The 65,536-nt window shown below is 44.5% G+C and overlaps 1 protein-coding gene across 1 annotated transcript; it reads right to left on the reverse strand.

The window, feature by feature from the left end:
* Window positions 1–5,052: 5,052 nt before the first annotated feature.
* On the reverse strand, window positions 5,053–42,761 carry Fgf9 (fibroblast growth factor 9). Its single transcript, XM_041634243.1, has 3 exons — window positions 41,671–42,761; window positions 32,663–32,766; window positions 5,053–8,249 (listed from the first exon to the last, which is right to left on the reverse strand). Exons 1-3 carry the CDS (start codon window positions 41,945–41,947, stop codon window positions 8,004–8,006), a joined length of 627 nt encoding a protein of 208 aa, XP_041490177.1. The 5' UTR covers window positions 41,948–42,761; the 3' UTR covers window positions 5,053–8,003.
* Between the last annotated feature and the right edge of the window lie 22,775 nt (window positions 42,762–65,536).

Below are 65,536 nucleotides of genomic sequence, written 5' to 3' on the forward strand. Positions count from 1 at the left end.
TTACAAATACCCGGAAGGTAAAGCACACCATGCTGACTTCATGGACGCTTCATTTGTCCCCAGTTGGTGCAACTGTTTGGGAAGGATTAGGAGGTGTGGCCTTGTTGGGGAAGAGATTGAAGGTTTCAAAAGGCTTCTGCCATTCTCCGTGTTTTCTCTCTGCCTCCTACTTGTAGATCACAATATGAGCTCTCAAGATGTTCTTCTGCCATAGCTTTGCCCTACCATCATGGGCTCTAACCTCCCAATCAAACACTTGCTTTTGTAAGACACCTTGGTTATGGTGTTTTATCACAGCAATGGAGAAGTAGCTAAGACACATGGGTTCCAGAGATCAAATTCAGATCACTAGGCTCATGGAGCAAGCATCATTACCCACTGGGCAATCTCACCACCCTGTATTTCATTTTATATTTTCTTATAAGCTGAGGGTCTTATGTTCAATTTTATGCATAATTTATTTATATGGTCTGTTGAAACTAGCTCCTTAGGCAGCAGAAAAAAAATGAAATCCATGTTGGCCATGCCAAGGCAGTGACCCACTTGAAACACACTTAGAACCACATGGGCTGCAGAGTAGGACTGAACACTGAAATATCTTTGTGGGAATCTAGATACAGAATAGATGGGATTAGACTATTTGTTCATGTCCTTCGACAGCGAGATTGCAGATACAGCTCTCCTATTCAGAAAATCAAGCACTTTACACCTGCAATAAGAGAAAGGCAATGACGCGGGAACAGGAGAATTCAGCCTGCTTGTGTGGGAACTATGTCAAGAGAAAGAAACAGGAAGTGTTTATTTAGACACATTACATAAAATATGACATTGTGGCTTCAAAGTGAATCACCAAGAGTGGTGTGGCTTCTAATTGTGGACCCACTTACCAAAGGTCACCATAGTCCTCATCCATCCTTGGATGGCACTTGAGATTATGGTGTGTATGGTCTCATGAGTATCACACACACACGCACACACACACACACACACACACACACACACCAGACTCCCCCAATCAGGCTGCATCATGAAAGACACAAAAGTTTCTTTTTTGCAAGTATGCCCTTCCCTGACCACTGTTCTAATTCAATTAGCTCTCATTTCTCAGCCAAATTCAAGATCCTAAAGCTCTCCTGAGGGAACTGCAGAACTCATCTGCCACACTGTACCCATTCTGCTACTTCTGTAATAGATGCCCAAACGTGTTTGCCCTTTCAAAGTGGGGTATGGAGAAGAGAGCTCTAAGAGTGTGGGAATTCATGGTACCCCTTGAACTATAAAAGAAAAATAAAGAGAAAGAGAAACTGATTAAACACAGATTTGTAATTCTGGTGGAACAGACAAAATGAATGGTTTTGTCCCTAAGGTTCAGATGTGCAATTTTATGTCTCCAGTATTAGAGTTATGTGCCTGCCCATTTGTGTTGTAGCGAGATAAGGCCTGTTCAAGCTTTGTCATTTCAGGTCAATAAGTTGTATGGCTCTAACATCCTCAGAGAGCACCACAAATCTACACTTAAGAAAGTTCTGGAAGTCCATTGCCTTTTCCCTTTGGGTCTTCCAAGGAAGATGGGGGGATCAGGATGGTCTCCATTCCTCTGGTTTCTAAAGGAACTATCCTCTAATAAAGAGCCCACCTCCCCAACAGTCTAGATCATTCCATTGGAGGACAGCCTCTCCAAATGCCCCAGTTAAAGGAGCAGAGCTTGAGTGGGGCTGCTCCTGGGTTGCCATGAGTCAATGCAAATTAAATGCACCATTGAAGGAGAATGAGTTTCGGAAAATTAGTGCTGTTGTGGTAATTGCCTCATCCTGTGGGCACCCAGTCTAACGTGTCTAGCCACAAAGCAGAGTCCAGCTGGACATTTCTGTGTCTGCTCAGAAGGCTGCTTGGCTCTTTTGTTGTTGGGGGATGTTTTAAGATTTTATTTTTATTTTATGTGTGTCTCTATTTCTCTCTCGTCTCTCTGTCTCTGTCCCCACTCGTGTGTGTATGTGTGTGTGCGCACACATATGCATGAGCATGCACGTGCATGCTCCCCACATATGTGCAATTGCCTGCAGAGGCCAAAAACAATGTCATATTTCCTGAAGCTAGAGTTACAGATAGCTGTGAACCACCCAAGAAGGGTACTGGGAACATAACCTGGGTCCTCTGGAAGAAAAACAACAGCTCTTAATCACTGAGCCAATTCTCCAGCTCTTGGGTGTTTTTTTTTTTAAATTACATTAGTTTGTGTGTGTGTACATGTATGTGTGTAGTCATGAACATGCCACAGTACACTTGTGGAGGTCAGATGACAACTGGTAGAAGCTAGTTCTCTCCTTCCATCATGTCAGTCCCAGGGACCAAACTCAGGGTTTCAGGCTGAGCTTCCTCTGGCAAGTGACTTTACCTGCTGAGCCATCTCACTGGCCCTTGAGGTTCGAGGCTTTTTGTTTGTTTATTGTCTTGGTTTTGTTAATAGATATTTCGTGGATTTGGTTTTTAGTTTGAGGGTTTTGAGACAGTCTCATAATATATTCGAGACTATCCTGGAACTCACTAGCCCAGGCTGGCCTCTAACTCTCAGAAACCCTCTTGCTTCAGCGTTGAGGGCACTGAAATGGCAGGTAAAGTCCAGGCACAACACCCAGCTTGCTCTTGTTCTCCATACTCTGTAACCACATTTTATCATGCAGCTATTACTCAATGCATATGTAAAGAATGATCTGAATATCTGAAAGATTTGCTATATTTTCACCTCTTTTAAGTCTTTTTTGTATTACAATTCTTCCTATGATAGTAAGTCACTGTGACAAGAAATTTTAAATGAGCAGTATTGATCAGTATAGTTGAAGGGACTACCTTTGTCTGGAGAGAAACCATGAGTAACAAATTAACACCAACAATGAGAGACATGGGTAAGACCTGGAGGTGGGGGTGGTCAGAGGCCAACATTGGGTCCCTCTTCATCTCCAGGAATCCACAGTCCTCCACAAGATTGATGAAACCCTCTGAGAGTCCCCAACTCAGTCACTGCCTGTCAGGAAGAGATGCGACCAGCCCGTTCCCAACAGACAAGGTACCTTTGCAACATTAAGACACAAGAGAACATTGCAGTGACCTCTTCTGTAACTCCTGCTCAACCCTCACATTTCCCCTTTGACCTTACCATCCCAGAGGCCTCTAGGTCTGGATCATGGGCACGTCACTGTCCACAGTACTGAACCTCCCAGGATTCAGAACAAATGCGGCACCATGATCTTCTCTTAGGCTCTGTGGGTGCCATCCGTGACTGCGTCTTATCCCCGGTGCCACTCCACAGAGTGAAGAGATAGGAGTGAGGGAGAAGAACGGAAGGGAATAAAATTAGAGGGAGAAAGAGTTTCTCAGCTGGAGAGCACAGGAACGTTTGGAGTATTGCTTGCCTCTGAAAGAGCAGGACACCAGCCTCACAGACAAGGGAAAGCCCCTAGTGGTAAGCAGAAGAAATCACACAAAGCTGTCGTATGTCTGGGCTTTTACAGAGGCAATGGCCAGGTGGAGCCTATGGAATGTTTTCGCAACATCCCAGAAAAATGGTTAGGAAAAAGCCTGCATAAATGCTCAAAAATATAAAAGGGTTCCTCCAATGTAAGCCATGAGCATTATCAATAAAGCTGTCCTCCCCTGTAGAAGGAGGGAAAAGCAGCCCTTGAGTTCTAGATATTCCCATTATACAATCTATTGTTTTAACTCCTCAGCTCCTGTTGGCTGATTTTCCTGCCGAAGTTCACATATACCAATGGGAACCAACCCTAACCACAAACATAATTTAAAGATTTCAGGGGAGTACACAGGACAGAGGCCAACTCCAACCACAATTTGCCACTGGCTTTGCAGATATTCAGTAAGTATTCCTAATTTAAATTGTAACACTTTTTTTTTTGCAATGCAAGCTGAGATATAGCTGGAAAACAATGGGAATTCTTAGAATGCCCTAACTATTAACCAAAATAGCCAAGAAGGCTCACCAGCACTTGTCTGACCGAAGGGCAGTACAGCTGTCTCCAGACCTGAGGGCCATGACCGTGGAGCTTGTCAGGGTGCTTATCACCACTCTCTTCGCAAAGGAAAATATAGCGGGATCTAGTTTGTTGTTGTTGTTTCTGTAGTTTCTTTCATGAAGATTAGGTTGCATTGTCAAACAGCTTTCTATAGATCTAACGGCAAGCACAGAAGGACACTAGAAGGTTTGTTGTTTTAAGTGGGGGGGTGTAAAAATCAGTTTTAAAAGTCTGCTCACACATATTCAACCCAGCTTTCTGCGATCGGGGTCCACTCCACAAGCCTGAATCCCTGGATTTTGGGTTGTCTCCTGAAGAAGGCAGAGGCTGTGTTGTTACAATTCTTCCCCGCTGTCCTTTCAGGCATAAATTACCAGTCCCTGTAGGTATGCAGACTACATAGGCACACACACCCCGGCAGGGCCTTTGGTGGCTCAAACATCCTTTGAACTCAGCTGGCATTTGGCCCCCCACTCCACCTCCACCACTTCATTGCTCTTCTGTGCACATGACCACAGGCAGCGCAAATCTAAATTTGGCACATTTCAAGGTCAAGTGATGCAGCAACAGAATCTAACCTCAAACAATCACCCAATCACCACTGTCCATTCATCTGTCCACAAAAAAAAAAAAAAAAAAAAAAAAAAATCATGCAGGCACGCTACCTGTGCTCACTCCAAGTTCATATTCTTCCCAGAAGATTCCTGGCTGTTTCATCAATTGCTCACAGGGTGGGGATGGGGATGGGAGGAATTGAATGTGTTTTTTTTTCCTCCCCGCTCCCCACACTCCCCCAACCCCCTCAATTCATTTTCACTGCATAAGCAAGCTGTAAAGGCAGAGAGACTGTTAAACTTTCTCTGGCTCACACAGGCAAAGAATCTGAGGCACCTCCCAAGCGGACATCAAGTAAAAACTACCAGTTTTCCAAAGTCTGAAATTATGTATTTACACAGAGTACACAATCCTGTATGTGTTTACATACAATTACAGATTATCGCGTAAATAACACAATATTGTCGTGTTAATGAGATGAAATGGTGAAGATGCTACCCACTGAAGACATATTTTATCCACAAAGCAGGACCTGGCAGGGCAGGTTCCCCAGTGCTGACCTGGCATGTCCTTCAGTGCTGCTTGGGGACATTTGCATGGCAGATGGGAAGGTGGGTCAGTCCACCCTGGCTAAGTCTTTGACCATGATGCCAGCATTGGCACCAACAAGAGAGTCGTTTGGCTATCTGAGCATCTGTTTGTGGGCTGGAATCACCCAGCCCACAGTGGCTTGGGGCTGCCATCCAGCAGGCTTTGCAGCTCTTATAGCAGGGACCTAACAGGATGCGAACCCAACACTGAGAATGATCTGTCTACTTCCCAGGGTGGTACTCACAAAGAAACCCTGAGCCATCTCCTCTCCCACAGTGCCTGTTTACATAAATCACATACATCAATATTTATTTATTTACAGACCATTACAGTTTATTATACTGGTTACCAAAAGCACACAATAGTTTGCTTTAAAAAAAAAAAAAAAAAAAAAAGAGGTACCAAAACAAAGTTCAAAAATAGACAATAGAGTAGCATTTGCTGGGAATGCATATAAATTTTTAGTTTTTGCACAGTTATTTTTCTTTCTTCTGAGTTGATTTTCTGCAACGCCTACTAGGGTGTGACTATTAATGGCTATCTTTTAAAATCTCTTCAGATATTACAGCTATGACTTTCTATGAACCTAGTTCTCTCCTGTGGTCAAAACACTGAATCCTTTTCAGCAAAAATAAAATAAATGCTTTTGGGAAATGGAAGTCTGAATATGTCTACATCTTAGCAGCAAAGAATTAAATAACAAAGAAGAACACTGCTCAAAACTCGATACAGCACCTGTTTAGAAACTGAAAGGGGGTCCAAAGAGTGTACATAAGGAGGACATTCTGCTCTTTATCCTATCAACTACTTTACAGAGCTTCAGGGTCCTCTCTCTGAGACATCTTTCAGTTCCAAAGACCTTCAGTTCTTCCCTAATGCTCGCCAGCAGAGTCCGTCACCACGTGCTCCAGCTTGGACCACAGAGGGCTACATGGATTTGCTCACGACAGGAAGTCAGGCACTTCGAGTTCACAACAGCTCCGGCTTGCCAGTGACATGCTTTCACGTCCCATCGAGAATGTGCATCCAAGCAAAACAAAGCCAGGATATCGCATCTTAAAATGAGCTGTGGAAATTTGAACACATTTTTGAACTGTCGCTTTCAATTTCCCAGCATCAACTGGCTGGAAAGTGAAAGTGCGTTATAGGTTTCTTTTCCTTAAATATCGCTTTAAGAATTTGGCTCATTTCACCTTAGTACAGAGTAAGAACAACAACAGCAAGTTCTAGAATTTTTGTTCTCAAATAAAGCTGTAGTCACAAGCTTTTCAGTATAGAATGTAAGAAACGATTTTGTAAACAGGGTTCTTTCTACACAGCAACCTCTTCTCTGAGCACTCTTGAAGACCGATTCAGAAAAGAAAGCACCGGCAATGAGTACAGTACCCCTCTAATGTCATTACTGATAAAGATTTATTGGTTTCATGTTGCAAGTTTTACTTGAAGGGTACTAGCCCTGTGTAATTATGACAGTTCGTACCAAATGCAATCTCCATAAAAGATGTTGTAATGGGCCCTAAGGTCCTTGTATAATTCCATATTTGATAGCCAAAACACAAATAAAAACTTTACAAGAATGATCCTGTTCATCTGACTTTTGCCTCAAAAGAGAAAGAGAGGAAGAGGAGGAGGAAGAGGAGGAAGAAGAAAAAATCTGTACTATGTAAATGTTTTTCCACTCCCTTGGTAATTTTAAATCAGTGCCATGTTTGATGTTAGTCTTGTTGTCATGGATGTGGTCTGAAATTCAAAAGGCATAGTTATTGCTTCGCTTTGGTACACTCTGCAATAGATTGAAACAAGTAAGACATACGCCAGCCTTCATACACTCCAAGCCCCAGTTACACTGAGTTACGAGAGAGGAAAATTACAGACACAGAATGAAGGGTTGAGACCCAGTTTATCTTTAATCCTCTGGGGTAAGCTATGAAACAAGCGATCTGAAGAGTGAATACTCAGTGTCGTGAGCGATGTGCAGAAGTTTACAATAATATGGGCACAAAATAGATTGTCGCCTTTAGTACATTAGGGCCATTAGAATTTCTTGGATACCTACTTGCATGAAGTTACCACAGGTTCATAGCAGACTTTGCCATTTAACACCTACAGAGCCTAAAGCTTCCAAAATGCCTATCTGGCCTGTACATATTTCATTAAAAATAAACTCTATATAATAAATAAATATATAAAATAAATAAAATGTTGCCTTTGGAATCTCTATAAATAAATTTAACCTTTTTTCTTTTTTTTTCTTTTTTTTCTCTTTTCTTCTTTCTTTTTTTTTTCTTTTAAACTAAGAGGTCTTTGCTTTGAGTTCACTGTATGATATCAGTGAGAACGAGCTGACAGTCTTTTCAGTGAGGCTGCGCCCTCCAGGCCTGTGGAGAGGCACGCTCCCTTGAGCAGGCCACCAGCCAAAAATCCTGATGAGTTGAAGTATGGCAGCTGTGCTGATATAGGATGAAGTTCAACTGATCAAAAATGTAAAAGCATGTCTATTTCCCAGCATGCATCAGGCCGTTGTCCTCTTGGCGTGCTGCTGTCCCCCTCGCCTCACCTGCTCAGGTACTCACACCCTCTCACGAAGCCTCTCCCCTGCTTTCACAATAAATCAAGCAAGTGGCCCCAGGCAACCCTCCAGGAGGACCAGCCCATAAGTGCAGAGCAAATCAGCAAGTCCCCATCCAAGCTTCCATCATACATATGCATGCGACAAAGTTTGCCAACAGTGGAGCTGAGGTGAAGGCCCTGCTAATCAATAAGAACCCACGGCAGGGAAGCATTGATAGTGGTTGTGTTCTAAGGGCTCAAGTGAAGACACTGTCTTTGTCAACTTTGGCTTAGAATATCCTTATATAGTTCAGGTACTCTGTCGGGGTCCACTGGTCTAGGTAAAAAGTGTGTAAATTTCTGGTGCCGTTTAGTCCTGGTCCCTTCTCTTGGAGTCCCATCCTTATTTAATGCAACATAGTATCTCCTTCCGGTGTCCACGTGTTTGTACAGGTTGGAAGAATAGGTGTTATACCAATTCTCTTCAAACTGTTCTCGGAATACACACTCTTGTGTTAGTTTTTCCTGTCAAGAAAAGAAGAAAGGAAATAAATACATTGTAAAATGTAGCTGGCTCATCAAAAAGCAATAGTCCCCATTGTTATATGCAAGTTCAGTCCCTTTTTTCCTAGAAACTTTAGACCAGAATACTTTTAAACTTCCTTTTGTCTGAATTTTTTAAATATTTGCATATGCATAATGAGATATGTAGGATAGGGGACCAATATCTAAACACAAATTTCACTTATGTTTCAAATATACCGTCTACGCACAGCCCAAAGGTAACCTTACATCATATGTTTTCATTAAAATTCTCACAATATGGAATTTTCCACTTGGGACATCATGTTAATGCTGAAAAGAAATGTTTACATGTGGGGACATTTCAGAGTTCAGACTTCCAAATCAAAGATGCTTGAGCCATGTAAGCCTAATTTAAAAAATCATTTTTTTTATTTTAAACTTTATTATTTAAAAAAATTGCAAGTAAAACAAAAATCACACGTGGAAACTAATGAAAAACGACATGATTCCGTGAACTTCTATACGGTTAGATTTACTGTCCGTATGGAAGCTACACGGTTTCACGCTGGATTTTATACTTCTACTATCAAATAAATTTTATATACTTAACCACCACCAAAAATTAAAAATTCATTTTAACTACTTCAATGCATTCTTCAAAAACTGTTTTAACTCTGTCAGGTTATTAATGACATTTGAATTTCTTATTCAAGATGGCTAAATCGCAAGAGACTAAACATGTTAGAGATTGGGAGAAAATCATAATACTGAATTTTTTTTAGACAATATTCACACTAATTTTTCACAATTCAATGTAGAAATGTCAAGGACAAAGTCAAGAAGAAGGCAGCACCTTGAGGAATATGAAAACATCCAATCTGCTGACGATGTCTGGCCGCAGTCTCGTGGGTCCCTTCCACGTCAGTCATATGTTCAAAGGACAATTGGCCCAGGGAGCCATTCTCATTTTCGTCACAGTATTTGGATAGTAGCCTCTCTGGTAGGGAACTTGCCCAAGTGGAGACTCTAAGAGCTACCTCACTGACAATACACTTTTATAAAGTACTCGCTATAGCCAGGGATGCCTGCAGTGTTAGCAGTGAGCGGCACGGTGGAGCACCCTGCTGCACGGATTACCCTACAGCCTCCCCACTCCAGCTTCCTCTGCCCTTTAACATCATGAGCTCAAAATTTACGGAACAGCCTTTTCTAAAATCCCTAGGAGAGCCAGGCGGTGGGGAGTGTGCCTTTAATCCTATTCTCTGTAGGCAGAGGCAAGTGGATCTCTGAGTTCAAGTTCAGCCTGGTCTACAGAGTAAGTTCCAAGACAGCCACGGCTACACAGAGAAACCCTGTCTTAAAAACAGACAGACAGACAGACAAATCCCTGGGAGAATTCTTCACCAAATCTGTGACTATTCAAGTCCCTTTACATAAAAACGATGTGCTTGCCTAGAACCTACCACACCCTCCCTCAGACTTTAAACTATCTCCAGATAACTAATGATACCCGATACTGAGTAAACGCAGTGTAAGCCATTTGATAGCATCATCGAAGACGCAGATTCTTGAACTACGGGGTGTGGTCCCACTGGGATTGTGCAACTGAACATGGGGGGTCACAAAAAGAATTGGCAACCAGAGAAGGTCTCCAAATGTGCAAAATCCAAGACTAATTGAAACTCAAATTCAAATTAAATCTGAGGCGCTTCTGGCAGCGCTCGCCCACGTTGTGTCGCAGGGCTTCACTGCAGCCTTGCGCCGAACACCACATCATGCATGCTCTGTACTGCTCACGCTGTTAGCCACACAGTCAGCCAACATGCCTGAAGCGCCTTGGCTCAGACTTGAGACTGTTAAGTACGATGAATTGTAACGTTTTCACCATACATAAAAACTTTTCTGCTCTTGTAAAAGCAAAACCATTTAATTATGAGAAACAAAGACTTTTCATATTTTCCACCTTAACGTGTAAGTTTTTCAAATTAGAACATCTTTGGATTATATTATATTAGAATGATTGATTTTACAAATTGTTTATTTGAGTTTCATAAAATCTGAGTTGCTGACCTGAGTTTTATTAAAAGATAAATTTTGGCTTGAGATTAGAATAGAATTTCCAACCATTTGTGAAATGACCTAAACACACTTCTGAGATTTTTGTACTATGTATTTATGCAAGCAGCATTCTGAGCACAGACCATTAAAAACCAAAATCTTGGTCAACTCTGAAAAGCACTGAAAGTTCAGTCTGCACAACAAATATTCATCAAGATTTAATTCTCTGTGCAAACATAAATAAGCCCATCAGCTTCACTGGCACACAAACTGGTTTCATCTTGACATATAGGCCAAAGAACTGTTTCAAAATATCTTGTGATTTATTATTAGCAAGTGCTGGATTGGTGCACCTGCTTTATCTACCTGTACACCCAGGAGCACAAGGCATCCGTGAGTGGGGCGAGTGGAAAGCCCTGCTTCAGGGAACAGAGACGAGAGGACTGTGTGTGGAGGGTTTTCAGTCCATGGTGGGGAGATCTTCCGAAGTGCCCTGGGGGTCAGGAGGGATCGCCATAAAGCTTTCTGTCTTGACAAGGGGAATACTTCCAAACACAGTAGAATGAAAACAAGTCCCCTAGCCTCCTAGTTCTTGAATTTAAGTAGGAGAAGCTCACCCTTATTTCCTAAGCCAGGCTCAGGTGCCAAGATGCCAAAACGAAAGCTAGTCTCAGTTTTACATTCCCACCCTAAGAAAAGCTCTCTGCCTTCTTCAGTATCTTCCCCTTCCTCTCTCCCTGAGCTCTGTGACCTCACAATGTGGAGATCATGCTGTCAGGTCAGCCATGACCAGAAATGATGCATCCCTCACATCCTAGAGGTATGACCACACTCTGGGATGAAGGGTGTGTACCAAGGCTGTTCCTGGTGAGAGGAGGAAAAGGGACTGTCCACCTCTGGCGGCTATCACATGACTGAAACCTTTCAAATCAACACCTTTCTAGCTAGTTATTTTAAAACTAAGAGTGTGCTCACATCTGTTCTGCTGGGCATCTGCTGGCTGCTGTCCAAGTGGGAAAGGAGCGTTGGTCCTGGCTGGACACTACTCCAGGTGCAGCACTGTCACGGTGAAGAATAGTGAGGATGGCATCTCAGACTCTCCCTACAGCCACACTCTGGAACTGACTGCAACCTCACCAAAGTGACAGGTGCATGGGCAAGAAGGAAATCACCAAAGGCCAAAGATGAAGGCTTTCGCGAAAGTGTATGACCACCATCGCCTCATACCTCCCCCAGAGAACCATGCAACTGTCTCCTTGGACAAAACTGTCACCATAAGGATGTCTTCAGAGACCAGCTCTGAAACACAAGACCAGACAGGAGGCCAAGGTCAACTCTGAGACACAAGACAGGCAGGAACAAATGGTTCTTCTAGAAGCGTAAGTTTTAGGTGTATTTCTGTTTCCATCATTAAAAATAGGGGAGGGGTGACTTTTAAAAAAATAATTGCTTTCCCCTTTCCACTTGGCACCTTAACTAAGTGAAAAGAAGAAAGAAGCCAGGCCCATGGGTCCTGCCGTCACAGGTCTCACTAGTGGCAGACTCAAGTTATTTCGAGTGTGTGTCAGTTGTATGAGGACCAAGCGTGGACTGGCTTTCTCATCAGTTTCTCAAACATGTTACAATCTGTGTTTCCAGAGCGCCATGCAAAGATGATGTACAGGAAGACAAGTGCAGTTTCTATACAGTACTAGGAACACATAAGAGACGAGCATGGGCAGATCTGGGTATGTCAAGGGTATGTCTGAATCCCTTACAGATACTGAGGGACAACTGGCATCAAAACCAGGTAAGAGCGTATTCTCTTATTCCTGTCCTTCAGAAGTGAGGGCACCCAGTATACTTTACATATCACCAAAACACTGCGGCCCTTCTGTATTCACATAGTAAGCATATGACTTAATACGTAAGTTTAGGAAAAGCCAACTGGGTAGATTCATCTTCTCCTACTGTGAGAAAGCCAAGATGGCTGAAGAGCAAAGGACAGAGTTTTATAACCCAATCAGCAGTCCAACGGCAAATCATGCTTTGCCTTGTCTTTTTGGTTTTTATTTACATGTCTTTGGGGGGCCAGTGTCATGGCCCATGTGTGGAGGTCAGAAAACAATTGCATTCTCACTATCCATCCTGGGGGTCCAGGAGACTAGACTCAGGTGGTCAGCCTTGGTAGCAAGAGCCTTTACCCACGGAGCCCATCTCTGCTCTCTTTCTTAAACCAAAGGCCTGAAACATCAGGGAATAGCTCTTACCAGCTTCCTCCTAAGTGCTCTTCCAAGTGGCCAAAAAAGCACCAGCAATGTTTTTGATATTGTTTAGGCTTGGTTATTTGGGTTTCGTGATGTTGGAGGTGAATTGCTGGGCCTTGGACATCCTAGACAAGAGAGCCCCCTCAGCTCTGAGGTTTCAACAAAGTATCACACCCCATTAGACAAACATGTATTGTGTAAGTTGAAACAGGGAGTAAAAGGGTCAACCCACCCAAACGGGATTCATGGAGACAAAATGAACAGCAGGAAGTGAACCGGAATACCACTTGCACATGGGCTGCTCCCGCTAGCACAGCTGAGGAAGCTCGTCCTCACACAGCAAAGGGCAATCCTCCACTCTCTGCCTGGAAATCTAGAAGGGGCTACTGGGCAAACGCAGCCACTCCTGCGCTGAGGAGATGGCCTGAGTCTGATGGTTTCCCGCTCATCTCTATGAAAGTCCTTGAGACACAACCAAAGGGTGAGTCCAAGGCCTCACACAGTCAGTAGTTCAGGCTTTACTTCCCTCTGTGTAACAGTGTCCTCACAAGCAAGTTAATTCCTGGCTAAACAATTATGTGATTTTTGTTGTTGTTGTTGACAAAATGGAATAAAAATGTAGAACTGTTTGCCAAGACTCCAGTTTTGGAAAAGATGGCACAGGGAGATGGGAAGTATAGATTCAGATTAAGGGTTCTTTCTCTCCACTGGAAATTATATTGTCAGACCAATATTACAAACTAAATCTTTATTTTAAGAATATAGGATGATTTCTCCTTGTTGGGAGCAGCTCCTGCCCCCTTTGCCCTTGGGCACATGGCTGCATGGAGCCTTTCTTATGGAAGAGATGGGTAAGCCCTGGGAGAAGGCTTGTCTCAGACCTCAGCTTCACCCCTCACTCACTGAGAAGACACTACAGTCATTGTTCTTCCCCAAGTCCCGTGGCCTTGTCTTTCAAAGGTTAGGCCAAAATAGGCAGCCCTAACTTAAAATCTAAGATGCTTCTAGTGCCTGAATTTTGGGGAGATGGTGTTGGCCCTCATGAAGCTTCATATTTCAGAATGTTTCATATTTTCTCACTAGGAATGCTCCACTGACCAGGTGTGGCAGTGTACACCTTTAATCCCAGCACTAGGGAGGCAGAGGCAGGAGGATCTCAATGAGTTCAAGGCCAGCCTGATCTACAGGTGAGTTCAATGACAGCCAGAACTGTTACATAGTGAAACACTGTCTCGAAAAAAAAAAAAAAAAGGAAAGTAAGAAAGAAATCTCTACAAATACTCCACAAAAACTTTTGACCCTAAGAATTTCCAATGTTTATTACAGATGCTCAATCTGTAGTGAGGACTCTGGAGACCAAGAGCACCCCTGATATTATGAGGGACCTCTCATCAGAACCTCTCAGAAATGGAGCAAATGGAACATAGCTTGTATTATTTTCCAGTTAAATGGGAGGGGAGGCAGTAAGTCCAAAGGTGGGGTGATGCACCCCTTCTGGACCATGGCCTCTTGTCTCTATGGTGGTGAAGGCATAGACACAAGACATTTCCAGAAGCCCTACTCAGCCACTTCCTACTCAGGACCTGGCTCTGCTTCTTGCTGACAGCCCGGGGCTCCCCCAGCTTTGTTCACACGTGAGACATAGGGTGCCATTTCCCAAAAGGCCACCAACCCCTAGGGATGTCACCTGAGGAAAGAGCTAGTGACAGCAGGCTGTGTTCAGGAATGGAGTACAAACTCTTCCCTTTGTAAAACCATGTGGAACTTTAAACACACACCATTAGTTTTTCAGGAGAAAGAGGAGGAGAGGAAATGAAAGCAAAGAGCAGGAACAAATTTCTACATGGCCAGAAGATTCCTCCTGCACTTTTTAAAACTATGAAAAAGTCCTTAAAAACGCAAGGTAAGCTACGAACAGAAGCTGACATTTGCACAGCTGAGACGGCGTGGCTCTCTCCCTCACAGGCTGCTTAGGGTTGTTTATATACACAGAACTTTCTGGGCAACCCAGAAAACATGGTGTTTGCTCAACTTTAAAACAGTCCGACCCCTCAGACAACATTTCCTGGCAGTCAGGTCAGCAGTATCTTCAGCTAAGTGACGGAGGTTGGCCTGACACTAACACCAGCAGTGCACCCCGACTGCTGTAATCACACCGGCTATACCGCTCTATCAAGCAGATTTCCATCAAAATTAAGATTTCCATTGAAAATAAAAGACTACGGCACTTCTCTATGCCACGTACATATCATAAATGGCTTCTCCCTTTCAGCGGGGATTATGTCACTGTGCAATCTTTGTTTTAGACAGACTAGCAAGATTTATAGTTCATTTCTTCATGAGCACACTTCACTTCTAAGTGATGAATATTTAGCTGAGGCAAATATTTTAAGTTATGTATTTCTATTCCAAAATTGTCTTTAATTAAAAATAGATAAACAAATGCAAATTGGAACACTAGAAAAAAATGTATTAACCTGTCTCTTTATATGCGCGCAGAAGGGGAGCATGGGCCTTCAAATAAACTATACACTTTTTAGAATTATAGGACGCAGATGTTTTAAAGCTCACCACATGTTTCCAATGCAGACAGTTTATAGAGTATTCCACTATAAAGTGATCAATTCTTGTTTTATTGTATTTCCATGTTTTAAATTTTTTTAGATTATTTAACTATAGCTGTTTATGGCATACCTATCTTTGAACTATTGGATTTTATCACTGGACTTGGGTGGAGAATGTGGATTTAATTCAGAAGTCTACTAAAGCCCATGCTTTGGAACAAAATCTGGTGAATGTTAGCAGCTATGGAAACCTCTTTTCATTTTATGTCATCAAATTCTGAGCAATGGGAAAAACTAAAATTAAAACTTCAAAACTTTTACCATTCCTGTCTAAAGCAAAGCATGAGATGCTCCAGTGGAAATCACAGCACGGTCCAGAGAACGCCTAAGCACCTTTAAGACACAGGCTTACCTCGAGACCAATCTAAAAAATGAGACAACGTGAAGCTAGGTACCCCACACAGCGTTACTACGCTCAAATCTCTGCTGCTTTAAAAGAGAGAGAGATGTTACGGCATTTGAAACAGAACAATAGCTCTTGTTGCAAACAGACAGACTTGCCTCGCATTGTGCTATTTTAAAACATGGTTTCCACATGAATGTGCGGCATAGCTCTAACCACGCTATGTAAATGATGGCATTTACTCAACTCGATGGTCCCCTAAACAGCTGGCTGCTAGGATATAAACCACCAGAGCAGGGAAAGGCATGACAAGGACTTAATTGCAAAGCTCCTGAACGTTTCCGGAGTTAATGACTTAGCTGTAGTCATTCATTCTCAAAACTACTGTTTGTTACAGTCGAGGTATTTAAACCTCCCCTAACCACAATGACTCTTTCTCATTAATAATACAGCAGTAAAGCCTTAATGGGAGCTGTTGCAGGGACCAGGGTGATTAAATATAACGACAAAAGGATCATTAATAAGAAGCCGGGTCTTTTAACTGCTCTCTCCTGGGACAAATCCCCAACTAGAAAGAAAGCAACATGCAGAAAGAAGAGTGGGAGGGCACCTCCTCTTATGTCGTCAGATGCTCCGATTCAGATCCAACCCCTTGTGCCCACAACACACCTAAAACCTAAGTCTAGTTTCTCAAAGCCTCTAAATCCCCATCATTCTGGATGGACCTTCCTGGACCATATTCCTGACCATCTCCGTTACCTCTGGAATTAGGGGAACAATTGGACTTGGTGGCATGCAGGTCAACGTAAAGAGCTAATTTTTCATTTTGCCTTATCAAAATAGATCAGAAATATATGAGGAAGGAGAAGAATGGGGAGACTGTTGACCAATGAGTATAAACCACAGATAGGTAGCAAGAAGGCTATGTACAGTTAAGACAGTCCGAATATACTGTAGATTTGAAAAAGCAAGCCAGGCAATGGTGGCGCACGCCTTTAATCCCAGCACTCGGGAGGCAGAGGCAGGCAGATCTCTGTGAGTTCGAGACCAGCCTGGTCTACAGAGCTAGTTCCAGGACAGGCTCCAAAACCACAGAGAAACCCTGTCTTGAAAAAAAAAAAAAAAACCAAAAAAAGAAAAAGCAAGAAGCAAGGGTCTTGATGCTTTACCACCAGAAATGATCGTGCTTGAGATACATGCTTTTTTACCTGATTTAAACATGGAACAACAACAGTACAGAAAGGACAGTGGGGGAGTTCTTAGCATGTTCAAAGTCCTGGGTTTAAACTCAATTACACACACAAAAAAAAATAATAATAAAACAGATAGCACACAATATATTTATGGTAACCCTTAAATGTGTACAATTTGTATTCTTTCATGTATTGATTAAAATATAAATGTAAGCCAAGCGCAGGGATCTACACCTACAATGACAGTCACTTGGGAAACAACTGAGGTGAAGGCACGGCTTCCGCCAAAGAGTTCTGGGTCAACCTGGACAATACAATGAGAGTCCCATCTCAAAGCGTTTAATTAAAGCTTAGTGAAGTAAAAGATTAAAAGATTCGTGTGTTTTAATTCTATCAGATACATATAAAATTAAAAATTACTATGATCTCTGCATTCTTCCCATACCTAAAAAAAGAAAGAAAAAGGTAATAAACCTTGTACTGACCAGCATTAAACTCTCCAGAGAATCAAGTAGAAAGCCCCACCCTGACCAACAAGCTATTTGCAATTGGTACCTGCTGGGAGAGGGAAAGGTGGTTTCTCCGATGAAGCGATGAAGCGAACCTAGGTATAACAACCACCCTCCAGGGCAGCAGGCCCCATGTCCATAAGTAGTTTCCCAACATAAAACAGACTCCATGATTTTTGTGTGTTTTTCTTCCTCTTTTTTTTTTTTTTTTTTTTTTTGCTATGGTTTGATGTATTTTTGTCATGTGGGGTTTTGGGTTTTGTTTGGCTTCGCTTTCTTTGTTTTTCTGGGTTGTGCTGAGAGAAGGAGAAAGAGGTAAGGAAGTCTTTAGGATCTGGAATGATTTGGGGGAGGGGAAAGAATATGATCAGAATATATTTTATGAAATTTTTTAAAAATAATTTTAAAATGTAATTTAAAAAAACAAAACAAAAAACAAAAATAAACCTTCTCCTCAGAATCAAGTTACTCCAGTATTTAGGAAGCAGTCAAGGTCCTAGTCTGACTCTGGATACATGCATACATGTATACAGAGACACTGAACGCACATATGCACACAAACACACACTCATCTTCCATGTGTCGGGCTCGCCCGCCATGTGGCAATGAATAAGCTGCCAAGGACAGATCTGCTCTGCCAAATAGGATGAGTGAGATTGTTTGGGGGCCATCCTTGGGAGCTGCTTATAAAAATGAATCTTTGTTTAGCAAATCACACAGCTCATAAACTTTCTGCACATTTTCGAGGAAGTGTTCACATGGAGACAGCCTCACTCCACACAACAGAGAGTGTGAATTTAGAAATTTTAGTTTTTGCTTTAAGGAGCGTTTAGACAAGCGAATGCACAGCGGAAGCGATCCTAATTCTTCTATAAACACGCCTGTAGAAAAAAGTTGATCAATTTTTGTTTTTTAAGATCTTTGAACACTAAGTTGAAAAACAAATCACAGGACACATTTTTCACCGGAGACTACACCTGGTATGAGGGATGACATCATTCAATGACCACCTAAAACACACAAAAGATATGTAAAGGCTACACACACATCAACGAAATGTTCTTGGTGAGAAGTGAGCCCAGGTGCCCTTGTAGGGTCAGGTTGATGGACAGGGAAGAAAAACAAAGCTAAGAGGCTGAGAGGTGAGAGAAAGAAAGAAAGATTCAAGGAGGACACTAGACAAAGACAGATGAATCCAACAACTACTTGGTTTCTGTGATAACCATCAGATATTTTGCTGGAAGGTAGACTCAAAAAATGAAAAATGAAGAGGCTTTCCAAGATAAACAAAGCAGTTTAAATTCAGCACACAGTCTGCAGAAATAAAAGGAAAAGGGCTTGAAAGATCAGCAGATTTAATGACAATGTAAGCCCAAAGATAAATTCTGAGGAACTAAAAAAATACACAGAATTTCCCCCAGCAGAGGCGTGCACCTTCCAGAAACACACTGGCATGGAGCTGACCAATGAGGCTTCAACTTATTTCTCTGTAAAAGACGGGCCTTGTGCAAAGAAACTTCTAAGGCCCAGTACTGGGGATTGAAGCCAGTGCTTCCCAGAATGCTAGGTGCAAGCTCCACCAGCCATACCTACACCCCAGCTTGGAAAGACCCCCTCTGAGTCTAAGACTCTAATGATGGAGTCTTAGGAACATCAGAATGCTTTCACGATAACACTGAAGGAACGTAATAAATAGGAAATGAAGAGAAACCGCCAAGGAACTAGAAAACAGACAAAGCAACCAAATAAAATGTGTTGCCTCTAGTGTCCATTGGAGGAGGAGGTGCTGCAGCCCAGAAGCACTGGCTGAAAGCAGTCTGGAGAATGGGGCTGCTGGTACCTCAGAGATGAGCCAAGGGCACAAAAGAAGGTAGCCGCCTTGTCACAAAGAACACACCAGATTTCTCCCAGAACAGACAGCTTGTGACTGCTGGGACTTCCCATGCATGTTCCATCTTCTTTCCACACTAGCCTCAAGGAACAAGGCTCCCAAAGGAGCTGTCCACCTGGCCCATGAACCTCCCTGTAGCATGAACTTCCCAAGAGAACTTAAACCCGTGAGAGAGTAAAAGGCTAGCAATATGTAAGTGTGGGGGGTGTGCACAAGGCATAAAAAAGAGACCACCAAAGAGATTTGAAGATGCCAAGGACCCCAGGTCATTCTGCAGGATCTCCATGGGACTCTTGGATTTTCTAGCACCTCTAACTGGAGACTGGGCACCTCTGGCTCCACCATCCCAACCACACTCACAGAGAATCCTCCTCAGACTAGAAGGGAAGGGAGCCTGTACCCGGCATTCTCTCTGCTCCTTGAATCCCTAACTCCTCATTTCCACAGTGCTCAGGTCAGTCCAGTTCCTTTGGAACCAAATCCTTCTACCCAGCCTCATTTGTGACATATAAATGGCTGTCCTTAGCCGGGCGATGGTGGCGCACGCCTTTAATCCCAGCACTTGGGAGGCAGAGGCAGAGGCAGGTGGATCTCTGTGAGTTTGAGACCAGCCTGGTCTACAGAGCTAGTTCCAGGACAGGCTCCAAAGCCACAGAGAAACCCTGTCTCGAAAAAAAACAACAAAAAAAAAATGGCTGTCCTTATCTCCGCACTTGCAGGACTGTGTCTGATTCTCATGGGACCCCTCTGTCTTCTATAGAATAACTAAGCCTACAACCAGATCTGGTTGTTGCTCCTAACACTAACTAGTCACCCTATTATTCCAAGACCCAAACACATACTCTTACAGGGACCTTTTTTGGAGGGGAGGGGAGATTTATTCCCTTAGACTTCCATATTACAGTTCATCATCAAAGACAGACAGGACAGGAACTCAATCAGGGAAGGAACCTGGAGACAGGGAGTGATGCAGAGGCCATGGAGGAAGGAGTGCTGGTCGCTGGTTTGATCCTCAAGGCTTTCTCAGCCTACTTTTCTTCTTTTAAAAAAAAAAATTTAAAAAAAAATTTACTCTTCTCTTGCACAATATATCCCAACCACAGTTTCCCCTCCCTCCACTCCTAATTTCCCCACCACAGACCTCATTTTCCCCCCAGATCCACTCCTCTATTTCCTTTCAGAAAAGAGCAGGCCTCCCCCAGACAAACATGGTATAACATGTTACAACAAGACTGGGCACAAATTCTTTTATCAATGCTGCACAAGGCAGCCCAGTGGGAGAAAAAGGGTCCTGAGAGCAGGCAAAAGAGTCAGGAACACACTCCTCCCACTGTTAGGAAGCCATGGGGGCCTTTTTTAAGTGTGCTGTGCTGAGCAATGTTGCAAGATATTTGATTACACTGTGTAAAGATACATCACTCTGACTGGTTTAACAACAAGCTGACTGTCTAGTAGCTAGGCATCATTTCAAGGCACAGAGGAAGCTAGAAAGGAGAAGGGAGAAGACGCCAGGGGACGCAGAGGAAGCAGCATAGGCAATACCGAGTAAACGTAACTGAGCCATGTAAAAGAATGTAGATTTAAAAGCATGGGTTAATTTAAGTTATAAGAGCTAGTTAGAAACAAGCCAAAGTTATCGGCTGACCTTTATTAATTGATAGTATATCTCTGTGTCAATATTTGTGAGCTGGTGCCCCCCCCCAAAAAAAAAGTTCATCTACAGAGCAAGGTGCCTATAATTCCAGCACTTGAGAGGCGGGAAGATTGTTATGAGTTTGAAGTTAACCTATCTCAAAACAAATAAGCAAGCAAATAAATAAATAAAAATTTTAAATAAATTAAACGGTACTTTAACCCAGAAAGAAAAAATTCTGGTAGTTATTCTGGTTACTCTAGGAGTCCAGTGTCTTCACCAGCACATATTTTAAAAATATGGCAAAGAAATTTACCAAGTAAATGAAATTCCTAATGAAAGAAGTGTCTTTATTTAAGTAGATAAAATAATAATAGCTACATCTGAGAATAAACTATTGGGCAAGGTAGATGACTTAGTTGATAAAAGTTCTTGTCATGTAATCAAGAGCACCTGAGTTCAGTCCCCAACATCCATGTGACAGGCAAGCATGATACATGCCTGTTACCCCAGCACTGAAAAGACAGAAAGAGAAGGATTCTTGACACTTGCTGGGTAGCCATTCAGCCAAATAGCTGAGGTCCAAGTTCAATGAGAGATCCTGTCTACAAATTAAAATGGAAATCAATAAAGACGACACCAGATGTCAAACTGTGTGTGTGTGTGTGTGTGTGCATGCGCGCATGTGTGTGTACCCATGATTAAACTAACATTCCTTAAAAATTGCTGTTTAGAACATCTTTAAACGTTGGTGTTATGGCTGATGTTTAAAGAATAATTTGACTAAGTCATGAGTCTTAACTTCAGAATTCCACTTTTGAGAAACACAAGGCATCTATCATGTCTTCCATGCAGCCAGAAGCATCAAAGGGCACAGACACAGTACTGCCACATGGTTCTTGAGGGGCATGAGGGAACAAGTGCTAGACTGGTCACATCACAGGCCTTATCTCTTCCCATGGTCAGAACAGTGCTATGGAGTCACTATCATCAGCCCTTGTCATAGGCCTCCGCTCAGGTTACAAACATTGCCTAAGAGTTAATGGGCAGTTGACAGTTGCTGGGGCAGGGGGGTCACTTTCTCCAGGGGTATAACCACTGGGAGGAGGTCATGCTTCGGTGAATAAATGTCCCATCCATGCTCATACAACTAAATCTACTAAACTTGGGAGGTCACGTAAAATATGGGCATAAGAAAGAGACGCGTTGGGGAAGAGAAAGAGTACAGTAGAGCAGAAGGGGAACAAGAGAGGATAATGGGATAAATATGATCAGATATCTTATATGCATGCGTGAAACTGTCAAAGAGTGAATGAATGGACAAATGAATGAATGAATACTAGAACATGACCCCTATTTGCAGAGCTGGTGAACAGCAACACTAAGACTCTAAGCCTTAGATTTCCTCTCCTCCGGGCTTAGTATCCATATTCTAGATGCTCATAAATGAAAGCAAAGAAAGACCAGAGTCTCCCATAAAGCACAGCAAATAGAAATCAGTTTGAAAGATATAAACAAGAAAGAAACAAGCCCACTTAGCATAACTGGGCTACAGAGTGTGAAACACTAATGTGGAAAATGAAAGGACGGCGGGAACAGGAAGGAAGGGAAGGGGAGACGAGGAGGACGATGGGAGAACGAGGAGAAACCCAGTGCTTCCTTCAGGTGGCTGTAGGTGACATGAGGAAGGCCGGTGCCACAGGGCAGCCAGGCAGGCTGCAGTCACCTGGCAATCACATGTGCCACGAGGAGAGGGGTGTCCTTGGAATGACCTTGGCCAGCTAGTCCTTTGAATACTGGATTGACTTTCCAGCACTTCCTTATAAAGGACACACAATGGGTATTTCAGTGAATAATTTTTCCAAAACTGATTAAGAGAGAATCGACTGCTGTCTGGATTTTAAGCATTTATAGAAAGTGAAAAGATGCCAGCTCTGAGATCTGAGTGTACCCTTTATAGCCAGTGCCATAACCCTGCGATCCGGGGAAACCCTCCGCAGCAAGGGCTGTTGAGAATGCAGGCTTTTTTTTTTTTCAGTTGTCACAGTGCCTCTGAGGCACACCAGGCCAACAGGCTGACTAAGGATGTTTTCTCACAACTTCAAGGTGGTTCCTCCTGGAGGCACAGCAGGGACTTGTGGCCCAGCACTTCAGAGGCCGCCCCAGGGCATGGCTCCCACTTGACTCTGGTGGAGTTAATTTTTTGTGAGGCTTGAAGGTGTTCCCTGGAGGGGCCACAGGATCACACAGAGGCAACATTCTTCAAGTAACTATGATGCTGACAGGGAGGATCATCCAAAATGCAACACAGGAGCCTCTGGCACCAGCTGAGATATGCAGAGAGCAGAATCAGGGCGCAGTTGGCAGCTGCTATTGCCAGTTCCTACAGCCAAGTCCCTCAGCCTCTGCTAGGAACGCTTGTTTCTCTCAATCTCCTCTGCCACATCGTCTCCTACAGCTAAACTTCCTCCTGCAAAACTGCAAGAGCTTTTACATCTAACTGTATCAGAATACTTAGTATACCAAATCATAATTCTTTTTGGTTTTGTTGTTTGTTAGTTAGTTTGTGGGCACACATATGCTGTAGCATGGGTGTGGAGGTCAGAGAAAAACTTATAAGAATCAGTTCTTTCCTGCCCCGCGTGCTCCAGGGATGAAATGCAGTCTGCAAGGCTTGCCAGCAAGGGCCTTTCCCAGCTGACCCATCTCGCCAGCCCATACACTCTTGGTTTACACATCTGTTTCCTAAGCAAAGCTGTAGGTTCCGCCTATCACCCACACGACAAAGTACAAACATGGCCACACTTGTGATCTGGACTTAGTGTCCGTAAGGCCTCCCAGAACACTGAACCGCTGCTCCTGGGGAAACACGGGGAGGTTCCTATGAGCCTCCTGCCACATCACTTCTGTCAGCGACCAACACATGTTATATGTGTTTCTATTTAAGACACTTACTTAATGTGCACTGTAGCCTCGTGACCACCTGACCCAGCCAACGTCACCAAAATTGAGCCTCGAGGAAACGGCTCTGAAGCAGACGTTTGCCTCACAGAACATGTCATACACAACCATTAGCGCGAGGCAGCTCCTCGGCCCTTGCTAGGGACATTCTATGAGGCAAAATCATCAACGAAAGGCACACAATAAAAAACACACAACACTAAACAGATGCCCTGAAGAGAGGCCTGTGGCAAGAAGGCAGGACTTGACCTTTGACCTCAGCTAGGAAATGGAATATGGAGGAGACTCACTGCTTTTTCTCCTGCTCTGCACACGCCTGCAAACAGGCATGAAAGTAAGACAAATGTAGATTTGGGGTTATGAGCAAAATTCAGTAATTATACCAGTTCCACTGAAGTAGCAGGCATGTGTCAGCAGGGATAGGCCGTCAATAATGTTCACTGAGTGCTGAAAGAGATCCAGAAGGAAGGTGAGAAAGTGCAACCAATGTGTGCAGCCGAGCTTTGCACACTGGTGAATGTGTGTAAGTAAAGAGAAGTGTGAGAATGGAAGAGAGAGTAGAAGAGGGAGGGAGGGAGGGAGGGAGGGAGGGGGGAGGGAGGGAGGGAGGGAGGGAGGGAATAGGAAAAGATACACACAGACTGTGGATGCAATGTACACTTTCACTTACACACTTAGTCAACACGATCCAGAAAACACTCTTGCAGTCAAATACTGTGTCAACTCTTTTAGTTCCAAATAACTACTTAGAAATCAAATGCCAGGAAGAAAGGGAGGGAGTGCAGGAAGGTAGAGAAAAGGAAGGGGTAAGAAAGAAAAGAAAAATGTTCAGGAATACACACCTAAGTTCTGTCCTGACCTCCTACAGGCATTTTTCTTGTCATTACTCCTTAAACAATAACAGTGCAGCAACTATTTTCATAGTTCGTACCCTGTGGCATTTGTCATAAGCCATCTAGAGATGGCTTAAAATTACAATGTCTGTGGGTCCTGTCCAAACACCAGGTCATTTTAACTAAAGGACCTGAACATCCAAGGATTCTGGCATCCACAGAAGGTCCTAGAACCAACCCCCCATGAAAAGGATGGAGGACTGTATTCGCATCCAAAATGACCTCCAGTACTATATGGTACTGCTCCCAGGCCAGGACAAACAGGGAAAGGAAAAGATCGACTCGGTCCACCACGGTGGGTTTACATGAAGAGAACATGAGAGAACATCACTGGGTCTCACAATAATTCAAATGAGAAGAGGCTGGGAGGAAAATTAAGACATAGCCCATATCCATCACCTCAAGTGAAATAGCAAGACTGAACCAGGGCTTGACAAGGACTTAGCCACAGTGAGAAGACATCACTGAAGTAACATCAGCCATCATATGAGACAAACCACACCAGTTTGGGTCCTACTGTTATCACGGGTCTATTTTAACATAAAGACATCTTGGATTTCAGTTGTCAAAGAGGTGTAAGCATAAGGGATTCATACCTAGTTTCATGGCTATAAGTACACATAGTAAAAATAAAATCAGTATGAGTTTCTTAGGATCTGAGATATAGTCATCCCTCAGTACCCAAGTTCACATCTGTAGCCAAGTAATCACAGATCAATTTTGTTGTTGTTGTTGTTGTTGTTTTATTTTTGTTTTCCAAGACAGGGTTTCTCTATAGCTTTGGAGCCTGTCCTGTATCTAGCTCTTGTAGACCAGGCTGGGCTCAAACTCACAGAGATCTGCCTGCCTCTGCCTACAGAACCCTGGGATTAAAGGCATGCACCACCACTGCCAGGCTCAAGATCAATTTTTTTAAACCTGTATCTGTACCAAATATATACAAACATTTTTTTCTTGTCATTGTTCACTAAACACAATTCAAACATTTTTCCAAAGAATGCTGGACTGTGTTAGATATTCTGAACAACTGCACTTCTGTAAACTGTATCAAGTGCAATAATCTGAAAGTGAGTGACGTCTACAGAGCATTGCACAGGTTCAATGCAGGTTATGCTAGTTTATATAAGGAGACTGAGCATATACAGATACCATTATCTGGAAACAAAGCCTCCACATGAAACAATGTATTTCATGGGGTTTTGTGGTTTGTTGCTGTTGTTACTTTGTAAAGAGCTGGATCTGTTCCTCAGTTCTGGGACAGATGTGACCACAGGGTTCCCTACACTGATCCTATAATACGGAAACATCACGCAACAAATTATCTGGCCCATATGTCTCTATTCAGAATCAACAAGCCCCCAGCTGGAATGTATTCAATTAAAAAAACATGTATGTTCACTGAAATCTATCGTACCTTGGTTACAGGTTATACAAATTCTAAAAGCCCAGGGTCCAACTGTATCCCTGTAAATATAACCAAAGACACTAGCAAACACCTGTCTCAACAAACTCCTGTGTCAGGATGCTGTAGGAATAGCCTCAAGGTGCTGGCCTGAATCCTCAGTGCACCTACAAATTCTGGCCCTAAGAGCAAGTGCGGTAGATTCTTAATTTAAGTTTGGTACTTAAAAGAGGTGGCTGCCCTGGAGACCCTGGATATTATAAGTGCAATCGCTGCCTGATGCTCCAGCACACTAGGCTCCATGTGTGAGGCTGGAGCAGGCTAAGAAATTGGGTCAGTGAACATTCACTACATGCCAACTGCACACACTGTGCGTGGCTGAGCCTCTGGGAAACAGAATGCTGGAGAGTCTCTGACTCCAGAATCTTCATCTAGTAAAAAACCAATAAGAATGAAACGTGAGGCCAGATATAAGCCAGGAACGCCAGCATTTCCCAGTCTGGTGCTGTCCCCCGGCTCACAGCTGCACGTCCACACTGTAGCTTCCTACATCAGCAGTTTAGGGAGTGCTACCTTTTTCCCCATGAGAGCCCCAGACACTTCCAGGCGTCTTGGAGCAGACCCATTTGTTTTTCATAGTATTCTATACGAATAAACCCTTGTTACAGTCCGTTATTTCTGAGACTTAAAGCCCCTTCATAATAACCAGATACTTTAGATCAAAGCCCTGAAATACTACCTGAGCCACAGCTTTAGTCTCTTTGAGATAAATAAAAATGACAAGGGAAAACTCATACTCCTGGTTGTCTAGTTATATAGGGGCGCATGTATGCGCATGCATGTAATCTAATGGTCTCTCTAAATTTCAATCAGACAGGATTTTCTGATCTCAGGTGTTCTATGCCCTAACCTGTCATCCCACCCTTTGTTGAGACTTCTAGCCATCCCTAAGAATCCACTTTAAATGCTACAATACACATCTCCAAAGTCATTCTTTAAACGCCCCTCTGTGGCTCCAAGACATCTGAGCATTCTTCAATCACAGCAAATCTCACATTGCACCAAACTATTTACAAAGATGTTTCTCCTGCCAGATTCCGAGAGTCATTTCATGGTTGTGCACTTCATCACAGGACTAGACACCGAGTTGATATGAATGTCTATGAAAGACATGAGTGAAAGGGACACACATAAATAGAGACTAAGTACAATATCCAAGTCACATCCAGAGTGAGAATTATTTAAATTCCCCTTTTAACTGAATTGTGACACATTAGCAATACAGTACTTTAGATTTTTTTTTCTGGTTTCTAAATTCTCATAATAGTATCCTTTCTATTTTTCTAAGAAGTCTCACCCATTTACCTCTGTATCCTTTATTCTAGTCCTGGGGTGAACCTAAAACCAGAGGGGTGGGGGAGAGAGAAAGAGAGGAAAAGGGCACTTAACCCCTAAATACAAAAAGACATCACTACATGTCACGGTAATTCGTTTAACAAAAGTGACTCCTGTTTCCCAAACTTATTCACCTTCCTTTGTGATGATGACCCATCTTTTCAAAGCTTTTCTAACAACATCATCACCTGTTTCTTTTCTTTCCTTCCTTCAATCTCCTGGCAATCTGAATAGGTATTTTGGTCATTTCTCATTTCCATGACCACAGGGGTCAGAATAACCACAAAACCTAGTGGAAACCACGGGAGGGTCCAAAGGGAGCACTCCCTCTCCCTCACTCTCAAGATCTCCCATATGAGGTACAGACCAAAGGGAAAACCCTGCTGCCCAGGGAGGTTGCCTCCCAGCTCTGCCCAGTGGAGGAGAAACGATCTTGCTGCATAAACATTTTTGTGGGGAAAGAAAGCATCAGAGGCAAGACAGAGAAGGCCTAGGGAGTACAAACTCCAGGATTCTGGAGGTCCATCTAGAGAGCAAGCCTCAACCCAAGCGTCAAGCTCATGCTCTTCCTCTTAGAGACGAGGCAAACAGGAGCAGAAGCAGAACAGGAGCCTGGCCATGCCTTCACCTCTAGCTTTGCTCCAACCACAGCTGCATCCCTTTGGGCTATATGCACCAGGACGACACAGGCACAGTCCAATGAGGCATAAGAATGAGAGCAAGGTTCCTCCTACAGCTAGAATTTGGAGGACATACTGACACCACAAAGGTGGAATTACAAGATCTATACCTGTATAGCTTGTAGGAGAGACAGAAACCAATCACGAAGCTACTCGTTTCCCTCTGAGGAGCTGACTGAGTACCTCCAACCTCAAGGGCCACTGCTATGCAATGTGTAACACTAGGAAGTAAAATATGTTTAGGCCCTTTGGATCCTCTAAAGGAAACACGCTGGACCATCCTAAAAGTTGTACTGTTGTTTGTGTAATGATGGAATCATAAACTAGTATTTATGAGACTCCAAGAAAAAAAACAGACACCCAACTGGAATAAGCAGAACTACAATGGGAGCATGAGGAAGGTTTTACATAAGAGGGAATATTTCCACTGGTCCTTAAAGAATGCTACGTCATCAAGAGGAGAAGGTGAGCAAAGGGATCCCAGAAAATAATTAACTTTCCCACATGCATAAGTGACACTTGATGACACATCTGGGGAACAATGAAGAGATTCAAATGACATGTAGAAATTGATACCAAAGATGGCACTGGACAGCAAAGTTTTCAGTGAAAAGCACATGAAGCAAAGGGCAGCAGGCTTCTAGGTAAGCCCTGGAGAGATCCCAGGGAAGGGATCCTAAGATCAAGGTGTGAAGGTAATTCCACCATCACTGTGGAGAAGGGGCTAATGCTGGGAGGTGCTGAGGCAGGGGAACATCGGAAAGCATTCAGTCCTAAGGGTAGTCTCCAAACCTGAAGGTACCTGATCCAGGAGATGGTATGTGCCCCTTGCTTTTCCCTCCCTGGGATTCATAATTGAAGCTGTCAGCTGACTGTGGCCACAGGGAAGGTGGGTGGAAGTCTACTGTTTAGTTTGTTTAGATTTTGGTTGGGGTTCTTGTTGTTTACAGGGAGGGTCTCACTGTGTAGCCCTGTCTAACCTGGAACTGTAAACCTCAAACTTACAGCCTGAGTACTGGGATTAAAGGTGTATGCCATCATACCCATCTAGTACTTAGGATTTGTTTTGGTTGGTTTTGGGTTTTGGTTTAATGTTTTGGTGGACAATTTGTTTTTAATAAAAGAAAGTGTTTAATTGGGCTTGCAGCTCCAGAAGGTTGGAGTCCATGATGGTGGACCGAAGGTATCTTTCTTTGGGAGGAACATCTGAGAATTTACAACTCAATAACATGACCTGTCTATGTAGACCAGGTAGGTGGGCCTCCAATTTGCAACAACCCTCTTGCCTCGCCCTTCTGAGGGCTGGGATTATCGCTATATGCTACCACACCCGACAAACCTACTTCTAACCACTTACTGTATGTTTGCAAGAAGCCCTAGAGGAGGCAGCTGGGATTGACAAAGCTTTCACAGTCTGGGCTCAATTTCCTGCAATATTGTCCTATTCAGAGTACTTCCCACCCTGTTCCAGGCTCTATACTAGCACTAGGGTGCATGCAGGCAAGGAGACAACCACAGTGAGAGAAAATGACTCCAGAAGTCACTGAAAACATCCAGATGAAAACTCAAGCCAGAGCAAAATCCTGCAGGCAACATTGTTGAACCTGGAGTTGGATGTGCTCCTCCTTGTCAGCAATAAACCTCAGGAGCGTCAACCATACTGGCCATGTCATCTGACAGTCTAGTCATTGGTCAGCTGGGGAGGACATTCCAGAAGGGCATACAAGGCAATCCTTGGAGCAAGGATCAAATGGTACAGCCTAGACATGAACTAATTCATTCATTACATTCTGCAGAAATACTTACTTAGATGCATATTTTATCTTAGGGTATATATAAACTATAACATATATATATATATATATATATATATATATATATATATATATAAAACCTAAAATAATTTAAAATTCATATCTTGAGATGAATACTCGTTGAAGGAAAAGCTACCTTTTTAGGTAGGAATGTGTGCTCAGAGAAGTTTGGAGACCATTGCAATAACACGGTACCCACCAGGGATTGTGTTTCATGCCTATAATCTCAGTGCTCAGGAAGACACTGCAGGACTCCATGTGTTCAAAGTTATCCTGGACTATATAAGGAGACCCTGTCTCCAAATAAGCAAATAACAATAAAGAAAGACATAAACCTATAGTTCCTTCAACCCATTTAAGGGCAGAATTTCCCTTCTATATACAACAAAAATGCACTGTATTGTATTCAACTGGGATTGACTTAATTAATTCTAGTGGCGTGTCGAAAATGAAAACAGTAAGAGCATGTCAAATGGAGAATGTCATTTTGCAACTTTTATTTTAAAACTTTTTATATCTAGGTATTACATATATATCTTTGCACTTAAAAGTACTAACAAAACTCATTTAGAAAATAAGTAATTTTACCTATACCAAGAGCTGAATTTCAAAAGCTAAATTAAATTCTATATCTAACAAATACTTTTAAATAATTTATTTTCTTTTTTGCGAAGCACTTCTAAAAAGTACTTAAATATCTAAAGCAATTAACCTGTAGTGAAAAATTCTTCCAAAATAGAAAAATCACATCCTATGATATTAAAAAATGGGTTATCAGCAGCCAAGAAATAGAACCAGCCTCATCCACACATGCATGGACAGAGCAAATGAGGCATGTGTTCACAGTGGAGTTATTTAGCTATAAAGAAGCATTGATGTGTCCTTTGCAGCAAAAAAGATAGATCTGAAAATCATGATAAACTAAATAAGGCAAACTTAGACAAAGAACATATTTTCTCATATGCAGAACATAGAGTCATGTGTGTGTGTGCGTATATGTGTGTACATGTGTTTTGTGAGTATATATGTGCATGTGTGTATATATATTGTTTACATGCATGCATGTGTGTGTGCTGTGTGCATGCTTGCATGTGTGCGTGTTTGTATATATATATGTGTACATGTGCATGTGTTGTGTGCATGTATGTATGTATATGTGCATGAATGCATGGACAATAAGTATATGTGTGTGTGCTCACATGTGTGTATATGATATGTCATTAAGCTGAAGAGATCTAAAGGGAATGAGACAAAAAGAGATAATGCAGAGGAAAAAAGACAAGTAGCGCATGTTTTCTCTTGCATACAGAATCTGGATTTAACAGTATTTATCATACACACACGTGTATGGCAGGAGAACTATGTAAGGGAAGAGAGGGAATGAAAAGGAAGGGAAAAAAGGATGGGTAATGAAGGGGACATAAAGTTTAACACACATAAAAATATAATAAGGAAACGTTCTTTTGTACACTAAAAATTAATTCTAAAAACTTTTAAATGCGCAATATATTCTAATCATACAGGATATAATAATCTTGTCATTTGTAATACTGGGGTAAAACTTTGCACTACATGTGGGTATACATATTTTAAAAACAGGGTATGGGGTTAGAGAAATGACTGGGCAGTTAAGAGCACTTGCTGGTTCACAACTATCTGTAACTCCAGTTCCAGAGGCTCTGATGCCCTTTTCAAATCTCTGAAGTCACTGCATACACATGGTGTACATACATACATGCAGACAAAACATTTATACAAAAAGTAAAAAAAAATATAAAAGACAAAACTAGGATATGGACAATAAAGAAGTTTATCTAGGGAAAGGTTGTCTTTCGATGCAGCTGAGAATCTCAGAACCTTTCCTCTTCTGGGTTTCCTTTAAATCTCAACTTTTTGTAAGCATCAATCCAAGTTTTCATAGCTCAAGTAACTTGGATTAAATGATCACTTGACCACCACCAACTACAATGAAAAACTCAAGGTTATTTTGTTCAAAACGTTACTGTTGAACTTAGTCCCACACGGGAACTATAGCCTATCCACCATATTCCTATGTTCAGGAAAAGCTAAACCCTGACTGTGTTCCATGCACTGCGATGGGCTCCTATGCTGGAACTGAAGAGATGCAAGAGGGTAAAACCAACCAGCTTCCTGTGGAGCAGAACCAGGGACAGTTATACCCCAGGACCAGGCCCAGTTCCCATCGACCGGCAGATTCCAGCAAATGCTCCATCACCATCAGGACCTTCCAAGTTAGTAAGGATGGAAAGCGAGACTAGAGAGAAAGGAATTCATAACACTTGCAAATAACCACAAGGCTGCTGGATCCTATGCGCACACAAGACTGTCCGACAATAATTTCCACCTCCATCTCTCCTGCATAATGAAAATCTTATGTTATTCAGAGACAGGGTTTAGACTCTCGCTGCGTGGCCTATTTCTAGCTTTAATTACAATGCCTGGCAAAGCTTGGGGACCATTTCGATTCATTTCAAAAATAGCTCCCCATTCAATACAAGACGATGGATTTTTCACACTTGTGAATCTTTATTTACTTGATAATGAAGATGGCTTGGCATATAAATAAAGCATTTTCTTGGCAACTTTGGTCTGGTGAAGATGCGGAATTGCAATGAAAGAGCACGCCTCAGAGATTTAAAAACTCCCATTTGACATGCAGACTCAGTTTCTCTTCTTAGTCAACCTAGCAAACATACAGCTCAATTCGAAGGTGGGACATGGGGACTAACAAAGTGTGGGCCGCCACTTACTGATCCATACAGCTCTCCCTTCTCATTCATGCCGAGGTAGAGTCCACTGTCCACGCCACGAATGCTGACCAGGCCAACTGCTATACTGATGAATTCCAGAATGCCTGTGAGATCAAGAGCAGACAGAGAGTTAGAGCCCAGAGTATGTCCCCAGAGCCACAGCTTTCCCAGGGGCTCCAGAGAGGAAACTGGGCCCAGCTTCTGACTTGAAGCAGTTAAGACTTGTATGATGTTCCAACTAAATGCTATCTTATCATCTTCAGACACTAAATTATCATAATGGAACATGACTTACATAATAACTAATACAGCTTAAGAATTTTAGAACTCATAACTATATAAACATTGCAAATGATAAGTCTAATGAAACCGATATAATGAGCTAAGAGTGTACTTGGAGAGAGAAATGACATATGTAAAATTAAGTATTTATGTATGGTTATCTTGCATTTGTACTTACCATCCTCTGGGATTGGGAGAAAGAGACACAGGCAACATGAATATTGCATATATAAGTGTGTGTGTGTTAGTATATAAATGCATATGTATATGTGCACAAATAATTTTTTAAAATTCTATTGTCTTATGTCTCTAAAGATAATGTGTGGAATGTTAATTAAAGCTTCCATTGGCGTTGCAGAGAATGATCTAGCTCTCAATTGTATAACCTTATTGAGCTCCATTTGAAAAACTAAGGTACCATACACACACACACCCCTAAAATATTTGGGCTTCAACAGAGTATAGATTCTTTTTCTGTTATTATCTAAACCTCAAAGAAATAGTTAAACAATTAAAATAGCCTAATATTCTGGAAGGGAAAATGTTGGTTAAAAAAAATGCTCCTGATTAAAATAGGCACAGAATACTCTGTCCTAGAAGTAAATCAATATAATGATCTTGTTCATTTCCTTCTTTTGCCTTGCTTACCTCACTAAAAACAACAGCACCTAAGCTGGGCACCAGTCCAGAATTTTATGACCACACATCAGCAGCGTCGGTCTCCCTGAGTCTACTGTTGCTTTAAGACGCTCATCCCGCAGGATACACAGATGCTGCTAATCATCTCTGTGCTTGGCCACGCTCCCACTTCGGTTATAAATTAAAGTAGTACACTTCTTGTAGGTCTTATATCAGCGCATACCAAATAATGAGCTCTTATTCTAACATATCTTTAATTATTGACAAAGTATACTTACATCTAAAAATGTAAAAGGAGGGGGGGATGTCTATGGAAACAGGAATTTGTGTGTGCGTATGTGTGATATGTGTGTGTGCACGCACTAAAGTGAGTCTCCATATATATAGGAAAGAAAGAAACGAGAGAGAGAGTGTGTGCGCGCGCTAAAGTCAGTCTCCTGTGACTGATGTAAAAGCACTTATATGGATTTTTAAACAATTAATTTTCCATCTCTTATGGACTGGACCAGGCTGCCATCAAGTGCAGACTCTGAATCCATAAATCTAATAAAGTAAAGGATTAAGTCCATAGGAAACTCAGTTGCAAGGGATCACCACCTTCATAGACACAGTTTCATTCATTCCTGCACACTCATGAAATGTTACACAGACCCTTGTGTTTATGGCTTACAGATTATATGCCCACATACAAAAACTTATTCTAAAGTGAGATCGTGAATGATAAAGAGGAAAATTACAGATTACATCTGAACTACTAACCTGTAACTTCCCCAGACAATCCACCTGACACAGCCAATGTGACTAGACTTCCCTCCTTCACAGAACAAATGAGAAGATCAAAGAGGCAATTTCTCCTCAGGGTTCACTGCATAGGAGATACACTTCCTTTTTGATGCAGTCATTTTATTTCATGGTACCATTCCTAAAACCTTTATGACCCAAAACAATCAGACCTGGACCACTTTATCGCTATTAGGGGCCACCTATACAAGACTCTCCTCTTGGTACCAAGAAAGTACGCCCTAATGAAGGTCATGGAAATCCCAAAACCAGCATAAGAACTTACTTTGTTGTCTCCTGTCGCTATAAAATGAAAAACAGGAAACATCTCATTCACCTTGAAGTCTGTGCAATTTAATTTACCAGGTCAATGAGGACAGGGTTAACCATAAAACTAAAATCCATTCATGTCCTCTGAGAGGCCACGTGATGCTCCATTTCCTCGACACACGAGGCCGCTCTGAGAATGAATAACCCACCAACAGCTCCACCTGACCCGACAGAGAATACTATTTCACAACACTACCAAAGAATGGCAGAAATAACAGCAATGGCCACAAGGATCATGCTTAAGCAGGAGAGGCCTTCTCTCCTCCACTCTGTAGGACAATCCTAGGCACTGCAATGCCTTCAGCCCCAGTGTTGAATAGGGCAGCTGAAATTTCAATCATCCAAGCCAATCAGAATGTAAGGCCTGCTTCCTTGAATATCCCCACACACTGCACAGTAGGCTCTAACTTTTTGGGTTTTCTATCTGCAATTTCTTGCCATTTCGTACACTTAACTTCTGAGACTTTGTTATATAATATGAGAAGAAGAGTATTAATATATTTATCTTGCTTTTTCTAATTATTAGGAAAATGTCCAAAATCCATATGTACTCACTTATTCCATCGATGAGCTATTATGGAGCAACTATTAACCAGGGACCATACCACTTATTAAATATAAAAATATGACAGAAATATACAGCCTAGGCCCAGCCTCCTGCTCAGTAGTAGCCCTCTGTTACCTGTGGAGAGACATTCCTTCCATGCCTGAAGCCACAGCACCCCAAACCCTATTCATACTGTCTTTTAATGTACATATACACTCATGACAAATTTAATTTGCAAATTTGGCCCCCTGTGAGGTTAATAACTAATAATGAACTAGAACTAGTATAGGATAGTTTGAATACAAAGTGTTTGAAACTTTTTAATTATTTCTGGAATATTCCATTTAACATTTTCAGACATGGTAAAAAGTGAAGCTAACAGGGGAAGGGGCTACTAGAATAGGAGGGACAAACAAACAGAACTATGACACACTGTGGCACACACAGCGGGTGGCAGATGTGTAGAACAGATGCATCTGAAGACCAGTGGTTTTTCAGCTACAGAAAAGCAAGGCGGGGGGGGGGGGGAACACTTAAAAAAAAAGTCTGAAATGAGTCTGGGGAGCTCTCCCAGGAAGAAGCAAGACACAGTGACCCCAGGTGGGAATATTTTATCACTTCAAACCATCATCCATATCCCTGAAGTTCCTTCAGAGTAGGGACCAAAAAAAAAAAAATTCCAGATTTTTATGAGGTCTCCCCCATGACCCAAGGGCAAGCAAAACATCCAGATGTGTGAGTCACAGCCCTTCTCCCACACCCAGAAAACGCCAGCGTGGTCAGGTCAGGGAGACCCAGCAACACAGTGGCCAGATACCACCCCATGCAGACCAGGAGGCTCTTTATCTTTCCTGGTACCACCTTGTTCACGGTGAACTCTACAACCTCCACCAGAGCAACCAAGCCCTCAGTGGCCAGAGCTGGTTCCTCCAACTGTCTTCCTGGAGGACCGAAAATTCCTGACACTGGTCTGTTTACCTGTGCAGAGCTGAGTGAGCAACCTGGACAGCACTGAAGACAGTGACAACCCAGAAGGACACTGTCCCACAGATGGAATGTCTCATGACCAAGGTAGAGGAAAGGGAGAGAATAGAATCAAGGCAAGAAGCAAAGAGGATAATGGTTGGCCTAACACTGGCATTGCGACCTATCTCTCCTAGGACAGACAACCTCGATGACATCGGCTCAGAAAGGCCACGGTGGGGAGTGGTAACCAGCCGGCAGGTAGACTAGGGACATTTGTCTCTCTTCCACCACAGACAACCCTTCCTGTAAGGACCCACTGAGGGCCAAGGATCGCCTGTCTCCTTCTTCCCAGTCTCACTGACTACTAGTGATTGGAGTGTCTAGTTCTGTTCAGTTGTTTCACTAAATCCCAGTTAGTCCACCCTCCCAGAGTCCACTGTTCTGTGCCTCGCCTCTAAAGCCAGCCGCAGGAAATGAGAGAGTTGGCAGACAGAAGCTGCTGTACCTCCAGCTGTGCCCTCTTCAGACAAACAGCAAAAGTGGGAGAAGCCAGTGTTTGTCAGCTTTGTCGAAAGCCATAACAAGATGATAAAGTCCTTTCGGCACACAATTTGGCTGCAGGACATAGAGACACCAATCTCAAACTAACCAGGAAACTTCCTCTCTGCTGGATAATTTTCACAGTGCCAGAAGGTGCTATGCAGACCGTTGGAGAAGAGCTATAATTGGTATCCCTCTGCATGCTGCAATACATGCTGGGTCTCCACTGGGTGTGCCCACTGGTGATATAGTGGTATGACTGTTACGTGGGTAACCAACCACTTTCTGATTTGATTTGAGGCATGATCCATAGCACAGGGTTCGTACCTGGCACTGTAAATCAGCTCAAAAGCCTGTGGCTGCTGATCTCACAGGCCCTAGTGCAGAATCTGCCATTGTGACTTTGCTAAACCATCATGTTGCCTTCTAAATATTTGTCAAGCTGCCTTCTAAATATTTATACTCAAAGGTCTATGCTTCTCTCAACTTTGTTTTCTAACCAAAGCTTCTTTTTGCAATGGGCAGCTGTTAATGCAGAGACTCCTAATTAGTTCAAATGCTTAGAATACGGGACAGTGAGTCCTCAGCCCTAACTGGGACATCTGTATCACCTCCATGAGCCCTAGGCTCAGAGAAGGCCTAGGAAGAGAGGGTAGGAAGAGTATAAGAGCCAGAAGACAGGGAGGAATGCCCTGAGAGCTGTCTTCTGGACTTGCTGCGCTGCTGTAGCACTCATGACCTCTGTACAGCTCTGGTTCCCTGCACAAGACTGGCACAAGATCAAACCAGTCAGCATTCCAGCGTGGATGGGAGGGGGGCTAATGAGCTCCCACCCCAAGTGGAGGAGCCCTGGCAGCAGCTGACAGCTACTAGTGGAGGAGAGACATTTTTCCTTGGGGGTGTGGCTACTGGTAGCTTGCCCATGCTCGGTAGATAGCCCCACACCCACGTGCACATATGGGCTGTACTGACTGGACTCAGGGATGAGAGGAGGAAGCAGCAGCCATGAAGTTAGGGGACCTGTTGGAGGTGTCCAGGGGCCATTGGAGGGGGGAATAAAGAGCAGATACGATCGGGATTCTTTGTATACATATATGCCAAACCCTACAAGTAAGTTTTTAACTTCATTTTATTCATTTTTTAAAAATCACATCATTATCTGTCCTCACCTAGTTCCACTACCATCTGACATGACTCCTGCCCCTCGAATGGCTCACCAGCAGGGGTATCCATCTCGGGTTCTGATGACCTTTGGAGTCACCACTCCCAAGCCAGGAGGTAGGCCTGCTTCAGCAGGCCCCTGAGTTCACTTTTTTTCTTTGCCTACTTAATTTTTGCTCATTGTCTAGCAAGACCAGAAAGCCCTTCCAAGTGAAAAACACACTCTTGCTTACCAGTCCATCACTCAAAGACACGACCCCCAGCTGCCCTCCTCCCAACTCCCATCACTCTCAAGGAATAACAAAGGGTTCCATAAAGTCCCACCTTCAACTCCCTGGCTCGGCTGCAGCCCCTGCCGCGCTGAGACTCCCTCGCCCCCACATCCCCTAACACCACCGAGGCCACGTCCCCACGAGCTTGCCAGCAGCTGCAGTCACCTGCGGCGGCCCGGGGGCGGCAGAAAGCGTTCGCCCAGCACGTTTCCTTCTGCCGTTCCCTTCCAGGTAGAAAAATGCACCTTCTATTTTAATCGAGGTGTAAACCCACCCCACCTACAGCTACTCTGAAACCCAGGGAGAAGATTAAGTCCCCTGGGAGGAGCCAAGGAGGCGCCGAGGCCTCGGCTGCGGGGAGGGGGTGGAAGGTGAAGCCGAGGTGGTGCGGACGCCAGGTGCGCCCCGCAGCCCCTCCGCCCCGCCCGGGCCCGCGCTGCCGGGTCCTAGCGCCGAGGCGACTCCCAGCGGGCGGGGCTGGGGAGGCAGGGCAAGGAGGCTCCCGGCACACGCACAGTGCTGCAGAGGTTGCTAATATTGGGACCTGCCGCAGCGGCAGCAGCGGGAGACCGCGGCACTGCTGTCACCCCGGGGGCCCGCTTCTCACTGCAACCGGATGAAAGACTTAAATAACTCTCCTTCCCCACCCCCACTGCGCACAACCGCCCACTCAGCTCCATCCAAACCGGGGTGAGTGGCACCGCCAAGAGCCAGGCGCGCCCTTCCCCCCCCTCCCGCGGCAGACACCCGGCAGACCTGCAATACTCGCACCCGGGGTCCCCAGCAAGGGCCGGGTCTTCCGCTTGTCTCCTATCAACACCCTCTCACACGCGCTCGCGCGTACACACACACACACACACACACAGTGCGGAACCAGAGAGTAGAGATGTCACTTCCTTGGCGACACCTTCTCCAACCTCTAGGATCGAGGCGGGGTGAGGAACTGGGGTTTTTTTTTTGTTTGATAGTCTAGGTTCTGCCGGTACCTGCAGTCCTTGTCCGCTGACCCCTGAACGAGCGCGCTCCCTGGCCCTGCATCTTAGCACAGATATCTGATGTCTCAAGTGCGCGTGGCAAACGTCCTATCTTAAAGGTGACTGCATTTTTTAAAAAGAAAGAAAGAACGCCGTTGGGGGAAAGGTACGTGGAGAGGCCCGGAATGGAAGGGCCATCCATTGACCTGGGCCCAGTTGTGGAGCGCCCAGGGTTGGGACCGGGAAATTCACACAATGAAGGTGGCCCTGGCTGGCCGCAGCGCCCCTGCAGCCGTGCGCTCCCAGAGCAACCGGCCTCGCAGTAGCAGAAGGGCTCCGAAGCCCTTCCTGGGGCAGCAGTTAACAATAGCATGCCACCCCCTGCACCGCCTGCGCAGCCCTTTGTCACCCCCACCCCCATCCCTTCCCCTGCGGCTGTGGCCTCGCCAGGCCGGGAGCCCCCGACCCACCTCCCTGGCCCGGCGAAGCCCCACGACTCTCCCAAACCCTGCTGCACGCTCCAGAAAGAAGGGGGGAGGGACCCTGCGTAAGACCGCGAAGCTCAGTTCCGACCTCTGGTCTGTCCTCAGCCCCGCCACCAACTCTCCGGCTGCGGTGCGCGCCTCCGGCGGTTCCCACACCACACACCACCGCCGCGCTGCCTCGGGCGGCGGCTGTCAGCGCCACCAGACCCGCACTCACACACAAAGAGAAAGCTACGGGCAAAAAGGAAAAATCGGACACCCTTCACGCGGCCAGAAGGGTATTGGTCCCTATCCTCCCTCCCCCTAGCCCGGAGCGGTCCCCGCAGCACCGAGGGGCGCAGTGGAGCAGGGTGGAAAGGGAGTTAGAACCCGAGCGTGCTTAGGACCGCGCGGAGCAAAAGCAACGCGGGGTCGGGGGCTGAGCCCGCACCTGCCAGCCCTGAGCCCGGGAGGACCCGACTCCCGCTGCCCCGGAGCATCAGGCGAACAGCCCGGCGCCCCGGGACACTCAATCCCCGCCACCGCCCGTCTCCTGTCTTGCTCCGAAAGCTGGGCTCGGTAGCAACCTTTAACGTGGCCAGCAAGACTAGCAAGCACTCTAACAAAGTTTAGTCTTCCCTCTGCGACAGTCAGCAGCGGTGAGAAGATAGTTAGGTTTCAAAGGAATAATCGCGGCGACGAGCTACACTTGGTTTTTAAGCAGGGAGAGGACGCAAGTCAGCTGGAGAAATTGACTAGGTTCAGTTTTGAGCCCAGCCTCAGTAATGAGCTAAGGGGAAAACCCTGGGCCTCGAGAATCTGAACTATACCTCCAGGCCTGAACCCTCATCACCTTGGGGCAACATCCACAGTCCACAAAGCTAAACACGTAGTTTAGATTGAGCCCAACATCTGGCATGAAAGCATGAGGAAGAAAAATCACCACGGGACTTGGTTTTACGACCTAGTCTAAGTGTCGTCAGGTGGGTTCACTCAGGAGTTAACTCTTTCCAACAGTCTGGTTGCCCAAACTGTCGATTTTTTTTTTTTTGTAAGTAAGGGGGAAACCTAGATTCCACACACCCCGCCCCCCTCCCCATCCCCAGGCGGAACTGTGCTCGCTGACTTAGCACCGCACTGCTGAAGGTGCCCCGCTAGGCACGTGTGTGCAGGCATGAAAGTGGGCAGAGTCCCCACCTGAGTCTGCAGCCTTCGCTGCTGAGTCACAAGTACTCTGCTCCGAGCAGGAAATCTTCGGAATGGCCTTTTCAAATGAGCCTGCAGCTTTTGCAAGCGCACGCAAACCCTCACACCAGAAACCCACACAAGGCTGCACACTGTAGAAATTAAAAGACCGAGGTCGAGAGGCGAGGGCTGGAAGATCCAGCACCCCTCGTGGGATTTCGGCCCCTTCCCGGGTCATTTTCCCCAGGAGCTCCTGCCCTGGATGCTTCAGATCTAAAACACTACTTTAGTGTTCCCCACAGAACAGCCAGCAAGCTTTCAGACCGGCCCCAGGAAAAAACAAGGTATTTAATTTACAGTTCGAGCAGAATACTTATCAGAGGAAAAGGGAAGGGGGAAAACTTAATCAGAGCAAGATACCGACTACCTACAGCAAACTGGGTGCATTTTGAAGTTCTTAGTGATTGAAGCTTAAAACTCGTGGAATAGATCCATTAAAAAGAAACTTCTTAAACCTGATCTTTTCACGTATCTGATAAAACAAAACTTGGGATTCGGGTTATATTAATAACTCATACACACACACACGCACACACACACACACACACACACCGTTAAAAAGAAGAAGAAAGGCCTTTCAGTGTAGACCTGCACCAGTGCCAGCCAGAGATCTGCAATTCCGGAGGCTTTTTCCCTCCCTGGGCTGGCAAGACACGCACAGAGACCGGGGGGGGGGGGGGGGAGGGGAAGGGGGGCATGAATATGAGACTATATCCCTTCCAGCATCCCCGCCTAGCCACCGCCTTCCTAGTAGTTAACAATCTGAAATGTCACCGCGTGGACACGGAAGGGTTAAAGGCATACCTACCGAATCGGCTGTGGTCTTTCCTGGTTCCCTGGATAGTACCGTTGGGGAAGATTTCTAAGTGAAATCCAGTCCTGCAGTACAGCTGCCTCCGCCTGAGAATCCCTTTTAAATGATCCAAGTCCGTGACTGCCGGTCCCCGGGGCAGCCCCCCTGCTTCAGACTGACCCAGGTGGTCACTTAGCAACACCGGACTGTCCACCGGCAACACCGGTACGTTCCCGAACGGTACCGAGTCCTGCACACCGAAATAGCTCCCAACTTCACCTAAGGGAGCCATCAGAGGACTCGGCTTTTAAGCACAAGAATAAACAATAATGATCGTATCAACCAGGAGACACTAGGCGAGGTATATCCAACTCCCCTCCCTTGCCGTAGTTGCAGAGAGAGAGGGAAAGAGGGGTTCTTTTCTTCAATCCATCCAATGCATAAATAAAAGTAATCTGCTGTTTTTCTGGCACAGGTTCAAGGTCAAACCACTGATAGTCTAAGAAGCCACCACTTTATACTCACACACTGACACTGATCAACACAGCTATGCATCGCTACATATGGAGCCTCGGCTCTCAGCAGGCAGAAAGGTCTTCACCCCATCCGACCGTAATAAGGGAAAAAAATCCGTAGTTTCTCCATTTGCTTAGAGATCAGAATGACCATAGCAACGTAAGTGCTTGGGCGATATTACAGGGATTTTTAAGATGCTCGGGCTACGTCAGAATTTACGGATCCTGACTCCAGAAAGGCATGCGCTGTTTTTACTCTCTAACCGACTCTGCAGACATCAGCATGAATCCTTCAAGGGGGAGGGAAAAAAACCTCACGTTGGCGGCGGCGACAAATCTCTCCTCCCAGTCCCTCCTCTAAAAAATAAGGATAATACAACAAAAAGAAGAAAAAAACTTTCGGCGTCCAAAGCTAGTATCCAGAACGCTGCAGAGGCTCTGCGGAGGTCCAGCGGCTTGCAATGAGGCGAGCGGCAAGCGGCGGGCGAGGACCGCGTCCCGGAGCTCGCGTGCTGCCCGGGCTGCCGCGAACAGGTGTCGCCGCGCGGGCCGCGCAGCGCCGTGGCCGCGGAGCGCTCCTCCTGCGCAGCCCCCGCCGGCGCGCAGAGTGGCGCAGGCGGCGGCATTGGGCCGGGTTTAAGGTAGCGCGGCGGCCGCCCCGCTCCGCCCGGTCCTAGCGCCCGCCCTGACGCTCGAACCGCTCTGCCGCAGGCAGGGCACAGGCGGGCAGAGCGTGGGACATCTCCGGGAGGAAGACCTGGGAAATCCGGCTTTCAGAGACGAGAAAGCCGGAGACGCGGTGCCACAGGCGAGAAGCAGCAGCCGGGAGACGTTCCGTCACCTGAAATCTAGCTCGCTAGAGACGCAGGCATGGGCAGAGGGGAACTGGGAGAGCAGTTTTCGCGTGGACTCTGTAACCTTGCGTCGCATTATAAAATAGACTTGGAGGGAAGGGTTGGTGCAAGGAGCTTGGTTGGACAGGGCAGTTTCTCTTTCATTCTTCAGGCAGACTCAGAGAAGCGCAAACTATATTGCAGGTAAGACAGTTGGGTGTGGAGTCACATTCTTCTCTCTCTCTCTCTCTCTCTCTCTCTCTCTCTCTCTCTCACACACACACACACACACACACACACACACACACACACACACTGGTGCCCCCACACTTGGGTTTTTAGGGTCATTCTGACTCGCATCTTCGGGTGTTTTAGGTCCTGCCTCTGCTTCCCAGGCTCCCGCGGCTAGGTGCAAAGGGCACCAAGGGCTCCTCTGTCCTTGAGTTCGACTCACGCCCCAGATCTGAATGTGCGTCTTCTGGGAGAAGGTTCCACTGAGTTCCCTCTCGCTCCCAAGCCAAGCTACTCAAGAAGGTCTTTGCCAGCCTGAGCTCTACTTTGCATGGGAGAAGCGAAAGGCACGAGTTCCACGGTCTCTCTCCATGACCCGAAGCTCTCTGCATAACCATAGAGCAGGGCGGGAGCCGCCGGCCCGGCACCAGCGCTGCTCACTGCTCAGTGCTCACTCGCCGCCGCCAGTGCATTTGGAAGCCGAGCTCTGGTTCCGGGCCAGGTTTTTTGCTCGCGGCCAACGGCCTTCGAGCCCAGCTCCAGGCAGGGACAAAGAAACGCACTGCCCGGGGCCACCAGGGGCAGGGCCCACCGGTGGCGCTGTCCGCGCCCTGCCACCCACAAGCGCCCCGGACCGCGAGCGCGGCGTCCCCAACACAAGCACTGCCCCGCAGCCCGCCCGAAGGCCTGGTCTCTCTCCCCCTGCTCCTCTTTGTTCACTTTGTCTTAGACTCTCAGGTCAAGATGGTGAAAGTTGCTAAGACTTGAGCGCAGCTCCTGACGGCGTGCCAGAGAGATGCAAAGTCCAAAGACCAGAGCCCTGCAGTAGGGAAGCAAATAAAAGGCGTTTTCTGTGGGAAAAGTCAACCTAAGGCGGCGAAGCCCTAGGGCAGGTCCTACTGGGACCAGAGGGTTTTGCCCCAAAGACGAAGGTAGCGATGAATTTGCAGATTTCGCGGATGCTGGAGGTGCCCGTCCCTGGAGCGACCTTCCCCTGCCCCCGGGGTAGAAGGCACTCGCGCAGGGCCCCCGAAGGAGAAGAGAGGAACCAGGTGACCCTCCCTTCTGTCCACTCCCACACCTCTTTGCCGCAGTCCGGGGTCACCCGGAGTCCCGGCACTGGCTTCGTGCGTCTGGCTTGCAAGTTTCCACTGCAGAAGAACCCTGCTGTGTGGTATTTATTAACAGCAGTCTCATCCTCGGTGTTTGAGAGCTGACTGTAACGTTAACTGCTCGGTGGCGGATACAAGAAGCTGGGAGGGAGTGACACTTCTCATAAACTATTAGAGTAGCTTGCACTAATCACCCCAAGGTCGCCCACAGCCTTGTGTTAAGCAGGGACTCCTTAGGTAAAAAGTGCCAGGTTGATTTAAAAAAAAAAAGTGGTGGGAGAGATGGAGGGAATGAAATGCAAGAAGGTGCTGCATAAAGGCCTGGAGAACAGGGAGCAGGCATTTGCAGAGGACTGAACTGGGTCGTTTTCCACCAGCTGTCTCCAACCACGTTCTTTCTGTCTGAATTTAGCCTGTTCTCCTACCAGCAAAGACCATTTCCGCCTCTGGGTCCTGAAGCATCCTGTCCCTTTAAAAGTGATGCAGCAGTGAGAAAGAGTAAAGTAGCTGACCCAGCACTTTTGCAGTGTGCTCTTCCCTTCCCATTCCCACTGCAGTCATTTAGTCCCCTGTTCATCTGCATCCCTACCTCCTACCTCCGCCAGGCGGGCGGGCGGCAGCAAGCCCCTTCTTGGCCCCCTGCCCCTTTGCTTGCCCATCGGTTTACCTTTGGTCCTCTCCCTGCCTAGTAATAGAAAGGATGACCTTGCTATCTCCCTGACCTTATTATATTTTTTCCAGGCACTCACCCCACTCCCGTGGCTAACCTCTTCAAGGTTGCTTCAGAGTTACACCTTAACTGCATTCAGGTTCTAGAATGTTTTACCAGCACTCTTCAATCTTACAATCAAATGGTGGGGTGGCTTTCTAGACACTGGTGCTGTGGCTTCCTAGGCACACCTGTCTGGGTGGCAGACTTACGATAGAAGAAAAACAACATAAAGCAGGCACAGACAATAGATACTCTGGACAGGTGCCCTCGTTACATGCCTCCTATAGCCCGCCTTGCAATTCTGCACATGGGGCATTCGGTCAGTTCTAAACCCCAAACTCTCCCATGCTCTCTCTCCTCCAAGGGTCTTAATATCCCTCCCCTTTGATGTTTCTTCCCCCCACCCCCTGGTCTTGTATTCTATCAGGTTTGACATTTGCCTTTCCTGCTATCACTGTAGTGTCTGGGCCCAGACTGGAGTACGTGATGAGAAGTCAAGGGACTATGACAATGAATGAGCACCCCAAGAGTCCACAGATCTGTAACAGGGGATCCAACATACCTCCTCTCCCTGCTGCCTTGCACCCTGGCTTGAGTGCATGCACGGAAGCATTGCCTATGTGCTATAAGTGCTCCACACATTTCAAGTGGCCATGTGTCCTCTTCACCTGCTCTTGCTTTGTTCATTAATTTGTGTATCCTATATGGCTTTTGTGCACACCTGCATACACACACACACACACACACATACAAAATCAGCACAGAATCTCTCATCCCCTTCTAGAAACAATAACTGCATATCCAGGCCACAACCCTTCACTTTCTATTTCCTCCATTCTCCCATCCCCAGCCTCCAACCCTGCCATCCACTCATGGCATGGGGTGAAAGGCAGGTGGTTTGGGTTCCCAGACTGACCTCATGGAAAAGTTTGGACTTGGTAGGGCCTGGAACCATTGCAACAAGCCCTGGCCTGCTTCCAGGGGGACAGACACTCCAAGTGCTTTCATGCCTTAGCCATTTTACTCTCAAAACTGACTTTGTACTGTCAATACTATTTTGTCACCTTTTTTTTTTTTGGTTTGGTTTTTCAAGATAGGGTTTCTCCGTGAAGCCCTAACTATCCTAGAACTCAGTTTGTAGACCATACTAGCCTTGAGCTCACAAAAATCTGCCTGTCTCTGCCTCCCAGTTGCTGGAATTAAAGGCACATTCCACCATGCCTGGCTTTGTCGAATTTTTCCTAATAAGATTGTAGTTTATGAAGATTGAGTAGTATATCATCCCATTGCTAACAAATGGTGGAGCCACGTTCATACACCTCAGAGCCCCACGGCACAACACTACCATATATGATAAGAGATGACTTCCTGGGCACAATGGTGCACACCTATAGTCGCAGCAGTCAGGAGGGTGAAACTAGATCATTGAGAGTTCAAAGCCATCCTATACCTTAAAAAGAACAAAAACCAGACCTTGTGAGTAACAAAGTAAATATAGAGACATAAATAATGAGTATATGTACTTAACAACCTGTTATTCTGAATATATGTAACACACTTAGATTATATATATATATATATATATATATATATATATATATATATATATACACAGTTACAGCCAGGCGTGGTGGCGCACAACTATAATCCCAGTGCTCAGAAAGCAGAGGCAGACAGATCTCTGTGAGTTCGAGGCTAGTCTGGTCTACAGAGTGAGTGCCAGGGCTACAGAAAGAAAAACAAACAAGCAAACAGACCCAGTTACAACAGAAGGGAAAGGATAAGAGTGAGAAGAGCCCCAGAAACAATGTTTTAAAAAATGTGCAGGAACCGTCTGAAGAATGTTTTCAAATCTCCCCGTGGACACAAAAGACTTGAACAAATAAAAAGACATGGTACTCCTAAAAAGAAAAAAAAAATCCCAATTTTGAAAATATATAATCCTTCCTAATCTAAAGGCTTACCATGATTATAATAAAAATGCCGGAACATTGTTTTATTAGCCACATTGATGCTAAAGATAATATTGAAAATTCAACTGGCAAATTTTTGACAAAGAAAGAAGTTAACTGAGGTTAACTAGTCATACAATAATTTCAAGTATTTTTAAATTCCGGTAAATAAAACCATATAAATAACTGAACAGAGCAGCAATAGTCTATAAATTTCTGAGTACACATTAGAATTTAATATAAGATAATTAATGAGGCAAATGAACTAGTTAGTAACTGGTTCTAAAAGAGCTGAGGAGGCATCTGGGGGAAAGAGTTTTCCTTCACACTTGAAATGAGGCTGGAGCTCAAATGGATCAAATGCTTAAGTGGAAATTTAAATTGTAACAAGTACTAAAGAAACAATGGAGAAATCCCTCTACACTCCCAGGGGAAAAGCCTTTCTAATTGAATTGCAGAATTCAAATGCCCCAAAAAGAATGCTGAAAAATACAACCACACACAAAATATAGCTCCACAAGAGGAAACCAAATTCAGAAGTTGAAAGGTGGAATAGAGCCCGGCAGTGGTGGCGCACGCCTTTAATCCCAGCACTTTGGAGGCAGAGGCAGGAGGATCTCTGTGAGTTCGAGGCCAGTTAGAGGTCTACAAGAGCTAGTTCCAGGACAAGTTCCAAAGACCCAAAGAAACCCTGTCTCAAAAAAGCAAAAAAAAAAGCATATATGTGTATATATACATACATACATATATATATATATATATATATATATATATATATAATAGGTAGACTAGAACAAACTGTGCATATCAAGTCAAAGGGCTAATTTTCCTCTCTATGAACAAACTAAAAATGATTAAGAAGCAAGCAGCCTCTGCTGGGCACAGTGGGCACTTTTCTGGAATCCCAGCACATGGGAGGTGGAGGTAAAGGGATCAGGAGTTCAAGGCCTGACATAGCAGTTCAAGACCAGATGGCCAGATGAGACCCTTTCTTAAAAGGCTAATAATAGTAACAGCGATGATGGTGGTGGTGGTAATAACAATGATGGTCTGGCGTGATGGTGGTGGTGGTGGTAATAACAATGATGGTCTAGTGTGATTGTAATAACCATAACAATGATGGTCTTGAGTGATGGTGGTGGTATTAACCATAACAATGACGGTCTGGCGTGTGTCTGACACCTGAGTCCAGAAGTCATCACTCCCATCCATGGAGGAAAAAGGATGAACAGACTAAAAGTCAAAAATTTATCTTAAGGCCCCAGAGAACTGAGGTCCTGAGACAGACTGCTGGGGAGCCAGGCAGACACAGAGTCAATACTTCCAAAGCAGAAGAGAGGGGCAGCAATCTGCACCTGGAGCCAAGGTAAGTATAGTTCCTTCAAACTGTAATTCTCGAAGCTCAGTATGAATACATGTGAGAGTTAAGACATCGTATGGGGTCTAGAATCAGAGGACCCACCCCCTTTCCCTTATTTCCTGATGCTCTCTCAGGTTCCCACTGTGGAGATCGGAAAAAGAATCCTTCTTACTTGCCTTGGAGGAGAGCGAGCCCATTTTGGAAAATACCCAGAACTCCAGTTTCCTGTGTCTGAAGAAACTGTTTGACTTCAGCCTACCTCCGCTGGGAAGGGAGACACCCCAATGCCAGCAGCCCCTGCTATCCAAATCCCCACATCAGGCTTGTAAAACAGACACTGAAACCATCCCTCCTCCATGCCTGGGATGGCTAGTTTTAATCATCAGTGTAACACAATCTAGATTCGAGTCCTATATGAAATGGCGTCTAGAGAATAGGTATTGGTAACGTTGATGACATAAAAAGAAAGCCCGCAGTCTGCCCAATGCAACCATCTCGCTTCTCAAACCCAGCAAACGCTGAGCAGCCTTTAACAGCAGTGGAGGCCCATGTCTGAAACTCCAGCAACTCCTTGGAAGAAGTGCTTTTTACCCTCCGGATGCTTCCTTCCCAAAGAAAACGCCTCATCCCTGTTTTCTTCCATTCTCACCTTTCCCCAACAGAACATTAATCTCCTCTCAGGCCCCACTGACATATTTAATAGTATTTTCTTCATTTGTCTCCAACTCTGAGTGTTGCTAACACCATTAATGATGTCATAAGCTTAATGACACCCGTCTGAATCTGAAATGTCCCCTCTACAGCTGGAAATTGTGGAGAGGCCATGAAACAGTGAAGAGGTAAGTCCGTTGCAGAAGCATGATGCGGCCTTTGAAGATTCCTATATCAAGTCTTGGTTTTCTGATCTGTGGCTCTGTGAACACGTGCACAGCTACAACCCGGCATCACCCCGGGCATTTCTGTACAGTAAAACCTTATAGAGGCCTTGAAACTAGGAAGTATAACTTTATGGTGGAGGGCTCAGCCCACATGCACATGGCCCTCGGTTCCATCACCAGCCTGTTGTCAAAAAGAAGTCTTTCTTCGAGCTTTTCCAAATGTGTCGTGTATTGTTGTCCTCCATGGTCAGCCTACTACGCCATTGTACAGTGCTGCCATGGTGTTAAAGGGCTGTACTTCGTTCTCTATCGAATTTGTTCCATTCCCCGCAAGGGGCTTGGGGGAACTGGGGCACCTGAGTCAGCAGAGATTCCCTGACCCCAGGTCATCAGAACATGGTGTGCTCCAGAGATCTGGGAGAACCCTTTGGAGTTCCAGACAACACAGGCTTCAGCACGCTGACGCTCACCACCCTTAGCTTAGAGAAGTGCATGAACATGGATCTGACTGGAGAGTTAAAGTTACAGTGGGAGAACCACTTTAGAATGTGACAAAGACAGAGTCACAAGACCTCGGGCACCATTTTGTACTGCGTGGCTGCTTAAAAAAAAAAGTATGTAATCAAAGTCAGCATCTTAAGTTTCCCTAGGCTACATATTACAGCAAAAAAGAGTACATTAATTCTATCAATCATGCTAGCATGGTAACTCAATTCAATAACTATCCCAACTTCTCAGTGTTACAGTTTACCAAGGTGGTCTTTTAAAGAGACTGTGCAACTTTCTTTTGTTTGTTGTTTGGGTTAGGTTTTTTTGACACAGAGTCTCACTACGCGGCTCAAGTTCATCTGGAATTCTTTCTTAAAACTTCTGCATCCTGATTACCAGAAAGTATGAATTTCTGGCGTGCGCCGGAACCCTCTAAGAACACACAACACCTTTCTGTATCGTCTTCTAAACAGCTTTTATAATTTAACGAATCCCATTTGGCTAGAGGAAGGCAGCTCTATCTGTCCCACTTGGCCATTATTCTACTGCTCACCACAATGTCTTTGGTAGCCAGGAAGAGATCTAGAAAGCGCCTATCCACCAAACTCCCCGAAGCTGGCTATGATTTAAAGAGAGGAAACGGGAGTCAAGGGAAAGGGAGTGTACTTGTGAGCTAGTCAGACCCGGGAGCTACCCAGTGAGCCATTTCCAGTAGCCGGTCAGGAATTACTGAGTAGCATGGGCTCAGAGACAAGTGAGAAAACACGCCATGCCCAACGTACTGCTCCATGGCGGACAGATGCCACCAGGATATTGCTATTTGCAGTGCATAGGGATCTCTGGAAGGTGAAGAAGTCACATGGGATTGAAAATGCCAACAGTGAAGCCCCTCTTCCGGTTCTCCACAGTAGTGCAGCCTGACCCTACAGGATTTAAATGCCCTGTCACTAATTGACTTCAGTACAACGCTGTGTGCTTCGGTGTGTTGACTACACAGTGAAAAGGCAACGAGACAGTCCTGGTGCTCCTAAGTCCACCCAAATGTGACGGAAAGTGTACATTTTGAGTCATTTCCCCCTCAAAAGCTGTAAGATCCAAGAGGCTGTGCCCTTTATTAATCTTTAAATATTTCCCTGATGATGGCTCAGCTGCTTGCGTGGATGTGTCTTTCAGCTTAGGTTAGGTGACCTGTGTCCAAGTACTCACTTCTGTGGATTTCAGACATTATAGTAGCCGACGGCCAAAGCAAAGCCTCAAACTCCATGACCTTTTCCCCAACAAAAATTATTGTCCTCTGAAATAAATGGAAAGATGTAAACAGCAGTGCAATGTCAATTAAACTGTACCTAGAAGATTTAAAAAAAAAAAAGACATGATTCACTGTGCTGAGCTGAAGAAAACCAAGATGAAGTAGAATGGGCCTCCACAGTCCGAAAGTTCGGAGAAAGGAAAGACCCTGCAGGTAGGAATGGAGGGGCACGCCTATAACTCTAACCCTAGGGAGGCTGAAACAGAAGAGCAGAGTTTGAGACCAGCCTTGGCTTCATAGTGAAACCCTGTCTCAAAAGAAAAAAAAAAACCATGAGTGAGGAAGAAGAGGAGGAGGAGAAGAGGAAGATAATGGAGGACAGGGAGGGAAATCAGTTAAAAAGAGGAGCGCGAACTAGATTGTATCCTTCAGAAAGCCTCCCACCAGGCAGACTAAGCTAGGAACCTGGGAACCAGGGCTAGCCCAGAGATGTGCTCAAAGCCTGAACTCCATCCCGGCACTGCAAAAATGTAAATGAAAGAAAATAGTCCCAAAAACCATTTCCCCTCCTGTACAATGGGTTGTTTCCAGGATTAGAAAGAGGAGTATAAAATAAAGTGTCTAGTCCCAAATTTTTTCCAAAAAAGTCTTGTGAAGCCGGGTGGTGGTGGCGCACACCTTTAATCCCAGCACTTAGGAGGCAGAGGCAGGCAGATCTCTGTGAGTTTGAGACCAGCCTGGTCTACAAGAGCTAGTTCCAGGACAGGCTCCGAAAACCACAGAGAAACTCTGTCTCAAAAAAAAAAAAGTCTTGTGAAGATACAACTTATTAATAAGCACACATTAATTTTACCAAAACAATAAACTGATTTAATAGAAAAAAGAGGGAATCTTATTTATGAAGATTAAATAATAATGGGGAAGAAAGTAGAGAAGTCATTTGAATACAGAACAAATAACACTATACAAAGCCCACCAAAGCCTGGGGTATGGTTCAGGAGGCAAGTCCAAAGGAGACAACAGATCATGAATTTATTGCTGTGTTTGTCCCCATCCCCTAGATTTTCAATAGGGTGATAATGGCGTTTCTGAAGCTATGTGGTACCTTTTTCATAGTAATTTACCCACTTCCTAGCAGAAAGACCTGTTGCATATCCTCTAGAGCTGTTTGCAATGACCCCAAACAATGATTTTATTCAACTCATCATTTATGAAGAGCCAAGAGCCCACCTCCAGAAGGAAAGTAAAACAACCGAGAGGTCCCTGCCCTCATTATGTCCTGTGATGATAACAATGGTGTAAGCCCCTTGGAATATTTAGAGTGACTGTATCAGGACTTCTACCAGGGTAGCAGGGATGGGGGCAAGCGAAGGGCAAGTGAGTCAGATTTGCTCAAGGCAGTCCTGACTAGGTAGGTCTAATGTCCATAGGGTCAGCCTGAGGGTTGGTGACTGGAGACAGGACCCTATCCTGCCATCCAGGGGTGGAATTTCTCCTTCCTCAGAAAACCTCCCATTCTCTTTGCGGTGTCCTTTGAAAGCAGACTGCCCCCCGCAACAATGTATCAGTTAAAGCTGTGACACTATTACAGGTGAAGAAAGTTGTGGCTGTGGCTTTTCTGTTGCTGTAACAAAATACCATGGCCAAAACAGCTGTAACTGAGGCGTTCTAGAAAAAGGAGTCTGTTTTCAGTGTCTGTGTCCAGAGGGCTAAGAGTCCATCATGGAAGGAGAGCATGGCAGCAAGCAGGGGACACAGCAACCGGAGCAGAATGGCAGGAGCTCTCAGAAAGAACTGACAGCTGTCCCCAGGTTCTCACTCGCAAAGCCCACCCCCAGTGACATAACTCTTCCAGCAGGGCCACACCACCTAAGCCTCCTAAGCCAAACAGCACCACAGACTGGGTACCATGTGTTCCAAATAACTGAGCCCGTGGGCGACATTCTTCATCGAGACACCACAGAAGTCTAGTTGGAAGAAGTGCATCACTGCAGGCACGTCCTTGAAAGGGAGTAACTGGCTCTCAGGATTCCAGCCCTACCCTTTCCCTGGCCCTGAGAACAGCTTGCTCGCTGCCACTGTGTTCTGCCTCACCATAGGCTCAGAAACAAGTTAGCCTGATGACCCCGAACTGAAAACTCTGAAGCCATGAGCCAAACATGAAGATTTATTACTTGAAGCTGTTTTTCTGAGAGATCTTGTGTTCATGAAAGAAAGCTAAGCAGACTATCTTTCAACTGAGAAGATGTGCCCAAAAGTTTATCTAGAACTTTGGTTCTCAACCTGTGGATCTCAACCCCTTGGGGGGAGTCAGATGACCCTTTCACAGGGGTCACCTAAGACCATCTGAAAAACGCAGGTATTTACACTACCATTCATAACAATAGCAAAATTATAGTAATAAACTAACAATGAAAATAATTTTATGGCTAGGGGTCACTACAACATGAACTGTAGAGAAGGGTCAAAGCATTAGGAAAGTTGATAACCACTGATCCAGAATGATCTACCTTACCTAAAGCCAACAGGTTATCCATGTTGATTGCCCCTAACTAAGCATGTGTTTGATTGGATCACTGGGGTTGCCATTTTGCTGGAAGACACATCAAATAGATCCTCATAGCCACTCAATGTCTCTTCATTATTTTCTCCTGTTTCCAAAGTCAGAAATGGTATCATAAACCTTTAAGCCTAGTACTCAGGAGGCTGAGGCAAGAGTATGGTGAATTGGGGGTCAGCCAGGGCTACATGGCAGGACCCTAACTCGAAAGGTCAGAAAACATCAATGAAAGCCATTCATGTCGCACTTCGTTTCAGACCACACTGAATACAGTCCTCTCGGGATAGACGCCATACTTTTTTCTTTCTTCCTAAGTGCAGCCTGACACAATGTTCCATCATTAAAAAGAAACAAACAACAACAACCACAACAAAAACCTCCGTTGGCAGGGACACCTTAAACGAGGGCAGCATTCCTTATTTGCGCAGGCTTTTGTTTTAATCCTGGTTTTAGAAAGATAGAATCCATAATAGATGCTGGAAAGATGACAGCAGAGACAAGCTTTGCATCCTATTGACTGTAACCTTAAATGGGAGGAGGGAAAGTGTGGAGCGTGGCCTTGATTTTCACACTATGGATTCCAAATTCTTTGTGACCTTTGTTGACCCTTGTTTTCATGGGTCAATCTCTTGTTTAAAGTTATTTTATCTTCAGCCCCTCCTGATTTACATAACTGACCTCATTTGTGCCATCGGCTGTTTGCCAATGTTCTTAACAAGGGCTATTTTACCCCCACAAGAAAACCACTGTCTAGAAGTTACATCTGGTCTCACGACTGGGAGCATCATAAAGATAGAGGCCAGCGGTGACACCAAATGTCTCTGGTGCACAGGACAGACCACTGTTCCCTAAAATGTCTGTAGTGCTGATCCCGAGACACTAATGTAGACCACAAATTTGAGACATCCCTCACAAACTTCAATGACTTTCTAAAATTCTAGATCTATGAAGGAAGTAATAATTTAAAAGGCTGGAAAGATAATGAACATCATGGGGGTTTTTACCTGTACTCAATGGTTTTGTTACATGAAGAGAATCAATACAATACATAGATATAGATATGTATGCAAAACTATGGAGAGAGAGAGATTTACTACAAAGAACAGGCCTTTAATCACAGAGGTTGATAAATCCTAAGTCTTTAGAGCCAGAGTCCCAGTTTAAGGCTTAGGCAAGAAGCAATTTTCGAGCCCGGAAGAGTCTGAGTCCTACTCCAAAGGTCACCAGGCAGGTACAAAGGTTGCCAGACAGGTGCAAAGGTCACCAGGCAGGAAAATTTGCTCAACCTCAGGTCAGCCTTTTATTATCTTTTTTTTTTTAAATAAAGGAAGCCATGGTAAAAGTCATTGGGAAAGACCATGGTGGGATCCTGTGAGACAGACTTTCATTCTCTTCAACTGATTGGATAAAAGCTCACTCACATTCGAGAAAACCATCTGTTGTTCTCAATCTGTAGTTTTAAATGTTAATTTCATCTAAAACATTCTCTCAGAAATACCCAGGGTAACATTTGACCGAATATCTAGGCAACCTCTGGGAACAGGCAAACTGAACATAAAATTAAGCACCACACACCCGAGGACAGTAGGAAATGTGAGGAAGATGAGGAGTTTATGCTTAACCCAGGAATGGTGGCAAATGCCTATAATCCCAGCACTTAAAGAGAGGGTTCAAGGCCTGTCTGAACTACACAGCAAGTACCAGGTCACCCAGGGTTATATAGCATGACTCTGCCTCGGTTCTTTTAAACGTCTAAGAAACAAGGAATCGAAAGACTGATACTAAAATATTATCATTTATTACTTTTATCATGGAAGATAATCAGTTAATGCTACAGGAAGGTTTCTGGCTCTGGAATCATATGCATGATTCTTCTGGAACCTTGAACTGTAACACACCTCACATCAGAATTCAGAATCACTTAGGGCTCTCGTGCTCTTCCTTGCCAGAACCAAGAAGCCGAATCAAGAGTGTGGAAGGAACCTTTGTGATCAAAACAACTAAAGACCCTAAAAGGGAAAACCAGCAGGGCTGGGTGTGGAGCTCAGGGCAGAGCATTTGCCTAGCATGCATGAGCCATGGTTTGAGCTTTGTCACTGGAGAAGAGGGGATTAACTTGTGAAATTCACAATCGCAAACTATATATCCTCTAAAAAAAAACAATGACAATAATCTAAATTATTTAAGAAATTTCATTTTATTTAGACACTCAAAATATTGAGCAATTAAATAGCAAGCTAGGATTTCACGTTAACCACTAAGAGGAATGGAGAAAGTCCAAACCTATGCTGGTAAAAGGATGTTCCCCTTCGGCTGTTTTTACTGAAAGTTAAGAGTGCTTAGGAGAGACTGATTGATTGATGTTCTTTCTGATTGTCACTATCAAATGGAACCCTGGGAAGAGGGGTTGGTCCTGGCTGTACTTCAGGATTCTGTGTAGACTGGCAACAGAATACAGTTGCTTGGGACTGCATTGCTTGGGTTATTGCTAGAACTTCCTTCCCTTTTGGTTAAGAAGCTAAGCGCTTCATAGCCTCCTACTCTCTGTCCTCTGACCAGTTGTAAATCTCTGAATTATTCTCCACCTTCTATGAAAAGAGCTGCTCTATGAGAGCTGAGAGCTCTTCTAATCTATGAGGGTAAAGAAAAATATGTGGAGGGCAGTTTGATACCACGTCTGACTAGAAGATAACAGGCTTTCCTCTAGGGCCTGTTACCTACCCATCCATGGACTCTTGACCCAGTTCACAGCACTGGGCATGAGTTCTGCCTTACATCCGATCAGAGTGGTTGGTTACCCTTCCCTTCAAGTGAGGGTAACTATTCATTTCCTCCTGAGATGCAGGGATTATCTCAGGAGAGACGACAAAAGAACAAAATGTAAGCGCCAGTTTAGAGAAGACTGCTGCAAACCGGTATGTTCCAGATATGACAACGCCATTGCACACAAACTCATTGCACTGTGGTTGACTGCACAAGACCTGGACATAGTCAAGCCAGGAAAATCCAGCATGAGCGACAGAAGGGCTCATGGAGTCAGGTCTCTATCTGATGAGCCATTGGAAGCTGATGTCTAATAGTGGAGGGGAAACCGGTTTTCTTCAGGGACACGGTCCCTGGTGGGTTGGTTGTCCATGCTGCAGTGAATGGCCTTATGCCCATAAACAAACTGGCAGCACCAAGAGGACTCAGTGGGTCAATACAAAAGAGCGCAACAAGTTGGGAAGGAGAAATGGAGAATACGAGAAGAGTTGAAGGAGAAGCAGTAGAGGGTTTTCATCAAAGCACATGCTTGAGATTCTCAAACTGTTGAAATAGGAGCAGCGGGGCTGCGTCCCCGGCACCTGGCCGCCCACATGGCTAGCTTATGCCCTGAAATAATTACACGGAAACTGTATTCTTTTAAACACTGCCTGGCCCATTAGTTCCAGGCTCTTATTGGCTAGCTCTTACATATCTATCTAACCCATTTCTAATATCCCTGTAACACCACGAGGTGTCTTACCAGGGAAGATCTTAACCTGCGTCTGTGTCCAGTAGGAGAATCATGGCGACTCCTTGACTCAGCTTCTTCCTCCCAGCATTCTGTTCTGTTTACTCCGCCTATCTAATTTTATGTCCTATTAAAGGGCCAAGGCAGTCTCTTTATTTAACCAATGAAATTAACACAAAACAGAAGACTCTCCCCCATCATCAAACTAAATTAAAATGCAGAGTGCTGACCTAGACTTACTCAAACTGTTGACTTGCAGGGCTGGAGAGATGGCTCAGAGGTTAAGAGAACTGACCGCTGTTCCAGAGGTCCTGAGTTCAATTCCCAGCAACCACATGATGGCTCATACACATCTATAATGAGATCTGGTGCCCAAAACGCTATGTACATAATAAATAAATTTTTTAAAAAACTGCTGACTTGCTTAATTTAAATAGTCCCAAATAAGCAGTAAAGAAAAAGTACAAGACATGTAAAGTATGATTAATAATAATAATAAGGTTACAATTTCAGAGGCAAGGTTTCCATAACTCTTTTCTCTGCTCTGATTCAAAATAAAGTTTTGGATAAAACAAAGTCTTACTAATGTTATTTTTCAAGGTAATCATCAAGAAAAATTATGTAGTAATAATTTTAATTTGATCAATGTCTAGGATAAGATTTTCAGAATTTGGTTATCCATTTACAACCCATCTATCTGCTAATCATACACACATTCTTAAATACTATTTCATTGAGCTTACCTCTCTGATATTAATGACATTTTTGTATACATATTGTATACCACATGTAATGTGTGACCTGCTCCAAAGTCTAAAGAAGTCCTGAATATTCTCAGGATCTAAACTCTGCTTATGAAGCTGTTCCTCTTTGAGAGACTGAGGCCAGGACAAACTCCAACAAAGCCACTGTAAAACAGGCTGAAATGCCTAGACAGAAGAAACTACTAGGAATCCCAGTACTCAGGAGCCTCAGGCAGGAGGAACACCAGGAGCTCAAAACCAACATGGGATGAATAGTGAGACCCTGGCTCAACTCACCAGCACACAAAAACAGAAAGAAAGAAACCAAATAACCACAAACCCTGAAGACACTGAGTTACAACAGCAGGGGGAAGTCAACACTGGCACAATAGTCAGGCACCAAAAGGCATGTCTATGGGGTTCAGGGGATGAATCCCTTGTTCTTGAACAAGGACCACACTAACCACCGAGCAAATGTACTGCTGCTACTGGACCATTTGCACATGGGCAGGAAATTCTGGAGCCTCACTGAGCTCTCTGAACACCCACTTATAAACTTTATATAAAATGTGCATTTTAGTGCTAGAGGAAAGTGCCATGGTTAAGAGCACTGGTTGCTCTTCCAGAGGACCCTGGTTCAATTCCCAGCAACCACATGGTGGCTTGCAACTATCTACACCTCCAGTTCTGGGGAACCCAACACCCTCTTCCGGCCTCTGTGGGTACCAGGCACACGTGTGGTGCGCAGACATATATGCAGGCAAAATACTCATATACATAAAATAAAAATAAACAGGAATCTCAAAGCTAAAATATACATTCCCCAGTGCAGAGGGTGACTCCAGTTCAGAATAGCACCTATATTTTATAAACGTAGAAGGGTTTGAAAATCCCTGGCACAAATGATGTGGGAAGCGACAATTGTACTCAATAGGTCGTCATTTTATTGTCTGATCAGGATTTATCTTCTCTTAACTCAGGGGTTTTCAAATTTGGCTACACTTGAGTTATCTGGTTACCAGACCCCATGCTCAAAGACGCTGTGTATATGGGCTCAGGCCCAACCTACCTTCCCAGGCGACCACTGGCTTAAGTCAACTGTAGGGTAGCCTCCCGTCCACTCAGCTACTTCACCACCACCTTTGGAGCCCACGGCCAGAATTCCAACTCCAGAGGGCAATGAGGTCATAGAGATTGAGAACTTTGGTGCTAAGCTGAAGGAAGTCCTTCTGAACTGAAGCATTCTCTTCCTGAACTGGATCTCAGAGAAGCTTTTTTGGGAAAGAAACCTGTCCCATACTCCCTATAGTGGTTTGAATAAAAATAGTGCCCATAGGCCCACAAGGAGTGACACTATAAGGAGGTGTGGCCTGGTTGGAGTAGGTGTGGCTTTGTTGGAGGAAGTACATCACTAGGGGGTGTGTTTGAGGTCTCAGAAGCTCAAGCCTGGCGAGTGTGTCACTGTCACTTCCTGCTGCCTGTGGATGCAGATATAGCACTCTCGGCCACCTCTCTAGCACCACATCTGCCTGCATACAGTCCTGCACCCACCATGATGATGATGGACTAAACCTCTGAACTGTAAGCCAGCCCCAATTAAATGTTTTCATTTATAAGAGTGGTGCTAGTCACGGTGTCTCTTCACAGCAATAAAACCCTAACTAAGATGCTCTTTGGAAGAATAATACAAGCTCAATGCAATGAAGGGCTTTTGGTCACAGAACATGTGTTTTTCCCACTAAGAAGGGGCTGACTCACTCATGAAAAATGCTTTGCTGTAGTAAGCCAACAGTACATAAATAGTAAAAAATTCATAAATACTCATTATTTCATAAATGTATGTGTTACTTTTCTTCAGGTGTGACAAAATGCCTTTAAGGAGAATGAATACAGTCCATCGTGGGAAGGAAGACAGGTGACAGAAGCATGAGGTGGCTGGTCACACTACAGTGATCATCAAGAAGCAGAAAGTGGACAGAAACTAGAGCTGGGCTACAGGAAACAAGTGTTGAAACACATGAGTCTGTAGAGGGAATTTCACACACGACATTCCACCTCTGGTCCCCCATAAGGTCACAGTCCCCCCCCCCCGCCATAATGCAAAATATAGTCATTCCAGCTTCAAAAGTTTCCATAATTTTTACCAGTTCCAACACTGCTTAAAAGTCCAAAGTCTTTTCTGAAGATCAAGGCAATATCTCAACCCTGAGTCCCTGATAAAGTAAAATAAAACGAGCAAAACCCAGTTACAAGCTTGCAGTATACAAAGCTGCAGAGTAAACATTTCTATTCCAGAACGGAAGAATGGAGGCATAGCAAGGAAACATTGGGCCAAAGCAAGACTGGAACGCAGTGGGGCAAATACGAACTCCTATAGCTCTGTGTGGTCCAGCCTTGGATGGTCCCACTTCTCAGCTTCTTCCAGTTGCAACACAAGTAGACTTTCTCTTGGGATAGTTCTACTCTGCAGCCTGCAGTTTTCCTCAGTAAATGCCTGATGGTCCAGGTCTCTCCAACATTCCAGGGCGTGCATAAGCTCCTCTTTCCCGTCTTCATGCAGTGACCTGTCAAGGCCTCCTTTCAGAAAATCCAGCCTTGGCGCACATTGCCTGTCCACCACCTGTTCTCTAGACCTTGGTGCAAATCTCCATGATCCATTCACTCTTGCATCTTTCATGATTGGAAAAAAACAGTACCCTGTAGACAATCTTGACAACTTCTACTGGCAGCTGGAGATGTTACCTGAGCCCTGTGGAAGAGCTGCAAGAGGCCCTGTGTGTTTTTCTGGGAAATGCTCCTCTAAGTCCCCCCCCCCCCCAGAAGGATCCCTTCAGGAGTATTCTCAGCCAACCTCTGGTCCCTTCCAGTGAGTATGCATTTTCACAAGCTGAATATTTAAGTGGGGGGGGGGTCTTACCCTCAAAGAACCTTTCCCGTTGTTTCAATCAGAGCAAGATGTTTCTTTTTAAAGGTGTTAATCTGTAACAACTGCAGATCTTTTATACATGTTCATGTTTCTTTCTTCACCAAGATACATAGTTTCCATATATTTCTGCTCTAGTTGTTAGGATCTCTTACTGGATAAGAGTAGGAAGCAACAACCATGACACAGAATTAATACTATCCTATATTGAAATTCCCTCTGCCAAACAAATTAGTCTATTACTCTTAGCTTGGCTTCACACAAGTTCTCAGGACACAGGCAGAATGAATTCAGACTTTTTGCCAGAGTATAACGTAAAAGGCCTCCAATCCAGTTCCCAAAAGAGTTCTGACTCCTACTGAAACTACTATCCATATTTCACTGAGCATCATAGTCTTCCAAACTCGCACTAGGATGGCCCAGTAGGCTCTGCTGTTGTCATTCTAGAATTTCTCAAGCTTGCAGCCCCGAACTCTTCTGCATTCCTCCAGCAAAACTAGTCAAAGGTCCATGAGCCACATGGCCAGGCTCATCACAACCATAGTCCCATACTTCAGGGTCACTTGTCTGTGTAACTTTTCTTTTGCTATGACCAAATGCCTGCCAAGAAGCAACATAGAGGGCAGAGGGTTTATTTTCATTTGCACTTCGAGGCTTTCCTTCATCATGGAAGGAAGAGCGTAGGAGCAGGTGGTGGCAGGAGTGCACAGTTGGCCTCTTAAGTTCCTTGGTAGAACAGGAAGCAGAGTACGGACAGGAAGAAGGGTCACTCTATAAAACCTTAACGCCTGTTTGTAGTGACTCACTTCCTCGTCATGGCTCCACGTCCTAAAAGTTCCACAACCTTCCAAAACAGTACAACCAGCTGGAGTCCCAGTGTTTAGACACGTGAGCCCATGAGGTACATTTACTATTTAGAGCACAGTGAATGTTTCAGATGCTCTTTTCTTATATTTACCATTTTACCCTTGGTTACCTAAACCAGAACAGTTCTTATAGTGGTAAGGGATTCCTGTTCTTTTTTTATCAATACACACACATGTGTAAACATAAATTTTTTGAAAAGCAATATAAGCTAATTGTACAACACCCCAACAACCAGAAGTACAGAAAATAAGAGGAGCACTCAGTCTGCAGATGCAGTCCTTGGTGTCAGGGAAGGCATGATAACAGGCCACTGGTCGTATTGAGACCACAATCTGGAAATAGTGACGAAAGCTGTTGCTCGGCTCACATTCTCCTTGCTACTCATTCGGGCCCACACTACGGAACAGTGATGCTCACATTCAAGGACAGTCTTCCTTACTCAACTGGACCTTTCCAGAAACACCCCCATAAGTAGACCCAGAAGTATAGGTCTGTGATGATTCTAAATCGGCCACCTTGACAATGACTGGTCATGACATCATTCTGCATAAGGAGATGTTTCTTACCTGCTTATAATACTTAGTTCAGATGGAAAAATAAAGCCAGAGATTGAGTTCCTATTCAGTGCTCAGCCAGAGGGACTCAGCGCTGCCTGGGATACAGTCACAGCCCTCAGCTTCCTCACCCTAACATTATATGCCAAGTGTCGATCATCAGTGTGGATTCAGGTGTATAGAATACCTCTCTAAGCCACGCTGTGAGCCTGAGCTTCCACTTTCACCAGCTTTGTTCCTAACCAACGTGGCTGCTCTCTCAATACCTGACTAACTTTTAAAAGATAAAGTAGGCCGGGCGGTGGTGGCTCATGCCTTTAATCCCAGCACTCAGGAGGCAGAGGCAGGTGGATCTCTGTGAGTTTGAGGCCAGCCTGGTCTACAAGAGCTAGTTCCAGGATAGGAACCAAAAGCTACGGAGAAACCCTGTCTCAAAAATAAAAAAAAAAAAAAAAAAAAAAGATAAAGTAACTCCAAGACATTCAAGAGCATTTCTTCTGGAAAAATACATTAGCTGTATATATGGAAAATATTGTAAGTATACATACACATTGTGTGTGTGTGTGTACATGCAACATACCTAGAAGTTATGAATCAGCTTCATAAAAGAATATTAAATCAATTAACATCAGACAACAAAAATTACTTCTGTATAAGTTCCCCCATCAGCCTGCAAGTCAGATAAACACATTCACTTCCTAGACACCCAAGGCTACGTGCTATTCTACATGTATCTCACTAAAACAAAGATTTATGATTTACTTATATTAAATACATTTATGGCTGATACAAGGTTTAAAGATATTCTCTATAACTATGATGATGAATTTTATGTATTAATTTGACTGAACCATGAAGTGCCTAGATATTTGGTCAAACACTGTTCTTGCATATGTTTTAAGGGTGTTTCTGGATAAAATTGACATTTTAATTGGTGTTCAGAAGAAAACAGATTGCCCTCCCTTATGTGGGTGGGATTCATGTATTGAAGGAAGGCCTAGACAGAACAAAAAGCTGAGGAAGAAAGATTTCCCTCTGGCTGACTGACTACCAGGCTTGAGTTGGCATTGCTGTCCTGCCTGGGAACTCAGATGTGAGAATCCCCAGGCCTCTGGTTCATGCTGGAACCGTAACGCCAGCTCCCTCGAACCACTACCCCACAAGCAGCTTTTCAGACTGCTCAGAGTCTGCAACCACACGAGCCAGTGGTGCACGAATGGATGGTAAAGAACACGCTGTAAGACTGCTCAGACCCCGTGACCACACGAGCCAGTGGTGCATGAATGGATGGTAAAGAACACGCTGTAAGACTGCTCAGACCCCGTGACCACACGAGCCAGAGCCCGTGGTGTACGAATGGTAAAGAACACGCTGTAAGGGCGAGGAGGAGTAAGCACCCCTCATCCAAAAATCTAAAATCCATGGTGTTCCAAAATCTGAAACTTTCTGATTCCAAAATGATACCCAAGTAGAAAATCTTATGCTGTGACACCTTATTTTCTCCATAAAATTATTGTAAATGCTGTTTTTTAATTACCTTCAAGATATTTGTATAAGATATGTAAGAAACATAGATGAATTTAGTGTTTATACTTGGATACCACCCAATAGATAGATAGATAGATAGATAGATAGATATTTTGTACATATGAAATATATGATATATACTATATAATATATAAATAATATGTGTGTGAATATATATTCATGCTGTATATATGTACATATATTAAAATACTATATATGGCCGGGCTGTGGTGGCGCACGCCTGTAATCCCAGCACTTGGGAGGCAGAGACAGGCGGATCTCTGTGAGTTCGAGGCCAGCCTGGTCTACCAAGGGAGTTCCAGGACAGGCTCCAAAGCTACAGAGAAACCCTGTCTCGAAAAACCAAAAAAAAAAAAAATACTATATATGTAGAATAGCTATACTATATACATCTATATCGTGTATTAAGATATATTCTATATATATGAAATGTTAACTAACTATATATTATATAGATGATATACATATATGAAGTATATATGAAAATACTACAAAATCCATAACCTTTCTGCTCCCCAAATTTCAGGTATAGGGAACATCGACAGACAATATCACCTTGACAGGATTTAGCATCAGGAAGAAGGCAAGCTTCTGGGAATGTTAGTGAGGGATGCTCCAGGTTCGGTTAACTGAGGTGGGAAGACCCATTCTACGTGGTAGACCAGACACATGAGAAAGCAACTGAGCCTTAGTGCCCGTGACTCTCTGTGGATGCCACGTGTCCACCTGCTGCCACGACTGCCCTGCCGTGGTGAACAGTGCCCTTTAACTGTGGCTAAAATAAGCCAGTCTCTCAGGCTGCGCTTGCCCCGTGTTCTGTCATGGCAACGAGAAGAGTGACTGACATAAGCACCAACCCCGCTCACTTCCCTTCTCTGGGGAAGACAGCCCGCTGCCACTGTCAGGCAAGACAATGTCTCTTCCTTCGACATTGCCTTCCAGTTCCCACAGTTACCCTGCCCCCTATTTAAACGTAGATTCTCCCCCCACACCCACCCTTATCTGACTTGGTTTATTTTGTACTTTTCCTCGAGTGGGTAAGAACTCTTCAGACACTTGAGTGTCACCATTGGGTCTCATTTCAACTGTCTTTCCAAGCAGAGTGACACGGATTTCCTTGTTTCAACTGAATTTTCTTCACCTTTCAACCTGAATTGTGCTGCAAATTTCCTGTAACTTACGCGCAGCAGGGTGTGCTCCTCAACAGGCCTGGAGCAGCAGTGCTGCCAGGACCAGGACCGGGTTTCGTCCTGCTCACTGACACGCCAAGTCTCCTTAGGTGCTCCGGGAGGATTTGTTGATAGACTAAACGAACAGACCGTCCTTGCATCGCCCTTTGATGTCTGAAATCAGATTACCTGACGAGTGTACCAATTAAGGTGAAAAGCCAGAAAATGAAGACCAATTTCGATGGCTATGGGGAGGTGTGACTACACCTCAGAGTTTTCTGCTGGAGAACAAGGAGAAAAACTTCAAGTTCTATAAAACAATTTGTGTGGCTACTTTCCAAATCTTTCTCACTCTCAAGACATTTTATATTCATGAGCCTTGATGTTATGGCAATAACTCTGGCTTCAGCCACATTTCATTTCTGGTTTCTAAAAAGCTAGGCACTATTTTTGTGCCAAGTCCCAGCTGGGTTATTATTGATGAGTAAGCATACGATTTGGCTTCACAGGGCAGTGACTATTAAGTCTTGGATCAGAGACCAAGTTTTGAACTAAGGGCTAAGCTAACATTTTTTATTTTTCATTGTGAGTGGTTATCTTCTGCTCAACTTCGTATTACAGCACCGAGCCCTCTAGGAGAATGTCCTTGGCTTGGAGACACGAGAGTAGATTGCCTCTCAGATAAGATAAATG

The sequence above is a fragment of the Microtus oregoni genome, unplaced genomic scaffold (genome assembly GCF_018167655.1).
Source record: "Microtus oregoni isolate MIOR12 unplaced genomic scaffold, Mior012 000045F_ref0000178, whole genome shotgun sequence".
Lineage (NCBI taxonomy): Eukaryota > Metazoa > Chordata > Mammalia > Rodentia > Cricetidae > Microtus > Microtus oregoni.

What these genes read in the sequence shown, in the direction of transcription:
- Fgf9 (XM_041634243.1), bottom strand. Translation starts at nt 41,947, where the DNA reads ATGGCTCCCTTAGGTGAAGTTGGGAGCTATTTCGGTGTGCAGGACTCG. An exon ending in GAAAGACCACAGCCGATTCG is followed by an intron (nt 32,767 to 41,670) that starts GTAGGTATGCCT and finishes TTGATCTCACAG; the next exon opens with GCATTCTGGAATTCATCAGT. An exon ending in AGGGAGAGCTGTATGGATCA is followed by an intron (nt 8,250 to 32,662) that starts GTAAGTGGCGGC and finishes TTTTCTTGACAG; the next exon opens with GAAAAACTAACACAAGAGTG.